Here is a 72,089-nt window from a genome sequence, read left to right on the forward strand (position 1 = left end):
TTTAGGACTCGTTATGGGCATTAGAATTTTGTGGTGATGCCTTTCGGGCTCACCAACGCACCGACAACATTCATGGATCTCATGAACCGGGTGTGTAGACCTATGTTGGACCCGTCGGTGATCGTGTTTATCGATGATATCTTGGTGTATTCGAGATCCAGGGAGCAGCATGAGGAGCATCTGTATGAGGTTCTTGGGGTGTTGAGGTCGGAGAGGCTGTATGCCAAATTCTCCAAATGTGATTTCTGGTTACGAGAGGCCCAGTTCCTGGGACATCTCGTTAATCAGAGCGGGATATTCGTCGACCCGGCCAAGATTGAGGCAATCCTGTGATGGGAGGTGCCGAGATCCCCATCCGAGATCATGATTTTTCTAGGATTGGCCGGCTATTATCGGAGATTTTTCAGGGATTTCTACAAGATTACGGTTCCTCTCACCAGATTGACCCGGAAGGGCGTTACTTTTGTTTGGGGGCCTGAACAGCAGGCATCATTCGAGACTCTTCACCAGAGATTGTGCGAAGCTCCAATGTTATCCCTTCCGGAGGGAGTGGAGGACTTTGTGGTCTATTGTGATGCGTCTATCTCAGGAATGGGTGCAGTGTTGATGCAGAGGGGCCATGTAATAGCATATGCGTCGAGGCAGTTGAAGCCTCACGAGACGAGGTATCCCACCCACGATTTGGAATTAGGGGCGGTGGTGTTTGCCCTCAAGATTTGGCGTCACTATCTCTATGGCGTTCGGTGTACTATATACACAGACCACAAGAGCCTGAAGTATCTCATGGATTAGCCCAACCTGAATATGAGACAGAGGAGGTGGTTGGATGTGGCGAAAGACTATAACTGTGAGATCCTATATCATTCGGGCAAGGCTAATGTGGTAGCTGACGCCCTGAGCCGTATGGCAGAGAGTGCTCCGATCCGAGATGTGTGTATGAGGATGATAGTGATAACTCCAGTCTTGGATACCATTCGAGAGGCCTAGGTGGAGGCAATGAGATCGGAGAACCGAAAAAGGGAGCGGGTGATTAGGCAGGTGTCCGAGTTTACGACAGATAGTCGAGGGCTTAGGACTTTCCGGGGGTGGATCTGGGTGCCCTATACTGGCGGAGCACGCCGTATTCTGATGGAGGAAGCACATAAATCGAGATTCTCAATCCATCCAAGGGCCACTAGAATGTACTTAGACCTGAGAGAGACTATTGGTGGCCCTGTATGAAGAGGGACGTAGCTTGGGTAGTTGAGAGATGATGTACCTGTCGTCGGGTTAAGGCCAAGCACCAGCGTCCTCATCGAAAGTTGCAGCCACTAGAGGTTCCCCAGTGGAAGTGGGAACAGATTTCCATGGATTTTATCACCTAATTTTCGAGGACCGTGTGAGGTGTCGACGCAATTTGGGTGATTGTGGACCAGTTGACAAAGAGAGCTCACTTCCTTGCTATTAGTGAGAGTTCTTCTGCAGAGAAACTGGCCGAGGTATATGTAAGAGAGGTGGTAGCTCGACATGGAGTGCCGACGTCGATAGTGTCAGATCAGGATGTGCGCTTTACTTCCAGGTTCTTAAAGAAATTTCATGAGGAGTTGGGTACGAGATTTCACTTCAGTACAGCCTACCACCCACAGACAGACGAGCAGAGCGAGCGGACGATTCAGACGCTTGAGGACATGCTGCGAGCATGTGTTATGGACTTCGGTGGAAATTGGGACACATATCTGCCCTTGGCTGAGTTTTCTTACAACAACAGCCACCATTCCAATATTGGTATGCCTCCTTCGAGCTCCTTTATGGGAGAAGGTGTCGGACTCCTATCTGTTGGGGAAAGTGTTAGATAAGGTGTCTAAGTCCATAACTATATTTGAGATGTACTTAACCCGACCCGGCATGGTCCATTTGGGTTGCACTTCACCCGAACAATTTATATGGATAATCTTTGGAGAATAGTATAAGTTATGATTTATTAATATATTATAAGTTCTAATATATTAATATGAACTCATATTATTTAATTAGTATTGATCTAAAATTAATTTAGAATTAATTTGGTGATCAAAAGTGTGACTAATAAATATGGACTCTTGTATTTATATAGTGTGGGCTAATGCTTATTTAGAATGGGCTAGGCTTGCATGGTAAGTCCATGGATAGTCCATGGAGATTATTTGCCCTAATCCACCACACTATAGGGTTTACATGGATGTAACCCTAATCCACCACACTATATAAAGGAGTCCTTGGCCCTTGAAATTGCACTAGTTTTTGTGTGAGAACTAAGAGTGGCCGATTTCAAGAAGTATTCTACTATTCTCTTAAGTTTCCAAGGTTTGTGGTGATTTGTGACTTCCATTTGAGGCATCCACATTATTGGTGCTAGGCTCTCAAACTCCAAGCAATCAACCACTACTAAAAGGTATGTAAATCTACTAGCTTATTATGTTTCAAAGTTCCCCATGCCATGCTAGTTAGGTTAAGAACCTTGGAAAAACAAATTTGCATGTATCTTAGTAAAACATAGATCCAAGGTTTCTAGTGTTTCATGTACACCATAGGAGTGTTAGAATGCTCAAAACCCATCAATGGTATCAGAGCCTAGGCTTGTTTTCTTGATACTTGATGCAAATTGTTGAAAAAAATCGAAAATTTTGCATTCTGCTGAAGGAACTCGCCGAGTCCATGGGGGGACTTTACGAGTCCATGTGTAAAATCATCCTACTCGTCGAGTAGGTTCATGCACTCGACGAGTAGAATGCCCAGAGTACAGTTTTTCGAGTTTTGCAGCTGGAAATGGACTAGAAACATTACCCTAAACTGTTTTGGTCTTATAAAACTTGTTTTAGATGGTGTAATGGTTATGCTAATCCATTTTCAATGGCTATTATCAACATTTCAAGTCTTATATGTGTTTTTTATGATTCATGAAATTGTTGATATGAATATTCATACACTTATGAGTTTAGAAGATCATAGGAATTATTTGCAACTTGCTTGTTAGTTTAATTCTTGATCATTATGTGTTTTAATGGAATCCATAATTTGTCCTCAAGTTATGGATTACCAAAATTCATCCTTTTAAAGTCCATTAATAAACACATAGGTTATATAAAATGAAAAGTCTCTCATTTTAATAAACCATTAACTCAGAAGTTATGAAAGATGAAAAGTTTTGAAAGTTACAAAACTTGCCATCAAGTTTTGGAACATGTAAAGTCTCACACATTTTAGTAAACTTTAGTTCCAACCCCTAGAATTTTAAAAGTTAAAATTCAATCCTTATACTTTATACTATTATAAGTTATAATATATATATATATATATATATATATATATATATATATATATATATATATATATATATATATGGGTGTATAAGAACAAGTCGTTTTACCGTTAGTAGGCCTCATTCACGAAGTCGGTCTATAAGGGGGTATAAGGTTGTTGCCTATAAAATGGCAGCTTAATGCGTGTCCACTCTCACCCACCGCTTCCTTGAGTGGTCGAGGGTCGTTAGTCGAATGGGTAGGACAACGACTTTAAACCTCATTAAAAGTATGATGAATGTAAAGTAACTAAATGTTTTTATAAATTCCCAATCTTAGTTACTTTAGGAAAATGTGAATAAGGTGCTAACCCATGAAATTACACTTTGCACTTTGCTTAAGTCGTTAGTGGAGCGTGTGTGGTTAACCGGCACACTAACATGGGCTTAACAAGGTAGGAAAAGGGTGGCTTAAGGTTTATCATAGGTCGGTGGAGCGTGTGTGGTTAACCAGCACATCGATTGAGTGATAAACATTAAGAGTACCAAGTAATTTGCATGGGTACTTCACACCTTGTTTTATGATCCTCGGCATCCCAGTCACAAAACTTGAAGGGCACACTCGAGATTGAAACATGCATTGAAAAGTTCAATGAATCTCAAAGAATCTAGGAGTTTCAAAACCAATTAAAACCTAATAACTTATTTCATTTTTCATGGTGGAAATTGGTGAATCGTCATTCACTTACCTTCAAATATTTTATAGCTTGGATTACGGCATCCTTCTTCTAAGTTATAAAATATTGTGTTAGGTCCTAGCCTTAATATTACATTTGGGTGTCTTATTAAGGACTATCTTTATATCTAATCTAAACTTGTTTTTCTTCTTTTTCGGATGTCTTCCAACAATGCTGCTTCTGGCTCAAACCCTACCGGCTCATTCTCTCTCATGAACCCTTGTGGGAGAGTCATCTTCGATGGATCCAACTTTATGGATTGGATCAGGAACATCAGGATGGTCACTCGGTATGAGGACAAAGAATATGTCCTCGACAAGGAGCTTAAGGAACTTAATGAGTCGTCTGCTACTCCCGAGGAGATCGCTGAATACCAGGCACATGAGAGAGATGCCACCAAATTGGCATGTATCAAGTTGGCCACAATGACAGCTGAGCTCCAAAATTCCTATGAGGACTATTACCATTTTGAGATGCACCAGGACTTGATGGACCGCTACCATCAGAGTACTCGTCAAGAGCGGTATGAAATCATCTCCTCCATGATAACAACCCGGATGAAGGATGGTGAACCCATCACGTGCCACATGCAGAAAATGCAAAGGTATATGGACCGTTTGCTGAAACTGAATGTGAACTTCCCAGAGGAGTTGGCAATTGATATCGTTTTGCACTCCTTACCTTCGTGTTATGATCAATTCTGAATAACATGCCACATGAACAAGGATGAAGTTACACTCAGCAAACTTCAAGGACTTCTGAAGACCGTCGAAAGTGGTCTTAAAGGTAAATCGATTGTTACTACTTCTACTCCTACAAATGCCCCTGTTCTGGCTATCAGGAGAGGTAAAGGGAAGAAGAGGAAGAGCCCTTTGAAGGGTACCAAGGGAAAGTCCCTTATTGGCTCCTCTTCAAGTGGAACCAAGAAAGGTTCTGCCACTCCTTTTGCCAACCCTAATGAGGCTGAATGCTTCTATTGCCATGAAAAGGTACACTGGAAGAGAAACCCAACCATGCAGGTATTTACACTATATTGTCTAATAACTCACCCTATTCTAATTCTTGGGTCCTTGATACAGGTTGTGGTAATCACATATGTTTTGATTTGCAGGGACTAAGAAGAAGTGAGAATGTAGAGCATGGGAAGATAAACTTGATCATGGGGAATCGGAAAGTTACACTTGTCACCAAGATTGGAGTTTATTCTTTGTTTCTAAGTAGTGGGTTAACATTAGATTTGAATAAATGTTGTTACTCGTCTGAAATGGCGAGAAATATTATTTCCTTTCATGGTTTGTACAAACAAGGTTTTACCTTTTCGTTTGATAATGAATGTGGTGGTATTAATGCTTTCTTTAATAATGTTCATTATTTTAAAGCATTACCTTGTGATGGTGTGTATGAACTGTGTCGGTTGTAGATAACCTAGGAAATAATGTGTTGTGTATCGATTCTTCCACTAGCTTGGATAAAGCATCATTATGGCATTGTCGTCTTGGACATGTAAGCAAGAAACATATAGGCCAACTCCAAAAGGATGGAGTCTTGGAGTCATTTGACCTAAATTCGGATGATAGTTGTGAATCTTGTTTGCTTGGGAAAATGAAAAAGTCACCCTTCACTGGTACTTGTGCTAGGGGTGAAGGTTTGTTGGATCTTGTACACACAGATGTGTGTGGACCCTTCAGAACCGCCACAAGGGATGCTAACTGCTTCTATGTGACTTTTACTGATGATTTTAGTAGATATAGATATGTCTACTTAATCAAGCATAAGTCAGAAACCTTTGAAAAGTTCAAGGAGTTTAAAATAGGAAGCGGAGAATCAGTTGGGTAGGAACATTAAGATGCTTCGATCCGATCGAGGTGGTGAGTATCTTAGTACAAAGTTCCTTGACTATCTTAAGGAATGTGGGACTATCTCACAATTGACACCTCCCAGGACACCGCAGTTGAATGGTGTGGCTGAGAGGCGCAATCGAACCTTATCGGATATGGTTCGTTCCATGATGAGTCAAACTTCGCTACCAATCTCATTTTTGGGGTATGCCTTAGAGACTACCGCCCATATCCTTAATCTAGTCCCTATAAAAAAGGTTGCCAAAACACTTCATGAGATGTGGAGTAGAAAAGTTCCCAATCTACACCACATCAAGATCTGGGGTTGCGAGGCTTTTGTGAGGCGTAAGGCTCACGATAAGCTCGAACCTCGAAATGAGAGGTGTATTTTCATCGGCTACCCACAGAGATCCTTTGGTTACCTCCTCTACAGACCCATTGATAATGTGGTCTTTATAGCAAGGAGAGGAGTCTTTCGCGAGAGAGAGTTCATAAGCCAAGGAAACAGTGGGAGGCAAATTGACCTTGAAGAAATTCAATAGTCAAGTGGTGAAGGAACCTTAAACCCTAGCAATCAACCTGAGGAGGAAACTCATGTTGATCCGACAGATGAGTCTGTACCTCTGAGGCGTTCCACGAGAGTTTGGAATGCACATGAGCATTACTATGGTTTCCATATTACTGCGGAAGGTGATAGACTTATCAGTGATAGCACACTGGTAAGTCTAAATGAACCTAATAGCTACACGGAAGCCATGGCAGGTCCTGAGGCTGCTAAATGGAAAGAGGTTATGGACAGCGAGATACAATCCATGTATGACAATCCAGTTTGGAACTTGGTTGACAATGTACCAGGTCGTAAGACAGTCGGGTGCAAATGGATCTTCAAGAAGAAGACCGACATGGATGGTAATGTACACACTTATAAGGCACGACTGGTTGCAAAGGGCTTTTCTCAAACTCCAGGAGTTGATTATGATGAGACATTTTCACCAGTAGCAAAGATTAAGTTTATTAGGGTTATGCTAGCCATTGCTGCATTTCATGACTATGAAATATGGCAAATGGATGTCAAAACCGCTTTCCTTAATGGAAAGTTGGCTGAGGATGTTTACATGAGTCAGCCAGAGGGGTTTGTGAGCGTAGAGTACCCTAATAGAGTGTGTAAGCTTGAAAAATACATCTATGGATTGAAACAAGCACCTCGCAGATGGAATCTTTGTTTCGATGAGAAAGTCAAAGAGTTTGGCTTTTCGAGGAGCGAAGATGAGTCTTGTGTATATGTCAAGGCTAGTGGGAGTATAGTTAGCTTTTTGGTATTATATGTGGATGACATACTACTCATAGGAAATGACATCCCAACTCTGCCGGAAGTGAAGTCCTGGCTTAGGAAGTGTTTCGCTATGAAGGACCTTGGAGAAGCTGCCTATATCCTAGGGATAAGGATTTTGAGAGACAGGAGTAAAAGACTAATTGGACTTAGTCAAAGCACCTATGTGGATAAAGTGTTGAAAAGGTTCAACATACAGAACTCCAAGAAAGGTGAGTTACCAATCCAGAGTAACGCCAGACTGATTAAGACTCAAAGCCCGAGTACAGAGGCTGAGATAGTTGAGATGAGTCGAGTACCGCATGCTTCTGCTGTAGGCTCGATCAGGTATGCTATGACTTGTACTCGTCCTGATGTGGCCTTTTCATTGAGCATGGTAAGCAGATATCAGGGGAATCCTGACAAGGATCACTGGACTGTGGTAAAGAACATTCTTAAGTACCTGCGGAGGACTAAGGACTGGGTCCTTACCCTCGGTGGGAGTGATGACTTGAGAGTAGTAGGGTATAGTGATGCTAGCTTTCAGACTGATAGGGATAATTTCCGCTCTCAGTCAGGCTGGTTCTTTACCTTAAACGGAGGAGCAATTTCTTGGAAAAGTTCCAAGCAGGAGACAGTGGCTGATTCAACTTGCGAATCAGAGTATATAGCGGTAAGCGAGTCAGCAAAGGAGGCTGTATGGCTAAAGAACTTCATTGAAGACCTTGAAGTTGTACCAGCTATAAAGGAGCCTATGGAGATTTTCTATGACAGAAATAGTGAGGTTGCCTTAACCAAGGAACCGAGAGATCATGGCAGATCCAGACACATTGACAGAAAATATCACTTCATCAGACATCGAATAAAAGAAGGACTCATCATGGCAAAGAGGGTATAATTGGATGAGAACCCAACAGATCCCCTCATGAAGGGACTGAGTAGGGTTAAGCATCTTCACCATGCAAGGCGCATAGGGCTAAAGGATGATATTAGTTTTGGAAATTAGATAGTTTTTGAAATTTGTAAAGTGGAATTGACATTTGATGATGAATAAAAGTTGTTGTTTATTTATGAGTAAAGTGTTGCTATCATTTGTCAATCATTTACTATGATTTCATTTTCCATGTTTTGACTTCCAGAATAAATATGTTATGGTATATCATATTATTCAAACTCTCCACAGTCGGTCATATGTTGAAAGTAGATATGAATCAAGACTGTCATGAGTTGGCTTGTAGATATCTAAGCTATTGGACATAGCAAGAATTGCTACAACACTCATGAGTGCTAATAAGTTCTGAGTATTGGATTCAACCCACGCTCACTTGTATCACTTCATGGAATTTATCTCTAGTGATCTTGAGATGGTAATATCCTATAAGTTCTATGTCAAACAAATCATAAATCGGGAAACAAACTGTTGGACAATAAGTAAGACATTGTTCCATGTATTTGTCCGGCTGATATCTAGAACAGAGGATTATATGATCCCTTATCTAAAATGGCGCTTCATAGTTCATCAGAGTTTTAAGAGCTACGATTGCCGGTCGGTTCCTAAAGTCATAATTGCAACTATAGTTATTAGACTTATCCAAGCGGGAGACTGTTAGATAAGGTGTCTAAGTCCATAACTATATTTGAGATGTACTTGACCCGACCCGGCATGGTCCATTTGAGTGCACTTCACCCGAACAATTTATATGGATAATCTTTTGAGAATAGTATAAGTTATGATTTATTAATACATTATAAGTTCTAATATATTAATATGAAATCATATTATATAATTAGTATTGATGGGTAGCATTGAGATAGTGCTCAAGACGATCGAGCAGATTCAACAGGTCAGACAGAGGTTACTGACGGCCCAGAGTAGCCACAGGAGTTACGCAGACAGGCGACGATCCGAGCTTGATTTTCAGGTTGGAGATTTTGTCCTTCTGAAGGTATCCCCTTGGAAAGGGGTGATCCGATTCAAGAAACAGACCAAGATTGGGCCCCAATACATCGATCCTTTCAGTGTCACCGCCAGAGTGGGTAGGGTCGCGTACCGTTTGGAACTACCTGTGGAGTTTAGTCAGGTCCATAACACCTTCTACGTGTCCCAGTTGAGGAAGTGTGTAGCCGACGAGACGGCAGTGGTACCACTGGAGGAAATTCAGGTAGATGCGAGCCTGAATTATATTAAGAGGTTGATCGCGATCTTGGATCAAAAGGTGAAGGTTCTGAGGAAAAAGGAAGTTCCCCTGGTGCAGGTCTAGTGGTAGCATCGGAGAGGGTCCGATTTGACTTGGGAGCCGGAGTCAGAGATGCGGGAGCAGCATCCAGAGTTATTTGTGGAGCATGACTTCGAGGGCGAAGTCTGATTCTAGTGGGGGAGAATTGTAACATCCGGATTCCCAAGTATATTATTTTTAATTATTTATTTTTGAGGTTCATTGATCTACTCGACGAGTTAGTGCTATAACTCGCCGAGTAGAAGCGGCTGCGGTCACGTGAGTTTATTGATCTACTCGACGAGTTGGTGCTATAACTCGCCGAGTAGAACTGGAAAACCTAGATCCCCGGGTTTGGGGCCTATTTAAAGGCACTTATAGCTTCATTTGCAGCCACACCTCACTGAGAAGAAACCCTAATCGCCCCCCTTGAGCTTTTGAGAGAGTTTTTAGCCTTACTTGAGATTTGTGGGTGCATTTTGGTAGAAGAAAGGAGGATTCCAAGCAAGGATTGTGAAGAGGCTGTTAGATTTGTTCCTTATACATCCAAGAGATTCTGTTAGAGGTATCAAGTTCGAACCTTTCTCTTTTGTTTAAGTAGATCTCTCTTTTTGAATATTAGGGCTTTTTTCTTTATATTTTGGGACTTTGAGGATTTGGGGTTCCTGGGGAGGCTTGGACTCCATATCTGGACCTTAGGAGGTCCCTAGCATCAAAAGGTTCCTGCTTTATTCAACCTTGATGGAATTCATGAGTGAAAAACCCCTTTTACATCGTGTTCTTGGCATTTCATGCCCAAAATTCCATGCATGGACGTAAATTCTATGACTTTATGTGATAAATGAGCCCTGAGAGTATGGATCTGGAGTATGGATCTGGACTTTATGTGTCCTGCCTTAATGTCGTCTGAATGCAAGTTGAGTCTGAATGGACTCGCCGAGTTGATGAGCCGACTCGGCGAGTAGATTAGGGTTGTCCCGATTAGCAGAATCAGGCGAAAGCTCGGATCTTCATGAGATTGTCGAGAATCGATGGGACTCGACGAGTCACACGAGGGAACACAGTGAGTCTGGTCAATTTGGATAGTAGCCTACACTATATAAATAAGCATTAGCCCACACTATATAAATACAAGAGTCCATATTTAATTAGTCACACTTTTGATCACCAAATTAATTTTAGATCAATACTAATTAAATAATATGATTTCATATTAATATATTAGAACTTATAATGTATTAATAAATCATAACTTATACTATTCTCAAAAGATTATCCATATAAATTGTTCGGGTGAAGTGCACTCAAATGGACCATGTCGGGTCGGGTCAAGTACATACCAAATATAGTTATGGACTTAGACACTAATCCAACAGTCTCCCACTTGGATAAGTCCAGTAACTATAAATGCAAGTACGGCTTTAGGATCCGATTAGCAATCATAGCTCTCAAAGACGATGTCGAACTCTAATCTTATCAGTAACATGTCCTTTAGATAAGGGATTGTATAATCCTCCATTCTAGATATTGTGCGGACAAATACATGGAACATAGTCATACTTATTGTCCAGCAGTTTTTTTCTTGATCTCTGATTCGTCTGACATAGAACTTAATTGAACACATCAATTCAGTCCTGAACGGGCCCGACACATAAGTCAAACAAAATCATCGAGGGGCCCAGATATCGCTTTTACCCTCTTAGGATAAAAGGAACAGATAAACTTCGACTTATATGCATTTACTATTCACTCATAAAATTGTACACAACAATGCGTTTTATAGCATCAAGTTACTGATGCGTTTACGCATTATCAATGCACAACCAACTTGCAAACAATAAACCATATATCTAGGTTAAAAGACTATATGATATTATCGTCGTGCGATCACTCGTGATAAATTCCATGAAGTGATACCAGCAAGCGTGGGTTTTATCCAATGCTCAAATCTTAGTTCATAAGCACTCATGAACGTTGTAGAAAACTTTTGCTATGTCTAATGCACTCCAGACAATCTACAAGCCAATTCATGACAGTATTCTTTCATACCTACTTCCAAAGTATGAGCGACTGTGGACTATTCGAATAATCTTATTATTCAGGAAGTCAAAACATGCAAAGTGAAACAATAGGTAAATGATTAACATAAGACAATAACGTTACTTATAAATAATACACCTTTATTTAATCATCAAATGTTAATTACAATTTATCTATTACACGTTTCGAAGCTATCTAATCTAAACTAATATCGTCCTTCAGCCCAATGCTCCTAGCGTGCTGCAAGTGCTTAACCCTACTCAGTCCCTTCGTAAGGGGATCTGTTGGGTTATCTTATGACGATACCCTCTTCACTACGAGGAGTCCCTCTTCTACCCGATGTCTAATAAAGTGATATTTTTTGTCGATATGTCGAGATCTGCCATGATCCCTCAGTTCCTTGGTCAAGGCAACCGCTCCATCATTATCACGGAAAATCTCCATAGGCTCCTTTATGGCTGGTACAACTCCAAGGTCTCCAATGAAGTTCTTCAACCATATCGCCTCCTTTGACGCTTCGCTCGCCGCTATGTACTCTGATTCACACATTGAATCAGCTACGGTCTCCTGCTTGGAACTTTTCCAAGTCACTGCTCCTCCATTTAGGGTAAAGACCCAGCCTGACTGACATCGATAATTATCTCGGTCTGTCTGAAAACTGGCATCACTATACCCTCGCACCTTAAGTCATCACTCCCACCGAGGACTAGACACTACTAGAAAAACAGCCTTTTACGACGTGCAATGCGTGTCATAAAACGCTTAGACGACGCGCAAATGCGTGTCAAGGAAGGCCCTGTCATAACGAGAGACGACACGCTTTTGTGTGTCGTCTATTTACGACGTGCATTTACGACGCGCATTTATGACACGCATTTACGACGCGCAGTTATGGCATGCAATGCGTATCAAGGAAGGCCTTGTCATAAAGGAAGACGACACGCATTTGTGTGTCGTAACCTTACGACGCACGTGTTTATGACACGCAATGCGTATCAAGGAAGCCCCTGTCATAAAGAAAGACGACACGCATTTTTGCGTGTCATAATTTTAAATGTTTTTAAAATTATATATTTTTAATAGATTTACTAATTTTCAAATTAAATAACATATTAAAAGTCTCATAATACAAAATAAAATACAATAAACAATAAAGATAATTCATTGCACTAATATGTCAAATATAAATAATCATTCCAATAGTAAGTAAATGTAACACATTGCTAATATTGCATAATATTTATTATAGAAAACAAAACATGTACAACATTAAAAGAAACTCATGACTAAATTCTCCTTTGACAATCTCCTTTGACAATTTCCTTTCTAAAAGAATAACCTGAATGCACGAACTTTGAGAGGCTGCAAGGCACTATTATGTCAAATTAGTTTGTCTGCATGTTTTCAGCCAAATATAGGAAATTTCAGGAGTATGTATACATGTCATATATATATATATATATATATATATATATATATATATATATATATATATATATATATATATATATATATATATAAACATATATATATATATATATATATATATATATATATATATATATATATATATACCTGGAGATGACTCTTTAAGTGGAATATAGTAAGCCCTTGAATTCCCATTAGCTTCAAAACTGATTTTGGAGTAGCCTCTAACAAAATATAGAAAAAAAACTCAATAAGCTTCTTTTTTATTTCATTTCTTATGTTTCATAAACAAAAATTTTAGGAATACACTTACTATTTGCTCCTCCATGTTGGTTGACTGCTTCTATGAATCGGTTCATGGAGATCGAGTGTCCATTTAAGATTACCAATACATAAAACATTTACAATGCTTTCTTAGTGGTAAACTCAGTTGCATTGTGTGCAAAGGATGTGTGAGAATCAATGATCCTGGTATTTATCATAACACAAGAATTTCCATATATAAAGCATATGATATATATATCAATAAAATGGAAGATAAAGCATACATTGACATAAACTAACTATTTCCAACCAATTCAAACATGACAAAGGGAAAACAGAGGTGGCATACCTGATGCATTCACCCTCATCTGCAGCAACTAGTATTGGAGAGAAAGGTTGCAGCAAATCTGTTTTAGCACCAGTCTCAAACTTTGTATCCCATCGAGCAATTGGATTATGAAGATTGCTACCAGCTGAAAATGAAAAACAAAAAGAAAAATACATAAATCAGAAATCAACTTCACCATTGTAGCTCCAGTTGCTGTAAGAAGAGGCTTTGAGAAATGATTGCAGCTCCAGTTGTAAATAGTTGATTAAGGTAAAAAGCTTCTCTCTGAAGCTCCTGGAACTCCAGGTGAGCCTAAAAGAGGATCTGCAATGTGAAAACCGTCAATTTCTAGTCAAGTCAAAGTCAAATAAATTCAACAAGTCAAACCGGTCAACTCAATTAACCTTGTATATTAGGGTTTACATTATGTTATTACTGTACAACTCACTATTTTAATTAGAAGTTATCACTTGGAAAGTTCGTATGTTCAGAACTCTGAAGCCCTAATCAGGGTAAGTAATGAAACTACTTGGTAAAACATTATTTCGTACCCCTCGGGGACGTATAACATTCATAACGAGGCTTAACGGGGTTTACAAACCTTGCGTTGCGAAGCTAAACATCCAAAAAGGTCACAAACGAAGTCTCTCTCAATCTCCCTTTATCAATCTATCTCTCTCAAATCTCTCCCAAATCTCTCTCAAAACTTTTATAATCATTTGGGGCATCCCGACCCTTAACTTAGTAAAAAACAACTCGAAACGGGAAGTTTATGCGAAAAACAGCTTTATAGAAGCGAAACCCTCTTAGAGGCGAAACACTAAGAAGCGAAACCCTAGGAAGCCTCCTGGACCGAAGCCCCTCATTAGAACCGAGACTAGCTTAAGAACCGAACTCATGAGGACCGAAACTGCCATGGACCGAAACCTTCTACAAGAACCGAACCCGGAGGTCCAGTTCGGGCCCGAAACCTGTACAACCGAAGGTCCCATCGGACCGAACTACCCTTTGCTTCTCGCCTGCTCTCGCTTTCGGTTCCTTTTGATGGCTACGCCTGTGAGACTCGGACCGAACCCTTCTCTCAGTTCCCATCGAACAACCGAACCCTCCTCTCGGTTTGTAAGCACCCAAGGACCGAACCTTTGGCCATGAACTCGGATTTTCGAAGACTTCGCCCCTTTTCCCGGTTTTCGACCCGACTTCGTTTTAAGCTCGTTTTTCGTGATTTTAACGAGGGATTTTCACCCAAACTCATGTTTTGACATAAGAGACCCTATATTATCATATTTTAATCACATTTTAAAAGGGGAGGATCTTAAACTAAAAATAATATCTTTTGGGTGAGATTTTGTGATAGAGTGTTGACTTTCGTTAAAGTGTTACACAAGCTATCCCCCATACCCTCATAGGACAACCCTCAGTCACTATTCATCCCTACCTAGTCAACTATTTGTCCTTGGACACCCCTCTTCCAGCCGCATAGCCTCATCAAAAGCTAGAAACTCTCATATCTCCTTCCACTTTATTCACTCTCTCACCAAAAAGCAAACACCTCTCTCTCTCTCTCTCACTTTCCCTCTCTAGAAATCGAGATTTCAAGGCTGTTATTGAGCTTTTCACTCCAGTCTTGGTAAGTATATTCATCCTACACTTGAATACTCTACACTCCTTCACTCAAATCATGAATCTCTTATACAAATATCGTCTTATTTGTGCCTAGGATCTTCGAATCTTCAAGTATCTCCCAAGTGTTCTTGACTTGGAAACCTTTCTTCCTCTACCTTCATCTCAGGGAATAACTCAAGGTTAGTTCATACCCCCACATTTTCACGTTTTCTTCAAGTTTTAGGGGGAAAATACAAGCTAAAATACCAAAATCTTAACTAAACTCAAACATTAGCTTTCAACAGGAAAGTTTGGTTCCATTCACGGACTGTTTTGACCATCTTAAACTTAGTATCTTTCAAAACTGTTTAACATGCAAATGTTTTAGGTTCATACCTTTAAAATGACTACTTGAACATCTCCATATGATTTTTCTACAATTTATGGTGATTTTTACAAAACTGCATATCCTTTCAGGAATGAATTTGGACCAGTGTGTGAATATGAACATTTTCATACAAGTTAGACACTTCTAAAAATCATAATAAAAATTATTATTAAATTAGACATATTTTCTAAACTCTCAGAGTTTACGGATTCGGTTTTTGACTTCGTATGATTTTTCTATTATTTTTCTAAAACAATGTAGAAAAGTTAAAAACGAGTTAACATCTTACAATTTTCATAACACTTTGTAACATGCTGAGCAAAGTGTAATCTTTGGTGACTTCCTATTTTGCATGCGATTTTATGTTGTGATATGTTTGTATAACAGAAAATACTCTATCAAGTATAAGGTTCCTTTGTAATTACAAATAATGCATGATTAAATATAATAAGTATAGTTATGCATTGGTTAAACTATTACGTACACATGAAGGGTCCCACCATAGTACAATCGGATTTTCAATTACTACATGATAAACTATAATAGGTATGGTTTATGAAATTCACATCACTAATTTAGTACACAAAGGGAGATTTCACTCCCGCCGCAGAAAAGGTTTTTACTCAAACACTACACGTAAACTCGTTAATGTAAGTTGTGAGACAATTCTTCAAATGTACTCTTAGAGTACGGGTTAAAAATTCCTGTAAGTTATAACCAGAATCTCTTGTAGGGAGAGCGTGATAATTGTGTATAGATCTATATTGGGATTGACACCCCACACCTTGCTGCTAGCTACAGCTGGACCTGCAGGTCTACGGGTGACAAAAGTCATAGGATCTTGACGTCTGAAAAACGTTGTAGCAGGTTCATTCTAGTTATAGTATGGTTATGACGACTCACATAGGGAGTTAAAATCATTTCAAGTTTACGGGAAAATACTACCTTACACAAAGGGACTTTATCTATTAAAACTGCATTCTTCGTTACAATTACGAACACACACTCATACATTCGGTCTTGGGATTTAAGACTACATAACATTTTATAAGGAAAATATTGGATTTTTCTTGTGTATACATTGCATTTTACAAATAAAGGTTTTTCCAACATTTCATCCAAAAGCTTATGAACTCACCAACTTAATTGTTGACACTCTTTCAAAACTACTTGTAGTCTCTGGAAACCAGTGAAACAGGTAACCAACTGCTTTTGAGGATGGGACGCAAGACGTCAATTTATACATTTTTGTCATCATAATGTAATGGATTTTGAAACATGCAAACTCATACTATGGTGTAATTTTTTCAATTATATTTATGATGGTTGTATTTACTATGAGCACTATTATACTCGTTGTTATGATACTATACATGAAGTCTACCACCCCCGAATGTTTCTGCCATCCTTGGTTTGGGGGTGTGACATGCAAGCCCTGGATCCATTAAGTGTGGTCTGAACTCCAGTGAACAGACTCTTCTCATTCCAATTCCTATTAAGTAACTTGGTCTAGGTGGACTAACAGGTGGAGTTTTAAAAGTCAAAGGCAGATGACCTAGAAAAATATAAACTTTTTACTAAAAAAGAAAAGGAGAATGAAAAAAGATAAGGAATTAAGAGACTACTGACCTCAAGATCACCAAACTCGAACCATGGCCAACAATCCAAGATTTCACAAACAAAAACAACTGTGTCTCTTACAAGATACCCTATATCTGCTTCAAGCATATCAGAAACCTTCATAAAGTGAAGCACAAAATTATTCCATGTCTTTGTACAAATAGATGACTCCTTCCACACTGTCTTGGAAGGATTTTTTTATTCAAAACAGCCATTCTGTATTTCACCCAAAATTTCTTATCAGGGTTAGTCCCAACAGATTGATCACTCTCCAGGTATATGTATATTGTGTCAAAAGACTCATATACCCTTGCATTATGAAAACAAGACTGTTACTATACAGACAAACCCCTCTTTAACATATTTGGTTATTAAACCAAGAAGATGATCGAGCTAATCCAGCTAGACTATTAGGTCGCTTATGTTATTTTTGTATAAATCCCTGTAGAAAACAATCAAGAAACATCATGAAAATTGATTCTTGTTTCTAACCCTTAAATATTGTGTTTGACAGTGATCTTGTAAGAGGTTTCACAAAGAGTAGGGGCATCATTACCAACATACACAACTTTTAGGTCAGAACCAAAAGCAACAAGTGCATTGCTAGTGAGGAGTGTCTGAAATAAATAAGATCCTTTCTGCGCCCTCTCTACCCTGATTTTTCTAATTGCTGAGTCAGCATCATCCAGCAAATGATCTGGCTATCAAGCAATGTACTTTATTTTACTTTTTTTTACCATAATAGCAATGTATTCATATATTTCTTTAATGTATTTTATTTTTAACCCATAATAGTAATATATTTTATTTTATTTCTATGTGGGGGTCCCACATGGTGTCTGTAGTGTAGAGTTGTTTAGTCTATGGGTTGCGCCATTGGGCTTTATTAGTTCGGTCCATATGTATTCACGGTTTGGGCCTGTCCAGCTGTGTTTTGTTATTAGGGTTTAGTATATATAGTGCATGCATGCATTATATTGATGACACTTCTTGAATATTTTCTTTGACAAGTACTGTAACCCTAGCACGCCTCTAAAGTAGAAGTTCTTCAAAAAGCTCTTCTGAGGTGTTGCTGTTTTAAACATTTGACATTCGTTTGATTCATTGTGTGTTTGTTCTTTGGTTTGCTTTTTGTTTTATTTGTTAAGAATCTTAACGATCTTAAAGAGTTTTCAACTCATCAATTGGTATCAGAGCAAGAGGCTGTGTAAATCATACGTATATCTTCTGTTTGAAGAATTTTCTTAGGGTTTCCGCTTTTATTGGATCTGTTGAGCCGTCATTCCTTCATTGACATTGTTCATAGATCTCGATATTACCCTATTCAATCTTTACAAGTCTGATTCTTAGCAGATATCTGAAAAAGGTCATCACGTCTCACGAAGATTCACAAACCAATCCGATCAATATCTCCAACAGCATTGGATCCACAACCAGAATCCTGATTCTATACACTCAAGATTATGAAGTTTGGACGCATGACACATCACTTTGAGGACTATGTCGTTGGTTCTGAAGACAATGTTTATGTTATATGGGAAGCAATAACATTGGGTCCTTTTGTTCATTCTAGAACAAATAGAACCATTAAGACTCAAAAGGAGTACAACAAACTCTTAAATGATGTGGCCAAGATTCCTCAAGACGAAAAAGATAAGTTGTTGTGTAATGTTAATGCCATGAGAATGATCATATTTGCTTTATAGTCTGATACTTTTTGTTTGGTAAGCCCATGCACCACGGAAAAAGAGATCTGGGATAGACTGAAAGAGTTATATTCCACTGATGAGGACTTGGAACGTTCTATCCAAACTCTATTGCTCTCTGAGTTCGGAGCTTTCCAATAAAAGCCAGATGAAAAACTTATTCAGGCATTCGATCGTTTCAACCATCTTTTGAGCAAGATGATCAAGCACGGTATTGGAAGAGAAGTGATCGAACAGAAGGTCACATTTCTGAATGGTTTAAGACCCGAATGGATGGCTTTGGTATCAACTGTGAAGGCTCACGAGCAGTTTAAAACCTACTCATTGGCGAAGATGGTGGGTATTCTCAAGTCTCATGAAAGTGTTGTGACAAAGGAAGCGAAAGTGGTGTCTAGTATGGGATCCTTGTCCCTTCTCCCTAAGACGAAGAATGTGGCAGAAGATGAAGAAGAGTCAGAAATGTCAGAATGTGATCTGACAAGCGAAGAGTATGCAATGATGGTTTCCAACCCGAAGCGATTTTCTCGCAAAAAGTTTCCTGTTGCCAAGAACCGAAACTGGCAGGGAAGCTACAGATCAGAAAAGGCGAAAGAGGAGATCAAAAATAATCCTTAGAAAGAAGAAGAGAAGAAGGAGAGCAAACTGGTAGGAGACTCCGGATACGATTGCAACTTCTGCCATGGCAAAAACCACTTTTCCAAAGATTGCATGTTAAGAAAGCTATCAGAGAAGAAGGAGGGTGAAGATGATGAAGCATACCATATGCGCAAGCTGGAGGAGATAAAGAAGAAGAAATCCTCTAACAATTCTATGAATGATTTGATTGTGCAAGAGAACATTGTTGATGATGAGTTTGGTGGTGTAGAGGTCTGGTCTACAGACTCTGAAGATGAAGAAGTACGTAAACCCACGCATGGTAGGGCATTTGTGGTGAAAGAAGATAGTACTGAGTTTGCTGGGAGATACTTGATGGTGATAGCTGGAGTGTCACAAATAAGGGGCTACACAACCGAAGGCAAGTATGATGAGGCGAATCTGAAGGAAGATAAGTGTTTTGCTACCAAACCTGTGAGCGAAAGGATCAACGACTGCGATCAGTTGATCAAGAAGGTACAATCCATTCTCGAATCACTTAAAATACCTATAACAAACTATGAAAAGGAATTAAACGAATTAAAATTCAAAATTTCTAGTTTAAGTGGCAGTCTAATGCAAACACGCCTCACAAATGCTAACCTAACCGATCAAATTAGCGGGGTGACATCCAAGAATGAGGAGCGAAGGATGTGGATAGAGAATACGGAGTTAGAGTTAGTTAGGGCGAGAGATGAAGTTATTTATTTGCAACGTGATAACTTGAAACAAAGAAACATTTTTTGCTTGATTGCTAAACGTTTATATACTAATATCACTCAATTGCATTTAGATTGTGAAATTGGCAAAAAGATTCACAAAATAATTTTGCCCTTCCTGGAGTTAAAGGAGGACTAAGTTGATATTGATGGTTATAACTGTGAATCTATTGTTTCTTAAAATAACATCTCTGATGCCTATAGGATTGGTCTGGACAAAATCGAGTCCTTTATCAAGTCCAAAGACCATAAGGACATGCTTAAAAATATTTTGGACGAGAATGATAAATTGAAAATCAAGACCGAAACCATACAGAAATTTGATTCGTTGAGTACCAAGTTGAGTTCAGAAAACAAGATAAATGTAGAAAACACTTCTGAATTTGACGAGGACACTGATATGAGTGAAATTTATGTAAAGGATGTGGTTGACTGTTCAGAATTTGTCAAAAGCGAAACCGAACCTACCAAAGGTCTTATATCTGAGAATTCGGTTGAGTTCGCTCGGATATCCCAACATAAATCCAAAGTTCTGAAACCGAAGGCAGTGGTTTATCAAAAAGTACAAACTGTACCAAATCAGGTATACACCACAACAGGAGTTACCCAGAAATACACAGCCGAACTTACAGCCTTAGTAACCGAAGACAACAAGGTGGTTGTGATAATTATTTTTGGTCTGCTCCAATTGACAATGCATACGAAACTGTTGGTTTATTTGAAAGAACATCATGGAGGGTCAAAGGCAGATATATGGCAGAACCACTCAACAAGCCTACAAGCTTTGATGTACCAAGCACAAGTGGTACCAAAGAAATTCAAATCGAACCAATGAAGGCTGCAAGAGAAACCTCTTCATTGATGAGCGAAACTCGTGATGAGAGACCGAAGCCAAGGGCAAACATACACAAGTCTCAAAAGCAGCTTGCTGAACAAAAATGTCAACGAAACAAAAGATATCAAAAGAATCTCAATGAAAGGAAGCAGTTTATGAACTCCCAAAACTCCAATTATATCCGCACAGAAAAGGCGTCAAATCTCAAGCCGAAAGCAGGATCAAAGGATAATTCTGATCCATGCACTCACTGCCAATCCTGTATTCAAGTAAACCGAAAGACAAGTCTCGGTCCCAAATCTTGCAGCGACAAGAACCGAAAGACTGGTTTCGGTTCTAAACCCCATTCTCCTCATTCTTGACCAAAGCAGAATCCTAACAAGGATCTCAAGGATAGCAAGGGAAAAGGGAAGCTCGTCTCTGAAGACAAAACGCAAACAAAGAAGACGTCACCTAACCCTAGGAAACACGAAAACAACTTTGTTAAGAATCAAAACAAAAATCCTCAATTTGATTTAAACAAACTCAAGGTCTTTACCATCAAAAGGAAAGACGAAACCACACTAATAAAAAGAACTTATATGGTTGATCTTTCTATTCCTATTCCCTGTTCTGTAAAAGGCTCACGTTGACCCAAGCAACTTTGGGTTACTAAATCTGCTTGATTTTTGCAGGTTATAAGTGACGAGCAGTTTGACGACGAATGGTACATTGATAGTGGCTGCTCACGTCACATGAAAGGAAGGAGGGAAGAGCTAAGGGAGTTTCGGGCTCTTAAGGATGGTGGATGTGTCAAATACGGGAATAATTTATATGGCATGATCAAAGGCTACGGAATGATCACAAGCGGGGAATTCTCAATCCGGAAGGTAGCATATGTAGAGGGATTGCAGCACAATCTCATCAGTGTCTCTTAACTGGTTGTGGGAACTGGATTGAAGGTTTCGTTCGATGATGAAGGTTCGGAGATTGTTGAAAAGAAGATGAAGGTTGTCCTGTTAAAATCCAAGCGAAAAGGAGAAATGTATCCTCTCAATCTTAACCCAATTCGAGGAAAGCCAGCTGTATTCCTTTTAATGAAAGCACACTCTGACGAAAGTTAGCTATGGCACCGAAGGCTCTCACATCTCAACTTTAAGGATATCAACAAGTTGGTTATCGGTGATCATGTACGAGGACTTCCACTTCTCAAATTTGATAACCAACACTTGTGCGCAGCATACGAGATGGGAAAGCAAAGCCGAAAGATTCATCCCACAATTGTCAACACAAAGATCATCGAACCTCTTGAGCTTCTTCACATCGATCTATGTGGTCCTTCGGCCATAGAAAGCATCGGTGGTAGTAAGTACATTTTATCAACATATTGATGACTTTTCACACTTCACCTGGGTTTTCTTTCTTAAACAGAAATCAAAGGCGACTTCAAAGCTCAAAGAATTTGTAAAGCAAGTGGAACTTCAATTGCGAAAGGTGATTAGAAATGTCCAAAGTGACAATGGGCTAGAATTCAAAAACCAAGAGTTTGAAGAATTTCTCACTGAAAATGGAGTGTCTCACAACTTCTCTGCTCCCTATACTCCACAACAAAATGGCGTAGTTGAAAGGCGAAATCGTTCGTTGTGTGAAGCGGCCCGAACCATGATTAGCTTCGCCTCCTTACCTTTGTACTTTTGGGCTGATACAATTGTTGCTGCCTGCTATACCCAGAACCGAACCTTCCTCAACAAGAGACTTTCCATCACTCCATACGAAATCTCGAATAATCGCAAGCCAAATGTCAAGTTCTTCCATGTGTTTGGTTCAAGGTGCTTTATTTTCAACTCCAAAGATAACCGAAACAAGTTCGATGTAAAGGCAGATGAAGGGATTTTTCTTGGTTACTCGCTAACTTCAAAGGCATATAGGGTTCTGAATAAACGTTCAAAGAAAATTGAAGAAACCTACTATGTCACCTTTGATGATGATTACATGAAGAAACTTCAGTCAAGCAAAGGACCAACGGAGGAAATCTTTCCAAAATCAGGTCAAGTCTCGGTTCCAATCTCCAATTTATTTGAAGAATACATGTTGCTCTTTGATGAACCAGAGAGAGCAATTCATTCAGAGACAAAGGCAGCTGACAACAAGATCGACAACTTGAAGAAAATTATCGATGAAGCAACAAAAGAAATGGAAAGCGGACATCAGAGACCAACCGAACAGCCAGGTCCAAGCGAACCTTGAGATCAAGGCGAACCTCAAAGCTCGAGCGAACCTACTCATAGATGTTCTACATTCCAGGGGGAGAGTTCATCTACACCAAGGCGACCTGACTTACAATTCCAGGGGGAGAACCCATCTCTAACAATGACCCATAAAATTCCATTCGAGGGGGAGCATTCTAAACATGATGTTAAAATAGTCTCATCATTCGAGGGGGAGAATCATAATACGAATGATGATTCGGATACTTAATCAGAATTGGAAGAGGAAATAAATGTCCAATTGGATCCAGCCTATGATCCAAACTAACCACCTCTCACAAAAAGGACAAGAGATCATCCAAAAACTCAACTAATCGGTGAATCATCTGAGGGAGTTCTTACTCGGTCTCAAATAAAAGCGAAGCAAACTGCTCTATTTTCTCTAGTAGAATTTTGCATGTTTAATTCGTTCGTCTCGAAAATAGAACCAAAACTGGTTAATATTGCACTCGATCAATCCGATTGGGTACAGGCAATGCAAGACAAACTCCATGAGTTTGAGCGAAATCGAGTTTGGAGATTAATTCCCACACCAAAGGATGCATCTGTAGTTAGCTTAAAATGGGTTTTTAGAAATAAAATGGACAAAGAAGGGAATGTGATTCGTAATAAAGCAAGGCTGGTAGTCAAGGGATATTGTCAGGAAGAAGTTATAGATTACGAAGAAACCTTCGCTCCTGTAGCAAGGTTAGAATCAGTTCGGATCTTTCTGGCATACGCTGCTCACAAGAATTTTGAAGTCTTTCAAATGGATGTCAAATGTGAATTCTTGAATGGAGAACTGGAAGAGACTGTATATGTTGAGCAACCACCGGGTTTCGTGAACGAAAGGTATCCTGATCATTGCTATATTCTGGATAAAGCCGTCTATGGTTTGAAGCAAGCTCCTAGAGCCTGATATGAAACCCTTACTCGATTTCTAAAAATGTCCAAGTTTAAACAAGGTTCGGTTGACCAAACCTTCTTTCGCAAGAAAGAAGGTGACCACTTAATGATCGTCCAAATTTACATCAATGACATCATCTTCGGTTCCACGAATCCCAGCCTAACAGCTGAATTCAGGAAGTTGATGGAGACTAAGTTTGAGATGAGCTCAATGGGTCCAATTAACTTTTTTCTTGGCTTGAATATTATATACAGGGAACCGAAGGCATATTTATCAATCAGGAGGCTTACACGAAGACCCTACTGGCTAAGTTTGGCATGATGGGAGATTCCAAAGTAAAGGTTCCTATGGCATTTGGAACGAAGTTAACACCATCTTTGGAGAAACCGGCTATTGATATGACCCTCTATCGGCAAATGATAGGGTCTCTAATGTATCTAACAGCCAGTAGACCGGATATTATGTTCTCTGTTTGTTACTGTTCCTGGTTCCAAGCTAATCCATGCGAACCTCATAGGGTGGCTGTTAAGAACATCTTCAGATATTTGAAGCGAACGTCATCTCTCGGTCTGTAGTATCCTGCTAAATCAGGATTTTTCGTTCAAGCATTCTCTGATGATGATCTTGGAGGATGCGGTTTGGACCGAAAGAGCACTACAGGCGGATGTCAATTCATCGATGGTAAACTCGTCAGCTGGCAGTCCAAGAAACAAATATGCGTTTCACTCTCTACAGCCGAAGCTGAATATATTGTTGCAGCATCTTGCACTTCCCAGGTCATTTGGATCCAAAGCCAATTAAGAGATTATGGGCTGAATATGAAGAAGATTCCTCTTTATTGCGATTCAGAAAGCGCTATTCGGATATGTCACAATCCAGTGCAACACTCCAAAATGAAACATATAGCACTGAGATACCACTTCATCAAAGATCATGTTGAAGATGGTAATGTGGAAATCCACTTTGTTAGATCTGCTGATCAACTAGCTGACATCTTCACGAAAGCCTTACCTGAAGTAAGTTTTAATAAAATCCTCCAAGGCTTACGAATGATGGAAGCTGAATCAGTACCGAAACTACTTTCGCCTCATGAAAATTGAACAAGCGAAATAGAGCGAACGCTCGGTCTACTTTGGCTCCGGATTTTTTGGGAACCGAAATGAACCGAACGCTCGGTCCATTTCGCTTCACTACTTTTAGGTGAAGTTTTGGTTGTATACTTTGTACGCTATGTATATCTTTTCTTAATTCATTTCTTCTCATAAAATTCAAAAATATTTTCCTTTCTGTTTTTATTTCTTTTTCAGAAAATTCATAAAACTCAAAAATATTTTCCTTTCTGTTTATATTTCTTTTTCAGACAATTCAAAAAATCCAAAAATATTTTCCTTTCTGTTTTTATTTCTTTTTCAGACAATTCATAAAATCCAAAAATATTTTTTTTTGTTGTTCTTGTTGCTTTTTATAAAAATCAGAAATACCAAAAATATCACTGAAAGGTATCGTGGATCATTCAAATGATGGAACTAGGACAGGTATAACACTCTTTATCTATGTACTAGCTAAGTGTCCCTAGAAGGATGTTGTTGGATGTCGACCGAAGCCTCCAAGACTTTGAGTGAAGCCTTACTGATTCGATATATACAAATCGTTTCTTCCCAATTAGGCTGCTAAACTCACTCAAGTCATGAGCTACCTTACTCTTCTCACATTGAGATAAGAGTTGTCTGCTCGGTCCTTACTATATAGCAGAGGTACTTTCGGTTCTTTCACCACCTATTCTTATTTCTCCATCTCATTTCGGTTCATAATTATAACCCTTGAGACTCTCAGCTTTTACCACTGAGGTTTATGGTTACACAACATCTGTGTTAATGATCTTAGCTTCGTTTCACCACATGCTAAGTGAAACCTAAAATCCAACACCTACAATGAATTGACGGTGAACAATCAAAAGTTCTAGCTTTCACCCAAGTATTAACGAAACTACTATTAGTTATTGGTACCAAGAAATCTCTTTTTAATTTTTGTGCGATCTTTATGAAATTGTCTGACACCAAGGCTTTTCTTCCCATAAGATCCAGTTTATTTTTGTTTTTGAGATTTCTACAAAACTCACCAAGTCACTGAAAACGATCAAACCTACTTGTTTAATAGGCTACAATGGTCTCACAAGTACTTCATCCAACTTTCGGTCTTATGTCAAGTACTGAAGTTCAGTTGAAGCTAAGCCACCCCTTATAGCTTAAATTTGAAAAGATGTCTTTCAATGTTTCTTAATAAACATTTGATCGTATTTCAACGGGAAACCACACAGACACTTCTAAGTCTCTCTTGACTTTGAAGGAAGCGATTCGTGCCCAGGATCCATAGTTTTGTGTCTAAATAGACATCACTTAAATCCCACAAATACTTTGCTTTATTTCTTTTCTATTGGCACACTCTTGCACGAAGATCTTTATGATTTTCCCAATTCTTGTTCGTGGTACTAATGGCAATTTTTCAGATTTCATGCTTCGGTTGCAAATGCTATGGTGGTACACTATGTTAAGGCGCGAACATTGCCAGCCTTATATGAAGTGAAAGGGTTTGACACAGTTTGAAAAGGAATTTGAAAAGTTTTCGAAGTTGAAACGGCGGTAACAAGATAAAATTTCAAATCGAGTTATTGGATAAGATTTGCAACGGGCGCGTGAATTTGAAACGGTTCCTAACATCACGCCAGATGACGTCTTCCTAGGGAAACACAGCTGTCAAATCGCGCTTTTTTAGGCGCCGATTCAGAATATCGTCGCATCATTACTGTGGATTCTTTCTCTCTCCTGGAAATGGTATAAAAGGTTTTCTCACACCCCTTGTACCACTTTACCAATTCACAACTCTCTCAAGAACACACCGGCGAATTTCTACTATTCATCTTCTTCTTCACACCTGCAATAATGGCTGAATCTTCTTCTGTTCATGAACAAACTGCCTGGTCCTCTCTTCTCACCATTAAACCAAATCAAAACCTCATCATTGATCTCTCACATTTCCAGTATGATCCCTACATGCTGCAAGTGGTTGAATGCCTCAAATATTCACCACTTCTAGTTGCCCTAACCAAGGTGGAGTATGTTCCTATGTCGCTACTTTCTCAGGTCTACTCAACTATTGTCTACGATAAAGCCAATGAGAGAATTTTCTTTGAGATCTTCAATCAAAAGGCGTCGATTTCAAAAACTAGGTTTTGTTTGTTGCTAAGGATTGCTATCGACGATTCCATGATCAACCCTGATTCCATTACCACCACTCAACTCTTCACAATGTTCTATGATATGGGGTACACTGAGGTTCTCACCACTCTCACAAAGTTCAAGAAATCATGCCTTCCTCCTCAGTGGAATGGTCTTTTTACCCTCCTCTTCAAAGGTTTATCGGAGAGGGTTGCAGGTTCTGATGGAGCGAGCAAGGCGTTCATGACCCTTCTCTACAGTGTGTACCATGGGTTCAACATGGACTTTGGGTCTATCTTATGGTCTCAACTGGTTCAAAGTCTTAGTTCTACTTCACGCTACTCCGAAATCTCTTGCGCTAGGATTTGGACTCTTGTTACTCAATGGGCGATGAAGAAGTTTCACGTTCCAACAATGGCAGACTCACTGATGCCGTCTATTGCTACTTTCCACACGATGAAGATAATTGTCTCCGATCCATCAAAGTTTCTATTTATTGGTTCGGTTCCGGAATCCATGTACAGATGTGTTTCCAGTGAAAGCAAAGTGATAGATGAGTACAAGAAGCTACCCCCTACAGGACCAAGGCAGCTTACACCCGAAATGCAAAGCTCGTTAGACACAACAGATAAACCAGCAAAAAGAGGGAAGAAGCCTGAAAGAAAAGGGGAGAACGAAGGTCAATCCTCTAAAGTTTCAACTCCCAATAAGTGAAAGTCTGAACATGCCGCTCCTACCGCTCCAAAGAAACGCAAGACCAAGAAGGCACACAAGCCGAAGGCTCCTTCTTCAAGTGATTTTGACTACGTTCCATCTGGCCAACAGCCCGAACCAGAACTCAGTGATGATGATGTTTCTCAACATGAAAGTTCACTTCAAGGTAATTCGCCTCCACCCTCACCAGCTCATGAAGGTAACTAAAACTCACCTCTTCCTTCTCCTACACAATCGGTTCCTATTACTATTGCTCCGTGCCCACCTCCCATCTCATCCTCAACTACAACCTCAATTCCAATACCCACCCCTTTATTCACCGAAGTTACCACAACTACTACTACTATAACCGAACCTAATGGTCGTGTCAACGTATCTGATATGGGGGCACCTACTTTCGAATCTGAACCCCCAATTACCTCCAAACCTCTATCCCACCTCCCTCACACGAATCTGACATTGTTCTTGGAGGAGCAGAAATGGAATTTGATTATGTCTATTTTAGCCCATATCGAGTACAGAGCGATGATGATGATGACGCTCCTGTCACGAAGAGGCATATAAAGGATCTGAATAACAAGCTTGACCAGTTTCTTTCTTCTTCCTCTTCTACTCCAAGTAATCCATATTCTGAAGCTGCAATCAAGGCTCTGTTGGTAACCTTTGTCAAGGAGCATGACACTTCCATTTCTAATGTTGTCAAAGCTATAGATGCTTCCATTTCCACATGCTAGAAAGCTTCTACTACAGTTGAAGAATCCACCAAAGATAGCAAGCAAGCGACCGCAAACGTCGAAAAACTAATTTTTGATGCTCAAGTTTTTCTTGATTCTCTTCAGGCTGCAGCTCAGAAGAATGCTCAAATGGTGACTGCTTCTGTTGATAATCTTACCATCTCGCTTCAAGCTGAAAATAAGCACTTTGAGGAGACACGCCAAGCTATCAAGTCTGCCAACACCGAGCTTCACAGATCCGTTGATGTCCGTCTTACTCAACTTGAAGCCGAACTAGCCGTGGAAAACAAGATAATGGATGAGCTAGATCGTCGAACTGCCCAGCTTAAAACTTAGAACTTAAAGCTCAAGACGGCGAACAAGGAAATTGATGAACTTAAGTCGGAGCGAGCAGTCATCAAAATTTATGTTGGTGATGTGCATTCTATTCTTTTACATCTTCTGGACGCACATGACTCGGTCCTTACAATCTCGGTTCGACGCCACTCGGCTGAGAAATTGAGACATGCTCTAGACATTCTAAGTAGGATTGAAGGTGTTCTGGAGACCGTTGTCCCTCCGAAACAAGGGGGAAGAGATTAGCCAGGATCAACCACAACAACCTCCAATAAGCAAACCCATCACCCAACCAAAAGTCACTGCTGAACCGAAGGGTAATGAAGCTTCAGGCAGTATGAAGGACAAACGAAAGAAGAAAATTAGTGATGATGATGATGTTGAAATCGAAGATGTGGTTGAAACCGACCAAAAAGCTTCCAAAACCGAAAACCTTAAAATCAAGCCAACTGATCGAGAACTTGAGGAAAAGCTTCTTAGAGCAAAGGAAGAACATGAAAGGGAGAGGAAACAAAAAGAAGCGAACGATGCTTTAGAACGAAGGAAATCTATGTTCCCTCTGCGGACAATTGAAAGGCTTCTGAAGGAGGTAATTGAATCTCCAAGCACACATTGGCTCGAACCGGTCCTTTCATTCGATCTTGAGAATTCCAAGGATTCTCAATTTGATATGCCAATCACCCGAAAGGCGTTCATCTTTCATTGTTTTGAGTCAACAGTTGTCATCCACTCTCTTGACCCGAAGGTTGATCGAGACCTAATCGAATACTATCTTACGTTCTCACAACCGCAATATCTGACTTGGAGTAAACAAAAGATCACAACAGTCAAGGTGTTGAAACCCACTTCAGCAGGGAAGTTTATCAATGTCAAATTCAAAGTGACCCGAGTCTCAGACAGTTCGGTTCACATGATCTCCCTAGCTGATCTGCCAAAATTGAATCCTCATGACTGGATTCTCCTGAACAATATTTTGTTGACTAATCAACAACAATATGAGCCTATCGTTGATCACATTAAGCGAATGTTGGTGTGCTATATTCTTGAAGTCGCAAAGATGGATCAGGAAATCGCCTCTCCCTTGAGAAGGAAGCCCACTATCAAGCCAATAGGAAAGGCAAGCGACATCAACGAGATGATGAAGGGAAAAATCGACCCACAGTTTCATACAGTCATGTTCATCAGAGGCGAAGGTCAAAAATGCATGTTCGCTCTCGTTGACAAACACCTGTTCTCCACTTCCTGCTTGGAGCATATTCTCGATATCATACACAGGTGCAATCAGAACAGTGAATCCGATAAAAAGATGTTTTCATATATGCTTCGGTGGTACATTAACTTTCGTCAAACTCTTCTTGCCATCATACCATAGTTGTTCAAGACTGTGAAGAAAATCACTGTTACTCAACCGAAGTAATCTATCGCCTCAATTGGCGCAAAGGGAGAGATTGTTGAGTCTATGGGTTGCGCCATTCGGATTTATTAGTTCGTTCCATATGTATTCACGATTTGGGCATGTCCAGCCGTGTTTTGTTATTAGGGTTTAGTATCTATAGTGCATGCATGCATTATATTGATGACGCTTCTTGAATATTTTCTTTGAAAAGTATTGTAACCCTAGCATGCCTCTAAAGTAGAAGTTCTTCATCGAGCTCTTCTGAGGTCTTGTTGTTTTAATCATTCGACATCCGTTTGATTCATTGTGTGTTTGTTCTTTGGTTTGCTTTCTGTTTTATTTGTTAAGAATCTTAACGATCTTAAAGAGTTTTCAACTCATCAAGAGTGTAGACAAACTTCTTTATTACCCTTGAAATAAATCATGTACTTAAATTACTTGCACTGAAGCAACAATCCCTTGTTCACCAAACTTGGCTGCACTTCCATGACTCAAATGTTGAGCATGTTCAATCTGCAAAAAAGGGATTTTACCAATTCATGGAAACATCTGTAAATTACACTACCATTTATTAATTACTGTGATTAAGACTGATGTCAAATGATTTATAATAGTTTCATTTTTAAATAACATATACCCTAAATCTCTGATCCCTGTTCCCATTTGTTGAAACAACTGATTTATACATATCCAAGATCAAGTCATTGGCCTTATCTCCAATAGCATGAATAGCAACCTGATGAAAAAATTGCTCAACTAGTAAGTTATTTTACATATTTACAACCACATTTTTAAAGATAAATGAAAAAAATAAAAAAATATACCTTGAGGCCATATTTGTCGGATTGAACAGTCATATTAGATAAGCTTTCCATATATGTAACTTGGAGGCCAATATTCCAAGGCTCATCAGCATATGGCTACAAGAAACATGAAAGAAATGTTATCTCATAAATAATATTGATTTAATAACAATAAGTTAGAAAATAAATAAAAAAATAAAATTTATTTACACCTTGTGAAAAATTGCACTGTTAGATCCTAAGGATCCATCAGAAAAGGCTTTAACACCACCTAAGAATATCCACTGGCTCAGCCTACGTCCTGTTTTTTGTATTATATCCTAAAAAGAAAACAAGAACATCAAATTTAATGTTAACATTTAATTCATTAGAAAACGTAAACATAGAAAAATTATCATGAAGTAGTTAGTAGTCAAGTAAAGTCATACAAGCAAACGTGACCATGTTGGCGTTGGAAAGAAAAGGCAAACCCTGATCATCATTATTACTGATAAATAAGCCCATTTGTAAACATCTGAAATTAACAAGAAAGTCAACACTTTATTTTATTGATTTAACCATTAAACTATTTTATTTTCCTTTGCCTCCAAAATCCTCTTATGTTAAAATTGATGTACATTGAGTAAACTGTTTCTTGGAATGTAAGGGTAAAATGGTCATTTCAGACACTAAACCTTTAAAATCCTCCCATGAATGTTCTAGTGATGATCCAGGAAAATATCTTCCAAAATCAACAACCGTTGTGACACCCCTCATCAATGCATACCTACTAGCTCTATCCAATGCTTGCCTTCTTTCTTCAACAGAAACTTCCGGAATGCATGAAAGAACAACTTTCATTGCAGAATCAATCATAAGGCCTGAAGGTTCTGCATATAATGATTCAAAATACATGAGTTTACAAAATGAATCCAAGAATATAATAATCATATATAAGATTATTATACCTCCATTTGCATTTCTGCTAATAGTTACACCAACTGGATCTTGCATGTTACTTGTAACTCCAACTAATTTTAGAGCTAAAGAGTTAGCCAATCCCATGTGGCCATCCATTCTTGAAAGCTACACCTGTCAACATTGAAAAGACTAATTGTGATTAAGTGGGGTTTAATTACAGTTTATGTAATTTGTATTTAGTTTTTTCTTACAGGATGATGAGGTGTAATATCATCAATCGAAGAGGCTGATGGCAATTCTCCTCCCCAAAGATCATTATTCCATCCACCACCCAACAACCAAGAACCTTCTTTCATGTCTATAAAGATGAAGAAGAGATGTATATCATGTGGATCCCATAACTGTATGTACACAACTTCCAAAATGTCCAGAGTGAAACTAAATTGAAAATACAGAAAACACTTACTTTTCACTGCTTCTTTAACCTTTTCAATGAAGTCTTTTTTTTGTCTTCACACCTTGAACTTGTACCCGTGCCATCTGTTTTCACTTCTAACTCAATCAGCATATCATAGTTGGAAGTACATTAAGAATTAAGTCTTGAGAATTTGAATTGTTGATGAAATGAGTTGAGGTGGATATAAGTGATTAAATTGAAGATTGGAAGGAAGGATGTTTGGTTAACTGTGATTATTGTGGAGATGAAGTGAGAGTAGGAGGCAAAGAAGAAGAATGAGTGAAGCTGAGACGAGGACGCGAGTATTCATGGCGAGAGAATCTTTTTAGTCGATGACTTGAGCTCTTTGGGAACTAAAGTGAAAATAGTAGATGCAGTGGCTCATTTTGTCATTTTGATTTCCTAAGCCAAAGCTAAAAGTCAATAAGCAAGGAACAGTGGACTGGATCAAAACTTGTGCCTTCATAGTATATGCTCCAATCCTCCAATAAGCTCATATCCATAAGCTCCATAGATTGGGATGAAATTCTCATATTATACCTTATGGACTGGATCAAAGCTTTATGTCCCCTCAAGAGTGATGCCCTTGGATGTCGCCCAGGTCGCACATGGTCTGGGTCGGCCCTACCAACGCTAGCATATAGATAATGGTGGGGAAGCCGGTAAATGATGGTGAAGTCGACATATCTAGGTTATTAATCATCCACCCATTCTATAGTTTGATTTGCTTTTGTAAGCATCTGAACAAAAAACCCTAGAACTTGGGAGGATGAATTTGAAGCGGGAGATATGAGAGAACATAGATGAAGAGAAGAAGAGACGCGTAAGAGCCCGAGTTCACCGACGTTGCGAAGCTTTTTTGTGGAGCTTGTGTGGAATGATTTGTGAAACATCTGATGAAGTTTTTCAAGGCTTTGTGAGGGTTGAAGGTGCGTAAAGACTAAAGCTTTCTCGATTTTGTGAAGATGGTGGAGGCATCGGTAGAGAGTAGAGGGGCTGAAGATGGTGAAGAATTTGCTCTAAATCGTCGGTATGAGAGGAAGAAACAGAGACGTATAGTGTTGACGACTCCAGATACAAAAAGGTAGCGGTGTGGATGGAGAAAAGGTAGATGAACAACTACCTTTAAGTAACCAAAAGAGAAGAATCGAGACCTTCTTCTGCGTCAATCGGACGTACAGCATGTAAGGAGAAGGGATTTTCGAATGGTGGAAACAAGGGAGAGAAGAACACAAGGCGGGGTTTTTAACTTTTGGGATTTCCTTTCCCCCTTTGTTTTTAATGAGAACGCGCGTTTCCTAAAAAAAATTATAAAACGACATACTTATACGACAAGCTTTTTTTGATAAGCGCCCTCCGTGTTTTTTTTTGTGACACAAATTTTAGGGCACGCAAAAATGCGCGTCCTAAATTCTTCAAATTTCTAAAGATCTGACATTATTTTTAGGGCACGCACTTTTGCGTATTGTTAATCAGTGCGTTTCGTAAAAAGCGTGTCATTAAAGGTGTTTTTTCTAGTAGTGAGAAACCATTCCTTGGTCCTTCGAAGGTACTTAAGAATATTCTTGACTGCGGTCCAATGTGCTCTGCCAGGGTTTCCCTGATATCTGCTGACCATGCTCAAAGCGAAGGCCACATCAGGGTAAGTACAAGCCATAGCATACATGATCCAGTCAACGGCAGAAGCGTAAGGTACTCGGCTCATGTCTAACATCTCGATCTCTGTACTCGGGCTCTGAGTCTTACTCAGTTTGGCATTGCTTTGGATTGGTAACTCCCCTTTCTTAGAATTCTCCATACTAAAACGTTTTAGTACATTATCCAAGTAAGTATTCTGACTAAGTCCTATTAGTCTCTTACTCCTATTTCTCACTATCCTTATTCCCAAAATATAGGCAGCCTCTTCGAGATCCTTCATAGTGAAACACTTCCCAACCCAGGACTTAACCTCCTGCAGGGTCGGGATGTTGTTTCCTATGAGCAGTATGCCATCGACAAACAATACGAGGAAGATAACTATACTCCCACTGGCTTTGACATATACACATGATTCATCCTCGCTTCGCAGGAAGCCAAACTCTTTTACTTTCTCATCGAAACAAAGATTCCATCTGCGAGACGCTTTCAATCCATAAATGGATTTCTCAAGCTTACACACTCTATTAGGATGCTTTGCATCGACAAAACCCTCTGGTTGACTCATGTAAACATCCTCAGCCAACTTCCCATTAAGGAAAGCGGTTTTGACATCCATCTGCCATATTTCATAGTCATGAAATGCAGCAATGGCTAGCATCACCCTAATAGACCTTATCTTCGCAACTGGTGAGAAGGTCTCATCTTAGTCAACTCCTGGAGTTTGAGTAAATCCCTTCACAACCAATCACGCCTTATAAGTGTGTACTTTCCCATCCATGTAGGTCTTCTTCTTGAAGATCCACTTACACCCGACCGTCTTACGACCTGGCACATTGTCAACCAAATTCCAAACTTGGTTGTCATACATGGACTGAATCTCGCTGTCCATAGCCTCTTTCCATTTTGCAGACTTCGGGCCTGCCATGGCTTCCTTGTAGCTGTTAGGTTCATCCAAATTTATCATTGTATTGTCACTAATAAATGTATCACCTTCACTTGTTATATGAAAACCATATAACACAGGTGGAACACTAACTCTACTGGAACGTCTAAGAGGTAAGGACTCGTCAATTGGTTCAACAGGAGTTTCCTCCTCAGGTTGAGCGCCAGTGTTGGAGGTTCCTTCATCGTTTGATTCTTGAAGATCTTCAAGATCGATTTGCCTCCCACTGTCTCCTTGGCTTATGAGTTCTAGTTCTCGGAAAACCCCTCTCCTCTCAACGAAGACAACATTTTCACTCGGTCTGTAGAAGAGATATCCAAAGGACTTCTGCGGGTAGCCGATAAAAGTACATCGCTCACTACGAGGTTCGAGCTTGTCGTGAGTCTCTCGTCTTACGAAAGCCTCGCAACCCCAAACCTTGATATGTGCCAACGAAGGAGCTTTCCATGTCCACATCTCGTGAGGTGTTTTGGCAACCTTCTTCGTATGGACTAAGTTAAAGATATGGGCGGCAGTCTCTAAGGCATACCCCCAAAATGAGATAGGTAGCAAAGCACGACTCATCATGGAACGAACCATGTCGAGCAAGGTTTGATTGCGCCTCTCAGCTACACCATTCAATTGCGGTGTCCTAGGTGGCGTCAATTGCAAAACGATTCCGCATTCCTTGAGGTAGTCGTGGAATTCAAGACTAAGATACTCTCCACCTCGATCAGATCGAAGCATCTTTATTTTCCTGCCCAACTGATTCTCCACTTCCTGCTTGAATTCTTTGAACTTTTTAAAGGTTTCTGACTTGTGTCTGATTAAGTAGATATAGCCATATCTGCTATAATCATCGGTAAAAGTCACGTAGAAGCGGCTTGCATCCATTGTGGTGGATCTAAAGGGTCCACATACATCTGTATGTATGAGATCCAATAAACCCTCACCCCTTTCACAAGAACCAGTGAAGGGTGACTTGGTCATCTTTCCAAGTAAAAAAGACTAGCACACGTCACCGTCCCTAAGGTCGAATGACTCCAACACTCCATCCTTTTGGAGTTAGGTTATGTGTTTCTTGTTGACATGTCCAAGACGACAATGCCATAAGCATGCTTTATCCAAATCATTGGAAGAATCGATATGCATTACATCATTTCCTAAATTTTCTACAACCATTACAGTTTCATATATTCCATTACAAGGAAATGCTTCAAAGAAGAAAACACCATTAAGATAAGCATTAATAGAACCCTTTTCATTATCAAATGTATATCTAAATCCTTGTCAATACAAACCATGAAAAGAAATGATGTTTCTAGCCATTTCTGGCGAATAGCAACAATTATTCAACTCTAGTCCTAACCTACTACTAAGCACTAAAGAGTAAACTGCAATCTTGGTGACAGGCGACAATCTTATGTTTCCCATGATAAGGTTTATCTTCCCATGCTCCATATCTCTATTTCTTCTTAGGCCCTTCAAATCAGAACAAATGTGAAAACCACATCCTGTATCAAGAACCCAAGAAATAGCATGCGATCAGTCATTAGATTGAATAGTCTAAATACCTACGTAGGATGGTTTGATCTTTCCATCCTTAATGTCCTACAGATACTTCCGGCAGCTTCGTTTCCAGTGCACTTTGTCGTGGAAGTGATAGCATTCTGCATCCTTTGGGTTAGAGGAGGGGGCAGTGGTACCAGCTTTGGTTCCACTAGAAGAGGTGCCATCGTGAGACTTCCCCTTATGGTGGATCTTTGAAGGAGCCTTCCTCTTCTTACCCTTTCCTTGCCCAATAGCCAAGACTGGGGCAGTTGTAGGAGTAGGAGTTGGTGCAACGGATTTGTCCTTGAGGTTGCTCTCAACAGTCCTCAATAAGCCTTGAAGCTTGCTCAAGATGACCTCCTCTTTGGTCATGTGGTAGGTCATGCGAAACTGGTTGAAGCAGGGCGGCGGCGAATGAAGAATGATATCACTCGCCGGCTCTTCATCGAAGTTAACATTTAACTTCAGCAAGTGGTCGACATACCTCTGCATTTTCTGCAGATGAGCAGTGACAAAATCTCCGTCTCTCATCTTCGCCGTGATCATCGAAGTGATGATCTCGTATCTTTCCTGCCTGGCACTCTAGTGGTACCTGTCCTTTAAATCCTGGTGCATCTCATAGGGATAGTAGTCCTCGTAGGACTTTTGGAGTTCAACAGTCATGGTCGCTAGCATGATGCAATGGACTTTCGTGGCATCACGCTCATGGGCCTCAAAGGCAGCGATCTCCTCTGGAGTAGCAGTGTTGACATTCACCTCCTTCAGCTCCTTGTCGAGGACATATTCTTTGTCCTCGTAGCGGGTAACCATTCAAATGTTGCAGATCCAATCATTGAAATTGGTCCCATCGAAAATCACCCTCCCGCACAAATTCATGAGTGAGAATGAGCCTGAAGAGGTTTATCCAAAAGCGTTGTTGTTGTTCGAGTTAGACATCTGAAAAGAAAAGAGACAAAGTTTGATTAGATAAGAATCCCCAATTAAAGACCCAAATGAGAAATTAGGGCTAGGATCCAACAACATTATTTACAATTTAAAAGAGGGATGTCGTAATTTAAATTGCAAAGAATTTGAAGGTAAGTGAATGACGATTCACTAATTTCCACCATGAAAAACAAAAGAGAATTAAGTTTTAAATGTATTGAAAACTCCTAGATCTTTTGAGATTCATTGAACTTTCAATGGCATGTTTAAATCTCGATATGCCCCTCAAGTTTGTGATTGGGATACCGAGGATCACAAACAGGGTGTGAATAACCATGTGAATGTACTTGGTGCCCTCGATGTTACAGTCACCTAATCAATGTGTCGGTTAGCCACACACGCTCCATTTATCTATGACAAACAACAAGTCACCCTTTGCCACCTTTTCTTAGAGCCATATTAGTGTGCCGGTTAACCACACACGCTCCACTAACGGCTTAGCAAGGGTACAAAGTGTAATTCCATGGAATCGCATCAAATTCACATTTTTCCTAAAAGTAACTAAGATTGGGAATTTTATAAAAACATTTAGTTACTTTATTAATCATTATACTTTTAATGAGGAATTAGGTTGCCCTACCCTACCCGTTCGGCTAACGACCCTCCACCCATCAAGGAAGCGGTGGGTGAGAGTGGACACCCATTAAACGGCCATTTTATAGGCCATAACCTTATACCCCCCTTATAGATCGGCTTCGTGAATGAGGCCTACTAACGGTAAGACTAGCATTTATGTTATACATATATAATAATTATTCTTATAATATTATATTAGTATAGGGTGAATTTTAAACTTGTAAAATTCTAGGGTTTGGAATTTAATTATTTCAAAATTAAACTTTTAATCCAAAAATTTTAATTCCAAAACATGAGGACAAGTTTTGAAACATTTCAAAACTATCTAGATCAAAATCCAAATAAATAATTAAACAATTAATTTTGGTGATTATCTAATTTTGACCTAATCCAATTTCATGCAAGATAATTGACCTAATAATACAAATAATTAACATTTCTCATATAAGGAAATAATTATTCAATTAATTCGACATTATCTTTTATTTTGGCAAGGATAATCACACAATATCAATAAAATTCGTATTTTATCAACTAAAAACGTTTTGGTAATTATCCCACAGCAGAATAGGCATAAAATCCCGAAAATCCCTCTGTCTGACAGCCCGACTCGCCAAGTCCCCTTATGGACTCGTCGAGTTCATCTGACTCGGCGAGCCCACTTTGGGACTCGACGAGTCTGTCAGAGAGAACACCAAAAATCGATTTTTTTCAAGCATGAATGACATACAAAACATCAAATACAACAGAAACCAATCAAGGCTCTGATACCACTGATGAGTTTTATACAAAAGAACAATCCTATGTGCTCATGCAAAAGCCTAAAGCTTGGATCTAGGTTTCTCTATTGTACATGCAATTCATCCAAGACTTGAATACCCCAATCTAGCATACATTGAAATCGATATCTATAACAAAAAAAGTTTAGATGATACCTTTCAATAGTTGCAAGAATCTTCCATCTTCAAGAAGCTTAGTGTCACAAGTGTAACACCTCTAATGGCTCACAAACACCACAAGAAAGAGGATGATCTAGGAGAGAGAAGAAGAGAGGCACAATTTCGGATATAGTAACCTTAGGGTTTCTTGGTGTAGCCGAAACTGAAGCCCTGGGGTCCCTTAAATAGCTGAGCTGCTAGGGTTTCAGTCAAAACCCTAATTGTATGACTTAGGCCCTAAGCAGCTTGAGAACCTTTTGGAATAAGGCCTCCTTGGACGAAATTAGAGTGGGCTTCCACTCCTAATTTCGTCCCCCTTATGTCCAAGAGAGTTCACAACCCAAAACCAACTATCACACAACTGACAGTTCCAGTCCCCTTTATTTAACTAATCTCTTTCAGCCACAAAATTAATTCTCAATTAATTCTTGACTAATATTAATTAAACTATATTATTTCTCCTTTAATATATTATTCATATAATATATTAATAAACCATAATAACCTTTCTCTCTCTCTCTCTATAAATCATCCTATCAAGTTGCTTCGGTGAAGGCAACCCAAAAGGATTGTGCACAACCGGGTTTCTGTGTTGTTCAAATGATAGTCCAAAATGAATTTATCATAACAACTTGGCAAGGTGTTCATGGCCATGTCAATGGCCAACTCCTCATTGAACTGCACATTGAGCCTAACAAGGTGTTCCACATACCTTTGCATTCTCTACACGTGGTTGCACACAGACTCTCCATCTTTATATTTCTCTTGACATGCTCTCTTGTGGTACTTTTCCACAAGGTCATCATTTATCTCATATGGCCAATAGTCCTCATAGAACCTCTACAATTTTGGGACCATAGTTGTGACAACCCGAAATTTCTATTCTGTACAACATGTCAAGTCAATAGAAGTCAAAACAGTTACTGTTAAATTTTCAGACTTTTTGGAATAAGTTTGAGTATTTTAGGATTAATACTTTAGGAGATATCAGGAGAGAGGATTCCCTAGGGTTTATTGTGCAACAATAAAGTCCCGACACATCAAAAGTTTAGAGTTTACGGCCTAAACTTGGTGTTTATGGCCGTAAACCCTAAGGTAAAGGGGTATATAAGTGGCACTTAGCCATTTTTAACACTTTTCCACTTTTTCAAGAACAAATACCAAACTCTCTCAAGTATCATCCAAGTTTTATTCAAGATCTTCAATCTAGTAAGTGTTTCTAGCCCTTTTGAGTTAGTATATCACTTAATCTAGTGTTTTAACACACTTCTATCCGAAAAATTAGTCCAAAAGGCTTGATCTTCAAGTTTCACCAAGAACACACACTAGTGTTCTTGGACTTTTGGCTCATTTCAAGCTTTTATATTGTAAGTACTCCTATCCTAGAGTATGTTTAAGCTTGCTACACTTCATTATAACAAGAAACCACCCAAGAAACACCAAGATCAAGGTGTTTACGGTCCAAGATGTTCTTGGACCGTAAACCTTAAAAAGGGTACCAATGTGTGCCCTAGCTTACCCTAAGCCTTGGTAACTAGCATAGATCCCTTCATTGATATGTTAAGGACTTGGAAACATCAAAATACCATCATCCATAAGGGTTTACGGCCGTAAACCCAAAGGGAAATGGTATTAGGGCCGTAAACTCCATATAGGAGTGAAATGGTGCCCTAACTTCTTCCTTAGGCTTATACTTCATGAGGAAACACTTCTAAGGACATAGAAACCTTCAAAACACAAAATGGTCAAAGAAGTAGGAGTTTACGGCCGTAAACTCAAGGGTTCACGACCGTAAACTTAAGGATTTATGGTCTCCAAACCGTAAACTCCCAAAGAAGGTTCCCTTGAACCCTAAACCCCATAGCTTGGTCCTACAACACTTAGATGCAATCCTAGGGACTTATAACACTTATAAAAAGTGTTTAACTTGTCTTAGGATGTATTAACTTTACAAATTAGTTGTTTAAAGACTAATTGAATACATATATGTGTATTTATATGTTAAATAGGATCATTGTGTGTGTACAAGTCTTCACTTGACACTTAGCAATCCTATCTCTTCAGTTCATCCAAACCACTCACTACAGGTGAGTTCATACCCCTTAATTAACCTTTTAAATGTTTTTAAATGCTTTTATGGGGGGATACAAGTTGAACAATTATAGTTATTATATCAATCACATGTGATTAATAACTACCAAACAAATGGTTTTCTTACTTTTCAAACTGTTTATCAAACTGTTTTACCTCAAACTGTCTTACAAACTCTTTTACTTATCAAATACTTTTACTTAAACTCTTTTAAACTTATATTCTGTGTATCTATATAGATATAGTTATATAAGTAGGATTGAAAGGACTTAGGACTGCTAGCCTACCTTACTTCCTGTTCCTTGTTTGGTTGTGGACTTAGGGTATCAAGGTTAGTTGTCCGAAGGTCGTTTAAATCCTAGTTATATATTATGTGTATTTATATAGATATAAAAGGTTATTTCTTTCATTCAGTTCCATGCCCTTGGGTAGCAAGGGTATACAAACATGTTCATACATTGCTAGTAAGCTACCATAGGGGTAGTTAAGGAAGATACTATTACTAGAACAATGAAACATACAATGAGTCAGTTCATACATGAGTCAATACATACTATGATGAGAAACAAACATAAAACAGAGTGATGAGAAACAAACATAATACAGAGTGATGAGAAACAAACAATAGACACTATGACGAGAAACAAACATACATGCTAGACAGAGGAAGAACGCACAATACAGCTAGCACACAATTCACATAACATATACATTAATACATTTATGTGAGCCATTAAACAGGGCATGGCACTACCTGCCATGACTGTTTTTGTATCAGAATCTCCTTAATTGGGGAGCGTATGAGTTTGTGTATAGATCTATACTGGATTGACTATCCTACACCTTGCTGCTCGCTACAGTGGGACTTGCAAGTCTACGGGTGCCAAACGTCATTTTTACGGCATCTTACATTGTCGTTTTACTATAGAGTCGGTAGCAAGATACAGGCCGATCACATGTTACCTTAAAATATACATTTGGCTTAAGGTAGTTAGTACATCAGTAGTTACTTAATACTACACTACAGTACTATAACATTTTCCCTTTACATTTTACTTTGTGATATTCACACAATAAACAATAATGTAAAAACTATAATGATAGTCGGATTTGGGAAAATACACCCTTTTACAAGAGACACACACAGACACTAGATGCCTTGGTAGAAGGCTACTTTTATTAGGAAACATAGGGTTTTCTAGGAGAGTTCAAACAAATACAAAACTTTTACAAACATACATAGTACATCGTACAAAACATCTTACAAATGCTTTCATACAAACACAGACACTAATATACTTATGATCTCACCAGCTCTAAAGCTGATAAACTCTTTCAAAATAACTTGTATTCTCAGGTCGTCAGTAGACAGGTACCGGAGCCAGGTTTTGAGAAGATGGAGTTCGTTCAAGACTCATCTTATATTTTTTATGTATAATGTTTTGGTGTCTTTAAAACTTGACAGAACACACTTGTATGAAATTATACTATTAATGCAATGGATGATGTTGTTGCTTGTTTACTACTTACATTGTTGTGATACTGTACATGACGTCCTCCACCCCAGAACGTTTCCGCCGTTCATAGGTTTTGGGGGTGTGACAGATTGGTATCAGAGCATTGTTTATAGTGAATCGAGTGTATCAACCCATTAAAGATATACGAACTATAAACACAAGCGGGATTTAAAATACTCTGATGAAGAGTTTATACTTTAAATAATAAAATGTTTAATAAAGTATACATACCTGCATTCATACTAAAATCAGTGTCACTAGGACAGAACGAAAGTATTACGATTGTTGGACAGCACAAGTAGACTTAGAGACATATGGTCAACCCTAGGAAGATGTAGCCTGATCAACTACGTTATCCGAGGAGTGATTAGCATGTGCCTAAGTGTGGTTGTGAGGTTGCAACAAGTCTAAAAACTTACCAACACTACTACAATGAGAACAGTAGAACAGAACATTAAACTTGAAAATACTATAGGAGTATTTTGTTTTACAATAATTACTTATTTGAGAACTAAATGTCTTTATTAGTATATCAATGGTTGTTTAGTGGATACACTAAGGTTATATGTGCTAGGATGTCATAGACTTAGAATCTGTGATCTTTGCCTTACTTCCTGTTCCTTGTTTGGTTGTGGGCTTAGGGTTAGGGTCACTTATTTGAAGGTCTATCCCGTCTGCGTTACATGTAACTAGTATGCTTTAAACAAGTATTGAAGCAACTAATAAAGATCATCTTATAATTATCTACTTAGTTAGTCTAATTTAGTTATTTCTTATATGCCTTTTCTCGCGTAGATATCATGGTTGGATTCCATCCCCACGGAGACCCGTACTATCCCAACCACGACAACGCAGGATGGCTGGAAGAAGAACCAGAAAATAATCACCCAATCCCTTTAGATGATTATGAAGCTGAAGGTTTGTTTCTGATGGTTCCGAATCAGAGCCAGAAGTCAACAACCAACCCCCAGCTGTTCAAAACCCAAACCCTCGTCCCGCATTTCAAGGACCCACACCTCTGTGGGCCACAAACTTGAATAGGTGGAGTCAGAAAACAAGGTCAACCTTTTCCCTACAATGGAGACAGAAGTTTCTACAACCTTACTGAGGGAGGTACAGCTGATAGGGTCCTACCTATCATGGTTCGTAGGATTGCTCGGAACACCGAGCAGGGTCGAGCAGCTATCGACCGGGTAGTAGAAGTGGATGCCAATTTTAGTGTTAACACTGTCCGCATTCGCCAGCTGGAGTCCGCTCATGAAAGGGCTCAGGTTAGTAATGCAATGCTTCAGAGGGAACTTGCTGAAACCCGAGCCGAAGTCAGGGAACTTCGAACTCAGCAAGCAATATCTGATAGGCGTGTGAGGGACATAGAGCGTCTCCTATCGGATTCAAGAACTCACTCTAGAAGTTCTCGTCGCCGTTAGAGTCTTATCGACTTCTCTTTTGGATATAACCTAGTTTATGTAAAAACTTTAGGCTAATTTCCTATCTTGTTCAACCTTAGACCTGTTAGGTCAATTATTAGGTCGTAGTTCTGTCAAAATTTTCCAATCTTGGTTGATGTAAGACCTACTTCTAGGTCATTTTTCCCGAACTTGTTACATCTGTAATCCCAGTGTCTTTGACAGATATCTAATCTAATGGAAATTATTATCCAAATGCTTTCATCTTCATTCAAGTATTCATTCAATTACGCTGTTGGGCTATGAAGAGTTAGTCCATGAGTCATTCTCATCATATTTCTATCAAATTCTTATCAATGTTTTCATCTTTCTAAACTTTCAGTTCAAAGATGCCTCCACGTAAATCAACAAGACGCAATCCTCCCGCACCAACTCCACCTACTCCTCAATTTGATACAGCAGCTCTAAATGCTGCTATAGCTGCGGCTGTGGCTACAGCCATGGCTGAATATCATTCCTTAAGTTCCACTGGAGGAGGGACTCCTGTTCCGACTATTCAGGTTGAAACCCCTGTGCGCTCGAGAGAGTGCTCCTACAAAGACTTCACAAACTGCAAGCCATTGTCCTTTAGGGGAACTGGCGGAGTCATTGTACTCTCACAATGGTTCGAGAAGACAGAATCAGTCTTTGAAATCTGCTCGTGCCCGGAGAGAAACAAGGTCAAGTTTGCCGCTTGCACCTTCGAATCAAAAGCCCTAACATGGTGGAATAGCCATGTTAAGTCACTATCTCTAATGGTGGCAAATGATATGGGCTGGGGCACCATGAAAGACCTCATGATTGAGGAATATTGCCCGAGAGGCGAGATCCAAAAGCTGGAGGAAGAACTTTGGCGCCTAACCATGAAGGGCTCCGACATCGTCGCATATACCGCCAGGTTCTGTGAACTGGTGGCCCTCTGTCCCAACATGATTCATACAGAGGGAAAGAAGATCGAGAGATATATATATGGGGGCTGGTGCCACCATACCAGGGAAATGTATTGTCATCACGCCCCACTACATTTGATAGTGCCAAGCGATTGGCATAGCAGCTAATTGACCACGGGGTTCGTACCCCGGCTGCAACAACCACCCTGGCCATCTCAGAAACCGCCAGAACCGCAGAGTCCAAGCGGAAATTCTGGGATGACAAGAAAAAGAAGAAGGTTGCCAAGAAACAGCATATCGTGGCAGTTCATAGTGCGATAACACCTGCCACTGCTGCTGCTCCATTAAAGCAGTATTCTGGAAGTTTGCCACTATGCAACAAGTGTAACTACCACCATGTGGGAGCCTGCCGGGAAATGCAGTGTGTAAACTGCAACAGGAAGGGGCACACAGCCCGTTTCTGCAAATCTCCGGTGAGGCCAATCACCCAAGTCCCCGACGCTGGAGTGGGCCAAGCTTGCTACAATTGTGGCGATGTGGGCCACTACAAAAGGAACTGCCCCAAGGCAGGGACTGCCGGTGGAGTAGGAAGAGTTCTGGCTATAGGTCATGAGGAGGCAGTTGCCGACCCCACAGTGGTCACTGGTACGTTTCTCCTCGACAACTCTTATGCTTGTATACTATTTGATAGTGGAGCGGAGACGAGCTTCGTGAACCAAAAATTTGCTCATTTACTTAAGCAAAAATCACAAGCACTCAAAGAACCGTTCACAGTAGAAATGGCTAATGGGAAGACAGAGAGCACTAGCTGCATATTCATAGGGTGTACCTTAACCTTAGATAGCCATTCATTCTCGATCGATCTCATGCTGGTCTCAATTAAAAGTTTCGACGTCATCATCGGCATGAATTGGTTGAGTTTTCTTCATGCCGACATCATGTGTTACGAAAAGGCTGTCCGCCTTAATCTTTCGTCTGGCGAAACCCTAGTAGTATATGGCGACAAACCCGGCACAAACCTTCGTATTATCTCGAGCATTCAAGCTCAGAAATTCTTGCGAAAGGAATGTCGCGCATTCCTTGCTCATGTGGTCGATGTGAACCAAGGAACGAAACCTATTCAGAACATTCCAGTAGTACGCGACTTTCCCGACATCTTTCCAGAAGAGCTACCAGGATTACCTCCGCAACGACAAGTCGAGTTCAGAATCGACTTAGTTCTAGGGGCTACTCCCGTAGCCAAATCGCCTTATCGTCTAGCACCTGCAGAGATGCAAGAACTATCCTGTCAACTTAACGAGCTGCTCAGAAAAGGCTTTATAATACCGAGCTTCTCACCCTGGGGAGCTCCAGTCTTGTTCGTCAAGAAGAAAGACGGATCATTTCGTATGTGCATCGACTACAGGGAGCTCAACAAACTGACCGTCAAAAATCGTTATCCTTTGCCTCGGATCGACGATTTATTCGATCAACTTCAAGGGGCAAATTTCTTTTCCAAAATTGACTTAAGATCCGGATATCACCAACTATGAGTGCTAGAGGAGGATGTTCCGAAGACGGCCTTCCGAACTCGTTATGGGTACTACGAATTTGTAGTGATGCCATTCGGATTAACAAACGCACCCGCAGTATTCATGGATTTAATGAATAGGGTGTGTCGTCCTTACTTGGATCAGTTCGTCATCATCTTCATCGATGACATACTTATCTACTCTCGAAGTAAGGAGGAGCATAGCCAACATCTGCGATTAGTCTTAGAAACCCTGCGCGCGGAGAAGCTTTATGCGAAGTTCTCGAAATGAGAATTTTGGATCCGACGAGTCGAATTCTTAGGGCACGTGGTTAGCGAAGAGGGAATCCACGTGGACCCATCCAAAATCAAATCCATTGAGAGTTGGTCAGCACCGAAGACGCCTACAGAAATTTGTCAATTTCTAGGCCTCGCTGGCTACTATCGCAAGTTCATTCAGAACTTCTCCCGCATTGCAAAGCCTCTTACAACGCTTACCCAGAAGGGCGTACCCTTTGACTGGGAAGAAAAGCAGGAGAGAGCGTTCCAAACTCTCAAACGAGCCTTGTGCACCGCACCAATACTATCCCTCCCCGAAGGGATAGAAGACTTCGTTGTCTATTGCGATGCATCGAACCAAGGTCTCGGATGTGTTCTGATGCAGCGAGGTAAGGTCATCGCCTATGCGTCGAGACAGCTGAAGACACATGAGGTCAACTACACGACCCACGATCTTGAACTAGGAGCAGTTGCTTTTGCTTTGAAGATCTGGAGACACTACCTGTACGGTACGAAGAGCACAATCTTTACAGACCACAAGAGCCTGCAACATATATTCGACCAGAAGGAGCTCAACATGAGACAACGACGGTGGGTCGAACTACTCAGTGACTACGAATGCGAAATTTGTTATCATCCCGGCAAGGCCAATGTAGTAGCTGACGCCCTAAGTCGGAAAGAATATTCTGGTCGTAGAGTCAAATCATTGACTATGACTATCCATTCACACTTATCCACACAAATACAGGCAGCTCAGCTCGACGCTTTGAAACCTGAAAATGTGAACAGTGAATCCCTTCGAGGGATGGATAAGAACTTGGAAGTCAAAGGTGGCGGATCCTATTATCTCATGGATCAGATCTGGACCCCGAGACTTGGTGGTTTCAGAGACTTGGTCATGAGCGAGGCGCACAACACTCGTTATTCCGTCCACCCAGGTTCAGATAAGATGTATCTGGATCTTAAAAAGTTATACTGGTGGCCTAACATGAAAGCAGAGATTGCTACCTTCGTAAGTAAATGCCTTACTTGCGCAAAGGTCAAGGTCGAATACCAGAAACCCTCAGGTCTTCTTCAACGGCCTGAGATCCCAGAATGGAAGTGGGAGCGGATCACTATGGATTTCATAACCAAGTTGCCCAAGACAACGGGTGGACTTGATACCATATGGGTCATCGTCGACAGATTGACCAAGTCCGCACACTTCCTGCCTATCAAAGAGACAGACAAGATGGAGAAGCTTACAAGAACTTACATTAGAGAGGTTGTACGACTGCACGGTGTTCCTATATCCATTATCTCAGACAGAGATAGTAGGTTCACTTCTAGGTTCTGGCAGTCGCTACAAAATTCCCTAGGAAATAGGCTGGATATGAGTACAGCCTACCATCCGCAGACAGACGGGCAAAGTGAGAGGACTATCCAAACCTTGGAGGACATGTTACGAGCCTTGGGAAAGCATGGGATACTCATTTACCCCTTGTCGAATTTTCCTACAACAACAGTTATCACACAAGCATAAAGGCTGCTCCATTCGAGGCCCTCTACGGCCGCAAGTGCAGATCCCCTCTGTGCTGGGCCGAGGTGGGTGAGACCCAGTTAGCTAAGGGACGAGTTCCTGAAAGCACTCTCACAGGTCCGGAAATTATTCGGGAAACGACGGAGAAGATCGTTCAGATTCGTGAACGATTGAAAGCCTCCAGAGACCGACAGAAAAGCTACGCTGATAAACGAAGGAAACCGTTGGAATTCCAGGTGGGCGACCGTGTTCTATTAAAGGTCTCACCCTGGAAGGGCTTAATACGCTTCGGAAAGCGTGGAAAGCTAAATCCAAGGTACATTGGGCCTTTCGAGATTCTTGCCAGAATCGGCCCTGTAGCTTACAAACTTAACTTACCGAGCGAACTCAGTAACGTACATTCTACCTTCCACGTCTCGAACTTGAAAAGGTGTCTGTCCGACGAGACTCTTGTAATCCCACTCGACGAGATCGAGATCAACGAGAGCCTCAACTTCGTGGAAGAACCAGTAGAGATCATGGACCGGGAGGTCAAGCAAACGAAACAAAGCCGCATCCTGATAGTGAAGGTTCGCTGGAACGCCAAGCGAGGACCTGAATTCACTTGGGAGCGAGAGGATCAGATGAAACTGAAATATCCACGTCTTTTTACTTAGTTATCTGTAACTACTTATTTGCTTAAATTCTAATTTCGGGACGAAATTCCTTCTAAGGAGGGGATGATGTGACAACCCGAAATTTCTATTCTGTACAACATGTCAAGTCAATAGAAGTCAAAACAGTTACTGTTAAATTTTCAGACTTTTTGGAATAAGTTTGAGTATTTTAGGATTAATACTTTAGGAGATATCAGGAGAGAGGATTCCCTAGGGTTTATTGTGCAACAATAAAGTCCCGACACATCAAAAGTTTAGAGTTTACGGCCTAAACTTGGTGTTTATGGCCGTAAACCCTAAGGTAAAGGGGTATATAAGTGGCACTTAGCCATTTTTAACACTTTTCCACTTTTTCAAGAACAAATATCAAACTCTCTCAAGTATCATCCAAGTTTTATTCAAGATCTTCAATCTAGTAAGTGTTTCTAGCCCTTTTGAGTTAGTATATCACTTAATCTAGTGTTTTAACACACTTCTATCCGAAAAATTAGTCCAAAAGGCTTGATCTTCAAGTTTCACCAAGAACACACACTAGTGTTCTTGGACTTTTGGCTCATTTCAAGCTTTTATATTGTAAGTACTCCTATCCTAGAGTATGTTTAAGCTTGCTACACTTCATTATAACAAGAAAACACCCAAGAAACACCAAGATCAAGGTGTTTACGGTCCAAGATGTTCTTGGACCGTAAACCTTAAAAAGGGTACCAATGTGTGCCCTAGCTTACCCTAAGCCTTGGTAACTAGCATAGATCCCTTCATTGATATGTTAAGGACTTGGAAACATCAAAATACCATCATCCATAAGGGTTTACGGCCGTAAACCCAAAGGGAAATGGTATTAGGGCCGTAAACTCCATATAGGAGTGAAATGGTGCCCTAACTTCTTCCTTAGGCTTATACTTCATGAGGAAACACTTCTAAGGACATAGAAACCTTCAAAACACAAAATGGTCAAAGAAGTAGGAGTTTACGGCCGTAAACGCAAGGGTTTATGACCGTAAACTTAAGGATTTATGGTCTCCAAACCGTAAACTCCCAAAGAAGGTTCCCTTGAACCCTAAACCCCATAGCTTGGTCCTACAACACTTAGATGCAATCCTAGGGACTTATAACACTTATAAAAAGTGTTTAACTTGTCTTAGGATGTATTAACTTTACAAATTAGTTGTTTAAAGACTAATTGAATACATATATGTGTATTTATATGTTAAATAGGATCATTGTGTGTGTACAAGTCTTCACTTGACACTTAGCAATCCTATCTCTTCAGTTCATCCAAACCACTCACTACAGGTGAGTTCATACCCCTTAATTAACCTTTTAAATGTTTTTAAATGCTTTTATGGGGGGATACAAGTTGAACAATTATAGTTATTATATCAATCACATGTGATTAATAACTACCAAACAAATGGTTTTCTTACTTTTCAAACTGTTTATCAAACTGTTTTACCTCAAACTGTCTTACAAACTCTTTTACTTATCAAATACTTTTACTTAAACTCTTTTAAACTTATATTCTGTGTATCTATATAGATATAGTTATATAAGTAGGATTGAAAGGACTTAGGACTGCTAGCCTACCTTACTTCCTGTTCCTTGTTTGGTTGTGGACTTAGGGTATCAAGGTTAGTTGTCCGAAGGTCGTTTAAATCCTAGTTATATATTATGTGTATTTATATAGATATAAAAGGTTATTTCTTTCATTCAGTTCCATGCCCTTGGGTAGCAAGGGTATACAAACATGTTCATACATTGCTAGTAAGCTACCATAGGGGTAGTTTAGGAAGATACTATTACTAGAACAATGAAACATACAATGAGTCAGTTCATACATGAGTCAATACATACTATGATGAGAAACAAACATAAAACAGAGTGATGAGAAACAAACAATAGACACTATGACGAGAAACAAACATACATGCTAGACAGAGGAAGAACGCACAATACAGCTAGCACACAATTCACATAACATATACATTAATACATTTATGTGAGCCATTAAACAGGGCATGGCACTACCTGCCATGACTGTTTTCGTATCAGAATCTCCTTAATTGGGGAGCGTATGAGTTTGTGTATAGATCTATACTGGATTGACTATCCTACACCTTGCTGCTCGCTACAGTGGGACTTGCAAGTCTACGGGTGCCAAACGTCATTTTTACGGCATCTTACATTGTCGTTTTACTATAGAGTCGGTAGCAAGATACAGGCCAATCACATGTTACCTTAAAATATACATTTGGCTTAAGGTAGTTAGTACTGTTGGATTAGGTGTCTAAGCCCATAACTATAATTGGTATGTACTTGAATTGATAGCAGCACAGTCCTTTTGGGTTGCCCTCAACCTAGCAACTGGACAAGGAAATTATGAAAGGAGAGATATTAATTTATAAGATTAATGAATTAATATAAATGATTTATTAATATGTTAAAAGATTAATATATTAATTAGAAATCATTATGTTTAATTAATTGTTAGCCAGAAATTAATCAGAATTGATTTTGGGGTTAAAAGAATTAATTATAAAGTGCAGGGACTAGTTTGCAATTAACTGATAGTTGAAGGGAAGGATCCAGAACTCCCTTGGAAGGGGGTGGATGAAAACCCTAGGGGAAACCCTAGAGAATTCGTCCAAGGAGTCCAAGATAAGGCCTTGGGTCTTGCTTAGGCCCTAAGCAAAGGATAACTAGGGTTTTCCCTAAACCCTAGTTCCCTCAACTATTTGAGGAGCCTCCTGGCTCACATTTTAGACTACTCATTCTTTGGAAGAATACCTTGGCCGAAATTGCATACTCCCTCCCCTCTCTCTTCTTCTACTTTCCTTCTTGCTAGTCATTGGGTGTGATTCCATTAGAGGCATTACACTTGTGGTACTAAAGCTTCCAAGAAGATCAAGATCAAGATCTAGGGAATATCAATTGTTTGCTATAACAATTGAAAGGTATGTAAACCCTAAACCCTAGTTTGTTAATTTCGAAATTAGCCTCTCTCCTCTAGGGTTCTTGTTTTGCAATTCAAAGTTGTATGTTCAATAGTTAAAACATAGATCCAAAGTAGGTTGCATGTGAACTTAGGAATTGTTTTCTAGTTTATTTGTTGTACCTAAATCAAATCAGTGGTATCAGAGCCATTGTTGTTTTAAATTGAATTGCTACAATTGTTGAATTGCAAATTAGGGTTTATAGCTATTAAACCCTAAAGGCCAAATTTTCGATTTCTAGGGTTATGGATCAAAGGGTTTTTTCGAAATCCCTAGCCTCCAAAGAACCCTAATCGAAATTAGGGTTAGGGTTTTGAAAACCCTAGCCTCCTCCCTTGTAAATTTCGAAATTGCTATAAGTTTTAGGGTTTCTTGTTTTGGATAATTGTTACTTAATTAGATTAATTGGATAATTATCCTTACCCTAATTTTCGAAATTTAGAGGGATAAGGATTAGGATTAAATTAATTGATTAATTTAATTAGATAATCCTTACAAGATTTAATAATTTGATTAATAGTTAATTAAAAGATAAATATTAAATCTAGTTAATTGGTTTATTTAAATTTAAATTTAATAGTTTGAATTTCGAAATTTATATAAACCCTTGAAGTTTTAAAATGTTTTAAAACACACCCTATATATGTATTATGATTAAAAGTTTAATATTATATATGTATAAGAATATGGTCAGTCAAATCGCTAGTATGTCTCATTCACGAAGCTAATCTATAAGGGGGGTATAAGGAAACTGCCTATAAAATGGTAGTTGAATGGGTGTCCACTCTCACCCACCGCTTCCTTGATTAGTGGAGGGTCGTTACAGAACGGATTTGATAGGACAACTACTTCTCATTAAAAGTATAATGACATTAAAGAAAGTACTAGAACATTATTTTTAAAATCCCAACTCTAGTTACTTTAGGAAAAATGTGAAAAGTATGCTAATCCATGAAATTGCACATTGTGCTTTATTGGTCATTAGTGGAGCGTGTGTGGTTAACCAGCACTCTAAAAGGCACCAATAAAAAGTAGTAATGGGTATCTCATAATTGTCATTTTGATGGAGCGTGTGTGGTTTACCAGCACATCAATAGTTAATGATAAAGACAATGAGGTTACCAAGCACATTTGCATGGTTATTCACATCTTGTTTGTGATCCTCGGCATCCCAGTCACAAATAGAAGAGCATAATCTGAGATCAAAACATGTCATTGAACAGTTTCAATGTATCTCAAAAGAATTAGGAATTTCACTTCGTTTGTTTCGTCTAATGGTGGAATTGGTGAATCGTCATTCACCTACCTTTATGAAATTTGCACTTGGATCTCGGCATCCCATTTCTAAGTTGTGAATCTTCATAGTTGGATCCTAACCTTGATATTATATCTTTGGGTTATTTTATTAAGGTATCTTGAAATCTAACTAAAACTTTCTTTCTTTTCAGATGTCTACTCCTGGAAACACTTCTGCTTCGTCCTCCTCCAACCAAAACTTCTCTTTGCTCAATATCTGCTCCAAAGTCGTTATGGATGGCTCAAACTATAACGATTGGATGCGCAACATCAAGATGGCTCTTCATTTCGAGAACAAAGAATATGTTCTTGAAAAGGAGCTCAAAGAGCTTGATGAGAATGAAGCTACTCCTGAAGATCTTGCTGCCTACAAGAAACATTACGATGATGCTACCAAAGTGGCATGCATCATGGTGGCAACTATGTCCCCAGAACTGCAGAGGTACTATGAGGACTACTGGCCTTTCGAGATGAACAAGGACCTTATGGAAAAGTACCATAAGCGAGCTCGTCAAGAAAAGTTCGAAGTAGTCAAGTCACTCATGGCTTGCAAGATGAAAGATGGGGAGTCGGTTGTGTCACATGTGCAAAGAATGCAACGCTACATAGAGCGTTTGGTCAAGCTCAATATTCACTTTGATGAGGAATTGGCCATTGACATGGTCTTGAACTCACTTCCTGAATGTTATGGTCAGTTTATTCTAACTTACCATTTGAACAATACTGAGCAGACCTTGGCCCAATTGCACAACTTGTTGCAGACAGCTGAGGTAGGGATGAAGGGTAAAAGTATACCCTCCACACCTACGAGTGCCCCTGTTTTGGCTATTGGACAGGGAAAGGGGAAAAAGAGGAAAGGTCCTCCCAAGCAAAACTGGAAGAGCAAGGCTCAAGCTGGGTCATCTAGTAATGGCCCAAAGGCTAAGCTCAATGGTTCCACTCCCCATGTTTCTGATCCAAAAGAGGCCGTTTGCTTTTACTGCAATCAAAAGGGGCATTGGAAGAGATCTTGCCCACAATATCTGCAAGATATCAAGGATGGCAAAGTGAAGCCATCTTCGGCAGGTATTTACACTATTTCTGCTAATAACTCATTATCTTCTCGTTCATGGATCCTTGATACAGGATGTGGTTTTCATATCTGTTCTGATTTGCAGGGTCTAAAGGAAAGTGAGGAGATAGAGCGAGGAAGGATAAACCTGATCATGGGAAACAGAAAGTCTTCACCAGTAACCAAGATCGGGGTTTATCAACTTCTGCTTAGTAATGATGTTAGATTAGATTTAATAAATTGTTGCTATTCGTTTGAGATGACGAGAAACATTATTTCATTTCATGCATTGTTCAGACAAGATTTTACATATTCTTTTAATGATTTGAATGGTTCAATTTCTGTTTATAAGAATGGTGTTTTTATGTTTGAAGCTTTGCCTTGTAATGGTGTATATGAAACAGTGACTTGTGTTGATAGCCTAGGAAATAGTGTACTTAATATTGACTTGTCTAAAAGTGTAGACAAGGTATGCTTGTGGCATTGTCGTCTTGGACACATTAACAAGAAACGCATAGCCCAACTCCAAAAGGATGGAATGTTGGAATCATTTGACCTAAAGTCAGATGATATGTGTGAATCTTGTCTTTTGGGAAAGATGACAAAATCACCATTCACAGGGTCTTGTGAAAGAGGTGAAGGTCTGTTGGATCTCATACACACGGATGTGTGTGGGCCCTTCAGATCAACTACAAGAGATGCTAATCGATTCTATGTGACTTTCACTGACGATTATAGCAGATATGGATATATCTACTTGATCAAGCATAAGTCAGAAACTTTTGAAAAGTTCAAAGAGTTTAAGCATGAAGTCGAAAATCAATTGGGCAGAAAGATAAAGATACTTAGATCTGATAGAGGCGGGGAGTATCTTAGTATCGAGTTTAACGACTATCTGAAAGAATGTGGGATAGTATCACAATTGACTCCTCCTAGGACGCCACAGTTAAATGGTGTAGCTGAGAGGCGTAATCGAACCTTGTTAGACATGGTTCGTTCTATGATGAGTCGGGCTTCGCTTCCCATTCACTTCTGGGGGTATGCCTTAGAGACAGCCGCCCACATCCTCAATCTTGTCCCTACAAAGAAGGTTGCCAAAACACCTCACGAAATGTGGACAGGGAAAGTTCCCTCGTTAGCACATATTAAAGTCTGGGGTTGTGAAGCTTTCGTAAGACGAGAGACTCACGACAAGCTAGCAGCTAGAAGTGAGAAATGTGTTTTCATTGGTTACCCAAAGCAGTCTTTTGGATATTTGTTCTACAGGCCTAGTGAGAACGTGGTCTTTGTAGGACGAAGAGGAGTCTTTCTTGAAAGAGAGCTCATATTCAAAGAGGACAGTGGGAGCACTATTGACCTTGAAGAAATTCAAGAGTCAGCCAATGAAGGAACCTTAGATGACACTAGCACTCAACCAGAGGAAACAGTTCCTGTTGAACCAATCGATAACTCATTACCTCTTAGAAGATCCACTAGGGTGAGTGTGCCACCTGAGTTGTATGGTTTTCATATTACTTCAGTTGGTGACACATTCATAAGTGACAGAACACTGGTAAACTTAGATGAACCAGTCACTTATAAGGAAGCAATGGCAGGCCCAGAGGCTTCCAAGTGGAAAGAGGCAATGGACAGCGAGATTAAGTCCATGTATGACAACCAAGTTTGGAATTTGGTTGATAGTGCACCAGGTCGTAAGACAGTTGGGTGCAAATGGATCTTCAAGAAGAAAACAGACATGGATGGAAATGTGCACACATTCAAGGCTCGACTGGTTGCAAAAGGTTTCACTCAAACCCCAGGGGTTGACTATGATGAGACCTTCTCACCAGTAGCTAAGATTAAATCTATTAGGATATTGCTCGCCATAGCTGCCTTTCATGATTATGAAATCTGGCAGATGGATGTCAAAACTGCTTTCCTTAATGGGAAGTTGGCTGAAGATGTTTACATGAGTCAGCCAGAGGGTTTTGTTGATGCAAAGTTCCCCAATAGAGTGTGCAAGCTTGAGAAATCCATTTATGGATTGAAACAAGCATCTCGCAGTTGGAATCTTTGCTTCCATGAGAATGTCAAAGAGTTTGGTTTCTCTAGAAGTGAAGATGAGTTTTGTGTGTATATCAAGGCTAGTGGGAGTATAGTAACTTTTCTGGTGTTGTATGTCGATGACATATTACTCATTGGTAACGACGTTCCAACCTTGAAAGAGGTTAAGTCGTGGCTTGGAAAGTGTTTTGCTATGAAAGACCTTGGAGAAGCTGCCTATATTCTTGGGATTAGAATATTGAGAGATAGAAAGAAGAGACTAATTGGACATAGTCAGAGCACATACTTGGATAAGGTACTAAAGAGGTTTAGTATGGAAAATTCCAAGAAGGGAGAGCTACCTATCCAGAGCAATACCAAATTGAGTAAGACTCAATGCCCGAGTACAGATGTTGAAATAGATGACATGAGTCGTGTACCTTATGCTTCCGCTGTCGGATCGATCATGTACGCTATGACATGTACTCGCCCTGATGTGGCATTGGCTTTGAGCATAGTCAGTCGCTATCAGGGAAACCCAGGTAGAGCACATTGGATAGCAGTTAAGAATATACTCAAGTATTTGCGAAGGACAAAGGACTGGGTCCTTGTGCTTGGTGGCAGTGATACTTTAAGAGTAGATGGTTACAGTGATGCCAGCTTTCAGACGGATAGAGATAACTTCCGTTCTCAGTCGGGCTGGGTGTTTTTACTGAATGGAGGAGCAGTTACTTGGAAGAGTTCCAAGCAAAATACGGTGGCTGATTCTACTTGTGAATCAGAGTACATAGCAGCAAGTGAAGCGTCGAAAGAAGCAGCTTGGTTGAGGAACTTCATCGGGGATCTCGGAGTTGTTCCAACCATCCAGGAGCCTATGGAACTGTTTTGCGATAATGAAGGAGCGGTTTCCTTGACAAAGGAACCGAGAGATCATGGTAAGACCAGACATATCGACAGAAAGTACCATTTCATCAGACATAGAGTTGAAGAAGGCCATCTTATAGTAAAGAGGGTGTCATCTGAAGATAACCCAGCAGATCCCCTCACAAAGGGTCTGAGTAGGGCTGAGCACATTCAGCATGCTCGGAGCATAGGACTGAAAGATGATATTAGTTTTAGTAGTTAGATTAATTCTGAAACTTGTAACAAAGTAAATGTAATTGACTTTTGGTGATTAAATAATAAAGTATTATTTATAAGTTTGGTTTCTGCCTTTTGTCAATTGTTTATTATTGTGTTTCATTTTTGCATGTTTTACTTCCCGAATAATAAGATTATTCAAACTCCACAGTCACTCATACTTTTGGAAGTAAGTAGTGAATTAAGACTGTCATGAACTGGATTGTAGATTGTCTAAGGATAGACATGGCAATAGAATTGCTGCAACGTTCATGAGTACTCAGAAATTGAGATTTGAGTACTGGATAAACCCTCGCTCAGAGTATCACTTCATGGAATTTATCACGAGTAATACTGAGACGATAATATCTTATAATCTTGAAACGAAGATATATGAGTTGTAATTTACAAGTCGGTCATGCATTGGTGATACGAAAACGCATCAGTAACTTGGTGTTATAAAACGTATTGTCATGCATAATTTGATGAGTAAAAGATACAAGCATATGAGTCAACGTTTATTCGTTCCTTTTGCCCTAACCGGAAAAGCGATATCTGTGGGCCCCTCGATGATTTGGTGTTGACTTATGTGTTGGGCCCAGCCAGGACTAAATTGATGTGTTCGATTAGAAGTCCTTTATCATCACAAATCAGAAATCGGGAAACATAGATTCTGGACAAAGAGATTGATTAAATTCCATGTCTTATGTCTAGGGATATCTTGCAGAACGAAGGATTATATGATCACTTATCTTAGGACACATAACTGACTGGGTCAGAGTTCGGCAGCAGCTTTTTGGAAGCTACAATTTGCTGGTCAAATTTAGAAGGCATACTAGCAATTATAGTTACAGACTTATCCAAGTGGGAGACTGTTGGATTATGTGTCTAAGCCCATAACTATAATTGGTATGTACTTGAATTGATAGCAGCACAGTCATTTTGGGTTGCCCTCAACCTAGCAACTGGACAAGGAAATTATGAAAGGAGAGATATTAATTTATAAGATTAATGAATTAATATAAATGATTTATTAATATGTTAAAAGATTAATATATTAATTAGAAATCATTATGTTTAATTAATTGTTAGCCAGAAATTAATCAGAATTGATTTTGGGGTTAAAAGAATTAATTATAAAGTGCAGGGACTAGTTTGCAATTAACTGATAGTTGAAGGGAATGATCCAGAACTCCCTTGGAAGGGGGTGGACGAAAACCCTAGGGGAAACCCTAGATAATTCGTCCAAGGGGTCCAAGATAAGGCCTTGGGTCTTACTTAGGCCCTAAGCAAAGGATAACTAGGGTTTTCCCTAAACCCTAGTTCCCTCAACTATTTAAGGAGCCTCCTGGCTCACATTTTAGACTACTCATTCTTTGGAAGAATACCTTGGCTGAAATTGCATACTCCCTCCCCTCTCTCTTCTTCTACTTTCCTTCTTGCTAGTCATTGGGTGTGATTCCATTAGAGGCATTACACTTGTGGTGCTAAAGCTTCCAAGAAGATCAAGATCAAGATCAAGGGAATATCAATTGTTTGCTATAACAATTGAAAGGTATGTAAACCCTAAACCCTAGTTTGTTAATTTCGAAATTAGCCTCTCTCCTCTAGCGTTCTTGTTTTGCAATTCAAAGTTGTATGTTCAATAGTTAAAACATAGATCCAAAGTAGGTTGCATGTGAACTTAGGAATTGTTTTCTAGTTTATTTGTTGTACCTAAATCCCATCAAGTACATCAGTAGTTACTTAATACTACACTACAGTACTATAACATTTTCCCTTTACATTTTACTTTGTGATATCCACACAATAAACAATAATGTAAAAACTATATTTTTGGTTAATGATAGTCGGATTTGGGAAAATACACCCTTTTACAAGAGACACACACAGACACTAGATGCCTTGGTAGAAGGCTACTTTTATTAGGAAACATAGGGTTTTCTAGGAGAGTTCAAACAAATACAAAACTTTTACAAACATACATAGTACATCATACAAAACATCTTACAAATGCTTTCATACAAACACAGACACTAATATACTTATGATCTCACCAGCTCTAAAGCTGATAAACTCTTTCAAAATAACTTGTATTCTCAGGTCGTCAGTAGACAGGTACCGGAGCCAGGTTTTGAGAAGATGGAGTTCGTTCAAGACTCATCTTATATTTTTGATGTATATTGTTTTGGTGTCTTTAAAACTTGACAGAACACACTTGTATGAAATTATACTATTAATGCAATGGATGATGTTGTTGCTTGTTTACTACTTACATTGTTGTGATACTGTACATGACGTCCTCCACCCCAGAACGTTTCCGCCGTTCATAGGTTTTGGGGGTGTGACAATAGTGGCGACCATGATGCAAGCAAATTTTGTTGCATTGTCGTAGTGTTTCTTGTAGGAGGCTTGTTGTTATGGAGTAGTAGTGGCTTCATCGATTTCAACAAGTTCCTTTTCAAGGACATACCATTTGCCCTCGAATCAAAGATCCATTTTAATGTTACGCATCCAATCGTTGTAGTTGGTACCATTAAATGTCACCTTGGACACGATTGAGAGTAGGGAGAAACCCGAGTTGTGGGTAGACGACGAAGGAGCAGAAGCATCACAAGGAGTAGATATTTATAGAAAAAAGGTAGTTTTAGTTAGATGACAATAATGCTTAATATTTAAACCATAATAAATATTTGAGGCTTGGACCCAACTATGCAATTCACAATCTAGAAGAGGGATGTCGTAGTCTAATTATAAAATTTATAAAGGTAGGTAAAAGCAATTCACCAATTTCAATCAAAATGAAATTCCTAGATCTTTTGGGATTCATCGAATCTATCAATGGCATGTTTAACCTCAAATTATGTTCTTTCTATTTATGTCTGGGATACCGAGGATCACAAACAAGATGTGAATAACCATGCAAATGTGTCTGGCAACCTCGATGTCATTTATCATCTCTAATTGATGTGATGGTTAACCACACACGCTCCATCAACAATGATAATTCTCGATATGCCCATTAATACTCTTTATAAGGTGTATTTTAAAACTTTTCTAAAATACTAGGTTTAATTTAAATTTTTGAAATTAAAAGTTAAAAATAAACCAATTAAGATTTAATCTTTATCTTTTAATTAACAATCAATTAAATTAATTTAAAGCTTATAAGGATTAAATAAATTATCTAGCATTTACTATTAATCACATAACTTAAATTTTATCATAATTATCTTTCCATCTATATTTTCGAAAATCAAAGGATAAGGGGTTAACCGATTTTAATTATTCTATTTTAAACGATTCAAAGCAATACTTATCAAATAAGAAAACCCTAGAAATTACGAAAATAAGGGAGGAGGCTAGGGTTTCAAGAACCCTAGCCCTAGTCAAAATTTTCATCCTTTGGGGTTTAATTTTTATAAACCCTAATCTTGATCTATTCAACTATTATGCATATTCAATTGAAAACAATGGCTCTGATACCACTGATGGGTTTTATATGTTACAAAAAACTATTTTTCGGCAGAAAAACATAAACCCTAAGTTTGCATACCCTAAAGGATCTATGTTTTCACTATTAAATGCAATAACCAATTGAACATGAAAAACCTTACAAGAACCCTAGGATTTTAGAAATGAACAAAAAATGGTTAGGGTTACATACCTTTTGATTATACTAGTAGATAATAAATAGCAATCCTTCTTGTAGTCACTTCGAAGCTAGCACCAGAAATCTCGTGCCTCTGATGGTTCACACCCAACCCTAGCAACAAGGACGCTTAAAGACTGAGGAGAGGGGATAGAGAAATTTCGGCTATGCCTTGGAAGAAAGAGATGGCTGAAATTCTGAACCCCGTGGAGGGTGTATATAGGTGATCAAGGGAGTTATGGATAAGACAGTTTCCTAAGATAAGCCTAATCCATTAACTTCCTCCCTAAGGCATCCAAGGCTCCCTTAATGCCCAAGGAAACCCTAGAGCCCTTCTAGAATTCGTCCCCCCTCCTAGGGAGGTTTTAGAATTTCTCAATGTTCAACTTTTGAACATTGTCAACTTTAGTTCTTCTATTTTTTAATTATTCCAATTAATCCCAAAATTAATTATGATTAATTTCAGGTTAATTTATATTTAAAATAATACTATTTCTAATTAATATATTATTCACATAATTATTAATAAATTATTTATTTTGATTTTAATTAATTTATTAATCATATAATAAATTAATAAATCAATCTCTCTCTCTCTCTAAAAGTCATCCTATTTAATTACTAGGTTTGAGGGAAACCTAAAAGGACTTTGCTAATAATTCAACCATACTCGTAAGATTACTCAAACATGAAGGGATAGTTCCATGGAGATTGTTCATCGACAAGTCCAAAACTTGAAGACTAGCTAAATGGAATGACTGTAAGGGTATGGTTCCAAAGAAGTTGTTTGATCTTAGGATAAGAACATCCAACCACTATAAGTTTTCACCAATCCAGACGGGCACTTTACCAGAAAACTTGTTGGCCCCTAAATCCAATGAGATTAAAAGTGTGCAACTTTTTAAAGACAGAGGCAATTCTCCAGAGAAGTTGTTCTTATATAAATACAACACCTCTAGTTGTATCAAAGATCCAATAGAGGGAGGAAGCCTTCCAAAGAGATTGTTGTGTTCGAGATTAAGAACTTTTAGTTCTTTGAAATGCCACAAACAGTCCAGGAGTTGTCCAATTAATGAGTTATGAGAGAGGTCAAGATATTCTAACCACCCATCAACAATTTGACATATAAAGGAGATCCCTCCAGAGAAATTGTTTCTAGAAAGATTTAATGATGTCAAAGTGGAAGAGATTTTCGGTATTTGGCCATTAAAGTTGTTGGAACTCAAATCTATCACTGAATATGAGGCAAATTTTGATAATAAATCTGGTACTTTCCCTCCAATGTTGTTGGAAGAGAGATTCAGATATTCTACTTGAGAAGGCCACATATACCAAAAACCTAGAGGAGTTGTGTCTGACATTCCAGTATTGGAAAGATCAAGAGCGGTAAGATTTTTGAGTGTCTGAACCCATTTCGGGAAGCGAGGCCCTATCTTACAAGACATCAGATCAATAACCTTTACATAAGAAAGGCCTGACAAGTGATACTTGGAAGGAACTGTAAGAGTATTAAAAGAAACGTCAAGCGTTTGAAGTATGGATAGTTCCCACAGTTTCTCAGTCATACTTCCATTTAAGTGATTATCAGATAGGTATAGGTATTGTAGGGATGAAAACTTTTAGCTTTCGATTATAAACAAATCATCATTTTTATTGATGTTTACAAGAACGAATAGGCTTCCTAAATTATGTAGGGGTTAAATGCAAGAAATAACAATATACTTTCATTGATTTGTTTATTAATTATTATAGTATCCTACTTTCGTAGTTTGCTACCTGTTGATGTAATACAAGGGGTATGTTGGTCATTTGAAGACATAAAAAAAAGAACGCGTTAAACCGAATACAAATTACTAATAATAATTATTGAAATAATCAATTTAGATTCTGCTTCATATAGGTATGTCTATAACTAGTTCTTAACTGATATGAGTTTTATTATATGAAAATTTATTAATGTAAAAAATTGTGAAAGTATAATGATGTTTTAATTATTAAGATGATTAAGTTATATTGTTCTTTCATGTACATCTATAATAAAACCATAATTGAGATGCTCATTGTGATATGATAGATAATTTGCTTCGTACGTGTATTAAATTTAAAAATACATGAAAGTATACTCAATAAAACTTTACTCTCTATGATACCTGTTAGAAGAACACATTAAATAATTAGTAATTAGCCAAGTCACCAACTAAACTGCATACCTTCTCCCGTGTATAATTTCCTAACAAAGCTTCAAATTTGTTTAAAACTCAGTTTTTTGCAAGAAAGTAAGAGCAATGGACAAAAACATAGTGCAATATTAATTAGTACTTTATTCTAAATTGTTATTTAAACAACTAAATCTGGTTGTTCTTTGCAGGTCTTAAGAATGATCTATAGCGCCATACTTTCAATTTTTTATGAAAAATATGACATACCAAAAAATTATCACAAGTGAGAAAAAGTCAAAAAGATATAGATAATGAATACAACTTGTAAAATATCACAAGATGGGAAAAGACATCCATAATAAACACAAATTGACAAGACTTTTAAGTCTTTGAACGTCTAATTTGGGGGAATTAATTCCAATTCTTCATCTATGATTATTCTTTATAGTTTGGTTCTAATTTCATGGAAATTAAGTATTGTATGGAAATATTGTATGTCCACCAATTTAAGGCCACCCACTTAGGCTATACGTCGCATTATATTTTACCACAAAAGTGTGGTTCTTTGCCACACCCAAGGAGTGATGCCACATTTTTTTTAACAATTTATTTTAAATAAAAAACTTTAATTTAATAAAAAAACATAGCATATCATTACTTCAAAATAAAAAACATTATTCATATTAGCATATTAACATAAAACCATACTTCATAGTTTATATAAAAGATTCATATTGACAAATTTATTATTATCTAGATATGAAAAGAAAAAGAAGTAAAAAAAATAGAAAGCAAGATATAGAAGGGTGAGAAAAGAATTAAATTCAGAAAAAGAAAATTAAATACATATATTTGTTGAAAATAGACTTTAAAAGAATTGGTTTTAATATAAAAAATTAGATTTCTAATGAAAAATAAATATGAAGAAAATATATATATATATATATATATATATATATATATATATATATATATATATATATATATATATATATATATAGAGAGAGAGAGAGAGAGAGAGAGAGAGAGAGTGAGAGAGAGGTGCGACTAATAATGTCGTAGTGCAGTCTAGACTGCACCCAAACCGATGTGAAGGGGCGGTGTTCGCTGCTTAGGTGGCAAAGGTGCACTCCCTCTGCCATACCACTCTCCCAAACCTTAGAATCATTTATCTTGACAGTCAAGATTATATAAACCCGCATGGGCCCACAAGCATGTTTGGGCCTTCTAACACAGACCAATAATTACATTTTGTGGATTCCACAGACAACAACTGTGATCACATCACTTTTTTAAGTCTGTGAAAATATCACAAGTTTGGAAAATATTTTGATAACAAATAGAAATTGCCAAGACTTTCAAGTCTTCGAACGTCTAATTTGGGGCAGTTTATTATAATTCTTCATTTTTAATTTGTCTTTTAGTTTTAGGTTCTACTTTCATGGAAATTAAGTATTGTGATTTCCACACAAGTAGGCCACCCATTTAGAACCATTCATCTTCATGGAGACTATATAAACCCTCATGAGGATGTTCATATAGGCATCAGTACCATACTAAAATGTTTTAATAGAGAATAAATGAAAAAGATTAATGAAGTCCGTTGTTATTTCTTACATTTAACCCTTTTGCAGTCGATCAAATGAATTATCATCAAAGTCACAATACAAATTATCACACAATGTAGTAGATTATGGTGTTAATGAGAAGCTGAATACATTTGCTCTCATTCAAAACAATCGACCAACTTAATCCCCAGTGATTTTAGCCATAACCTTTTCTAAAAGCTAAGTTTGAAAGATATCATCAACAACACTAATTTAACTGCAATCAAATAATATTATGTTGCACCTAGTTGTTCCTTGCTGGTTTTGATATGGAGAGTGTTATAATATACACAAACATAAGCTTCACATTGTAGGCACAATCAACCAACAGAACAGATGCTCATAAGACAGCTGGAAGAAAAGATCAGATAAAGACCAGAACACGACCCATTTTTACATTTATGTCATTCATAACTAAGAGATAAAACACATCGATCAGTAAAACTCAATAGCCTTTTCCATGGCAAAACCCTGAATTTGCAGGTTTTGCAAATAATATAAACTCACAAGTCTGTCTCCTAATCTAACAATAGATTAGATGCACATGAAGAATACCCAAAATGAAGCAACGATCCAGAAGTAGGACATCACCTAGGCAACGATGTGTCAGGTGGGTGCGTGGTTGCTCTGCTACGATGCTCTGATTTGGAACCCTCGTTGACTGATTTTGATTCTAGAGGAAAAATGGTGTATTTGATGGCACATAGATTTCACGATCCTATCTTGATCTTGCGAGCATAATCACCAATCTTGTTTCAAAATCAGATAATTTCTGATGTACGATCACGAGCGAGATAAACAAAGCTTGTCCAGTCATAGAAGCGTAGCCTGTTCGTGACCTTCGAATTGGTAAAAGAATTTTTTTTTTAGGTCAAGTATAAGTTACTTTTATCATTAATATCTATTTATTATTATATTTATTGTAATTATTAGACAAAAAGGTTGTGCTATAAGTAACCCTTAACTATATTTCCCCTCCTAAAATCAATCAAATCAAAATTTTGACATGTGATTTGATATCATTTTTTTTTCTTTTTTGTCTTTTGTTGTTTTTTGTCTTTTATGTTTTTTCCTATGTTGTTTTTTTTGTTGTTTTTAATTCTTTTTTCATTTAAATTATTATTATTATTATTATTACTATTATATTTTAATATTATTATTATTATTGTTATAAATTTCGGACAAAATTTTAAAATTCAGTCGACATTATAAATTCGAACGACTATATGAAATCGGTTTTTAAATATTTTTTATATTTAATATTAATATTATTGTTATTATTATTATTATAAATTTCGAACAACATTTTAGAAATCAGACATTATAAATTCGAACGACTATATAAAATCGGACAAATTTTGTTTCGATTTTATATAGCCGTTCGATTTTATAATGTCCGATTTATAAAAGGTTGTTCGAAATTTATAATAATAATAACAATAATAATATTAATATCAAAATATAAAAAATATTTAAAAACCGATTTTATATAGCCGTTCGAATTTATAATGTCTCCCGAATTTTAAAATTTTGTGCGAAATTTATCACAATAATAATAATAATATTAAAATATAATAATAATAATAATAATAATAATAATAATAATAATAATATTAATAATAATAATAATAATAAATTAAAAAAGAATTAAAAACAACAAAAAAACAAAAAAGGAAAAAAACAAAAAAAAAAAAACAACAAAAGACAAAAAATCAAATCACGGGGGTGAGAGATTGGAAAAGGAGGGGGGTACTTATAGAAAATCCCTAGACAAAATTGCAAAAATTGTCCCTGTGGTATTCATTTTTTTGGGGTTTTAATGTAAATCATAACTTTTTTGGTTTCGTGGTCCTTTTGTGCTACTTTTATTGTAGAATTGGTCCCCCATAAACTTGAAAAGACTACTTTGCCCTTTTAATTTATTTTTTTCCATTTACTTAAATATTTTTTTTCTTTTATTTAATTATAAATGTTAAATCAAATCAAGAATGGGACCCACCTGCTCTCTCTCTCTCTCTCTCTCTCTCTCTCTGAAAAAAACCCACTTCCCCACCCCTCCTTCTTCTTCTTCTTCCTTACCTGCACCACTATTCTCGAACATTCTCTCTGTTTCTTCCTTACCTGCACCACCATTCTCCAACTCCTGATTTACAGACCCGCCTTCAACACACAAGAAAAAAAATCGAGACCTTCGTCCCTCGATTCAACTGATGAAACGGATTAAGGGGAAACGACCAATCTACACGGAATGAGGGGATGGATGGCTTACCAGCGACGGCAGCAGCAGCGGACGGTGGTGGCTGGAGGCTGTCGGCGGCAGCAGCAGCGAATGGCAGCGATTTGCGGTGGTGTGCGGCAAGGGGCTGCTCCGACGGCCTTCTTCTGCTTCGCTTTTGTTTTAATTGGATGGAGACACGGGGGAGGAGGGGGAACTCGGTGGTGGTCGGAATCAACAGTGGCGGTGGTTGTGGGTGGTTTTCTCGCCGGTGAAGGTGGTGGATGGCGGTTTCCGGTCTTCCCTGCAACATAAATGGTGGTGGTGGTTGATTATCTGAACAGGAGAGGAGGTTAGGGTTGTTGGTTGCCAAATGGTGGCCAACGGTAGTGATTCACGACAGTTACCAGTGGTTCTATGGCGGAGCATTAGTGTAACGGTGGTGGTGTTTCAAAATCAAGAGGTTTGGACTGTGAATTGGTGTAGATGAAGTGGCCCCTTTTTTTATGAGTCGTATCCTACCGTCTGTTTAGGAAGAAAGAAACACTTTCCTATATGAGAGAGGGAGAGAAAGTGAGTGAGAGAGAGAGAGAGAGAGAGAAAGAATGTGGGCCGCTTCTTGATTTGATTTAACATTTATATTTAAATAAAAGAAAAAAATAATTAAGTAAATGGAAAAAACCAATTAAAGGGGCAAAGTCGTCTTTTAAAGTTTATCGGGGACCAGTTTTACAATGAAACTAGCCTAAAAGGACCACGAATCCAAAAAAACCTGTGGTTTGGACAAAAACCCCAAAAAATGCACACCACAGGGACTATTTTTGCAATTTTGTCTAATTATTATATTAAAATATGTGAAATTTAATAAAATAAAAAAAGACATGTGGAAAAAATATTAGAGTAAATTACACGAATGGTCCCTATGGTTTGGGGTAATTAGCATGTTTGGTCCCTAAGTTATTGTTTTACACGGAAGGTCCCTACTATATGTTTTATATACGCGCTTGGTCCCTACTGTTTGTTTTTGTTACGCGCTTGGTCCTGTCTTACCTAAAAAGACTATTATTTAAATAAGGAAACATGATGGGGTATGTAAGGTAAGGTGAGGGGTTGGGGGTGTGTTTATTTAAATAAATTAAAAAATCAAAGACAAAATAGTTTTTTTAGGTAAGACATGGACCAACCGCGTAACAAAAACAAATAGTAGGGACCTTCCAAGTTAAAAAAATAAGTTATGGACCAAACACGTAAGTTACCCTAAACCATAGGGACCATTCGTGTAATTTACTCAAAATATTAATTCAAAATAACCGCAAAATGACATTTAGTAGAGTATGATAAGTGACAAAAAAATCTTCATTTCTTAGAAAAGATTATTTGTTTAAATTTAAAAGATAAAAAACATTTTCATTATAATAATTCATTATTTTTTTTATTTTCTTATAAATTCAAACTTCTCAAATATTTTGATCTTTGTATTTAACTTATTATTTTAATTTAACTCATGTAATACATGAGTCTCACAACTAGTCCAGTATAAATTTAAAAAGGGTATTAAAAAGGAAAAAAGAAAGTCCCGAACTTTGACCATACTTATGAAAAAAATAAAAATTATGTCCTTTTTAACAGAAAAAAAAATCAAGTAATTTATTCATTTTTTGGATATTACACCGGGTTAACCCTAATTCAACGGATTGATTTGCTGAGCTGGATGTCAGGTGAGTAAACGAGAAGCTTAGGTGGTAGAAAGGGTTATAATGAAACCCGAAGCACCTTCGGTGATGATCTCGACAACCCTAAGTCATAGAAGGATGGAAAACGGCATCATCTTCTTTTGTGGTAAGCCGAAGTGGAGATCAATGTCCAAAGTGGGCTCGGTGGACTCTTATCAACCCTAGACATAGACTCATTGGTTGCTCTAATTTTGGGGGTAAGGAAAGTAAATCTTGCACCTGTTAATAATGATTTTAGTTTTAAAAGATGGCCTATAGGAGGTAAAGAAGAATTGAAAAAAAAAATTCACAGACCTTGAGGGGTGTTATTCGGTTTAATTGCTTCGGTTTTTACGGGTTTTTTACATTATAAAACTAATCATAACCAAACCAAATAAGATTCGGTTTAATCGGGTTTATTTAATTCGGTTACCATTTATTCAGTTCAGTTTACCGATTAAACCGAATAAAATTTGCATATGAAAGTAAGTATTAAACTAACAAAAAAAAACTTACTCACTTTTACCAAATGAAATATATATATATATATATATATATATATATATATATATATATATATATATATTATATTCGCTCTTTCATGATATGTTGTCTTAAAGTGTCGATTTAGTCATACAAATTGTAGATGTGAGTTAATATATATTTACTCGTATATTAGGAGAAAATAAATGACGGAAGGTTAAATAACATTTGACCAAATTAATTGTTTTTCTGTAATTCAATATATAAACAATTATAATTTTATAATGGTTAATACTTAAATAATAAGTTATCAAACTCTTTTTTAGTAACTAATCCATCTATTTAAATATAACATATTAATTTATAGATTTAAATATAGTAATTTAATAACTTTATTCTTCTAGTTGGAGGATAAAATATTAAATACTAAATGAAATAATAATTACTTTTTCTAAATCACAAATTTGATAACATATCAACCAAATTAAATTAAATAATTGTTTCTCCGCATTGAGTTCGATTTTATTGATATAATCTTTTATGCACTAACTTTTGATCTCGTCCTTTTGATCATTGATTGAGGGTTTATTATTTTCATTGTAAATCCACAATTTAATTACATGATAGCTAAATATTTTATAACGTGTTTTTGTTTTTGTGGACATGCAAATTTAATTGGTTTATTTAATGATTCTTCTATTGAATTGGTTGTTTATAATTAGAATATGGTATGTTAATTAATATATTTATGGAAATTTCATTTATGGAAAATCAACACGCGTTCATACCATTTGCATTTGATACGTTTGGTTTCCTTGCGCTAGATGCGGTGGAGCTTCTTAGTAGACTACAACGGATCATGCATAGTCATGTTATATCCCCTAGTTCTATGCATTTAGTCTTCAAAAGAATTGGTTTTACCATAGAAAAGGGTTTAGCGGCGCAACTTGTTGCCCGTTTGCCTTCTCATTCGTTGTATGATGATAACTAAAACAGTTAATAGAAAATTAATTTTTTGAATAAAAAAAATTATTTTTTGGGATTTTTTGTATTGTAGTTTTATATATTTTCAAAAGATTAAAATAAATCAATATTATAAATCCTATATCTATTTCTACCGAGGACATATCCTCGCTATAGGTAATATAATATTTTTCATTAGTTAAATAATAACTAAATGTGTTTAAATATTAAAGTAAAGATAAAAGATATTGTAGAAGAGTAAAATAGTGTTTTTACATTGACCGGTGACTAAAACTTTAAACTTTTTAAACGACAAGGATGTGATTTATCAAATATATAATGATTTGATCTAACGTGCAATTCTGACCAAACCACACAATTTGGACCATTCTTTAAATTACTCTTATTATTATCATCATTAAAAAAAGAAAATTAATAATAATAATAATAATATTATTATTATTATTATTATTATTATTATTATTAAAATAAAATATATGTGGTATAGCTGTGTAACTATCATTAAAACATACTATTCCTTTTAAAAAGAGGATACAAGGGGTCAACCTACCCACCCAATATGAACTAAAATTGATAATTTTTTTTTACAAACTTTGTCCCCTTTTTGGGATTTAGGCCCAAAGAGATATTTATTTTTCTATTTTGGTCCCTATTTCAAGGTAGTCTAATTCTTTTGAGACAAAACTATAAAAATGGTCCTTGTGTTATGCATTTTTTCTGAAGTTTAGTCCAAGCATCGACTTTTTTAGCTTCATGGTCCTTTTGAGGTAGATTGTTTTTGGTTTTGGTCCCTCGGTAAACTGAAATGACTATAATGCCCTTATGATATATTTGTTATGCTTTTCCAATTTAATTTAAATGAAAAAGAAAATAATTAATTAATTTGGGCCCACATCTCTCTCTCTCTCTCTCTCTCTCTCTCTCTCTATATATATATATATATATATATATATATATATATATATATATATATATATATATATATATATATATAATATCTTACAGTTTCTTGTGCAAACGCATCGCCGATCCAAACCTTGTTCATAATCCATTTCAACATCAGAGATCTGAATTCTTTCTTGTAAACAATCGATTCCTCCGATTTCTCCATTATCAAACAATCGATTCTCACTTTTTTCTTGCGACTTGGATTAACCCACAAACTTATAGATCTTCACCCACTTTCACTATGAACACAAACACACACACACACACAAGATCAAGGTATATATCCGACAACGATTCAGTAGCAGAGTGCAGGACCAGTGATTTCCGATGGATGTTGAGAAGACCCAGTTTAGTGGCTATCAAAATTGATGCTACAAAGAAACATTAGTGATATTAGAGGAGACGATACACAACAATTAATTCGACAGCTCAGGGTTATACCAGTGATTCACCTGATTTAAACGACTATCAATCCAGAAACATCGTCTACATCCATGTTTTACACAAACACACTTTTCGACTGGTGATGCGGCATAGATCTTCTCTTCTCTTGATGGCAGCTAGGGCAGAGAGATCTGCGAGGTCACACCAGACAAGCCCGTTAGAGCCGCCCCAGGGACTGTGCCCCGGGAGCGGACTCCGACGGTCAAGTTAGATCATCTGGAAGATATGAGATGGCTCTCTTTAGCTAGAGAGGACCATCTTGGTGATGGTGGTGTTTGGTAG

The 72,089-nt window shown here is 38.2% G+C and overlaps 1 protein-coding gene across 1 annotated transcript; it reads right to left on the bottom strand.

The window, feature by feature from the left end:
- Window positions 1–12,776: 12,776 nt before the first annotated feature.
- LOC145121734 (protein LONG AFTER FAR-RED 3-like) lies at window positions 12,777–32,323 on the bottom strand. The gene is made up of 13 exons (XM_079057436.1): window positions 32,200–32,323; window positions 31,927–32,121; window positions 31,681–31,766; window positions 31,465–31,572; window positions 31,274–31,369; window positions 31,087–31,185; window positions 30,888–30,962; window positions 17,594–17,730; window positions 17,239–17,338; window positions 17,050–17,146; window positions 13,438–13,561; window positions 12,972–13,048; window positions 12,777–12,790 (listed from the first exon to the last, which is right to left on the bottom strand). Exons 1-13 carry the CDS (start codon window positions 32,306–32,308, stop codon window positions 12,777–12,779), a joined length of 1,317 nt encoding a protein of 438 aa, XP_078913562.1. The 5' UTR covers window positions 32,309–32,323.
- Between the last annotated feature and the right edge of the window lie 39,766 nt (window positions 32,324–72,089).

The sequence above is a fragment of the Lactuca virosa genome, chromosome 6 (genome assembly GCF_052849685.1).
Source record: "Lactuca virosa cultivar CGN04683 chromosome 6, Lactuca_virosa_CGN04683_v6, whole genome shotgun sequence".
In the NCBI taxonomy this organism is placed as follows: Eukaryota; Viridiplantae; Streptophyta; class Magnoliopsida; order Asterales; family Asteraceae; genus Lactuca; species Lactuca virosa.

Coding starts and splice junctions, on each gene's coding strand:
- LOC145121734 (XM_079057436.1), bottom strand. CDS start 32,308: ATGGATGGCCACATGGGATTGGCTAACTCTTTAGCTCTAAAATTAGTT. Junction 31,767..31,926: donor TTCATGGGAGGATTTTAAAG/GTTTAGTGTCTG, acceptor TGTTAATTTCAG/ATGTTTACAAATGGGCTTAT. Junction 31,186..31,273: donor CCGACAAATATGGCCTCAAG/GTATATTTTTTT, acceptor TTTTTTCATCAG/GTTGCTATTCATGCTATTGG.